General features: G+C 40.6%; 1 protein-coding gene across 4 annotated transcripts; it reads left to right on the forward strand.

Moving 5' to 3' along the window:
• Nucleotides 1-5829: 5829 nt before the first annotated feature.
• Nucleotides 5830-54029, forward strand: LOC124145241 (neuroglobin-like). 4 transcript variants are annotated; one of them, XM_046514999.2, is made up of 4 exons: nucleotides 5830-5937; nucleotides 21418-21644; nucleotides 49161-49392; nucleotides 52523-54029. In XM_046514999.2, exons 2-4 carry the CDS (start codon nucleotides 21499-21501, stop codon nucleotides 52700-52702), a joined length of 558 nt encoding a protein of 185 aa, XP_046370955.1. In that variant the 5' UTR covers nucleotides 5830-5937; nucleotides 21418-21498; the 3' UTR covers nucleotides 52703-54029. The 4 variants fall into 4 exon arrangements, with proteins under 4 accessions (XP_046370955.1, XP_046370931.1, XP_046370939.1 ...); XM_046514975.2 differs by lacking the exon at nucleotides 5830-5937 and adding an exon at nucleotides 17454-17620; XM_046514983.2 differs by lacking the exon at nucleotides 5830-5937 and adding an exon at nucleotides 20829-21243.
• Nucleotides 54030-59906: the final 5877 nt, after the last annotated feature.

Below are 59906 nucleotides of genomic sequence, written 5' to 3' on the forward strand. Positions count from 1 at the left end.
GTAATTCATAGCCACTAATTGATTTCGATAGATTTCAACACACGAAAGCCAACATCACTTATTCACTAAGCTACGTATTTCTGTCATGTTATTTCCCGTGAAGATCCGTCTTAGATATTGGTTTTCATCAGCCCATGCATGAGGCGACTAACGGGATCGGGTGGTCAGGCTCGCTGACAAGGTTGATGCATGTTATCGCATCCCAATTGCGTGATTCGATGCTGAGGATGTCAATCATTGGATTGTCTGGTCCAGACTCGATTATTTACAGACCGCAATCATATAGTGAGTGAGTGAGTGAGTTGGGTTTAACGGCGCTTTTAACATCATTCCAGTTAATTTCAGCTAAATGTGGGAGGAAACCCAGAAGTGATGCAGGTCTCAGACGTTTACCACTTCGGTGAAACCCACGAACACGAGTATGGTGCTGACGAACCCATGGGCCAGAAACATAATCGAGGCGAACCGGGAGTCGAACCAACATTCATAGGTTTCCTGCATGCCCAAGTGACACAACTGCACAGCGAATCGCGGCGCCTTAGACGACTGGGCCACCCGTGCCCCCCACCATATAGCTGGAATATTGCTGATGGTGGTGTCAAGCAACACACACCCATCTAAAGGATGTCTGTAGATGCAGTTTGGAAGAAGATCCATCGATGCAAAGCTACGGTTCAAACATTATTGTACTGTTATACTAAACTGCCGGGCTAAAGAAAGTATACACCCACGTTTGATGGTGTTAACCTGAAACAAAAAGAAATGCCGGTTATTCGATGGTGATGTGTTTGATACGGGTTTCATAGGTATGTTGTGGACCTTAAGTTTGCAGTGTTGTGTCGACAGTTATCAGCCCGATAACGTTTTCTTAACGTTTGTGAGATAAAGTAAATTATGTTTATAACGAACACGCTTTTAACGAACTTACCGATATAACGAACTTATTTTTTAGTCCCGGCAATTTGTTGTATATATGCTGTAAATGCTTAAAACGAACTACGGTTATAACGAAATACGGTTATAACGAACTAAAATTACTGGGCCCTTTGAGTTCGTTATAACCGTAGTGTATTGTATTGGTTAATTTCAATTTCAAATGTATACATTCTTATGCCCTGCAGTGTATTTCTTCTTCTTAGTATCTTCTTCTTCTTCTTCTTAGATATTAAATGAAAGATACACGATATGTAAATATATTTATGCGACATAAATAGATCATACGCGTCTGTATGGAAATATCCACATACTCATAATCAATGCACCTCTGATAATATCACGTTGGTTTCTGAACCGTAACAAACCCCAAACTGACTCTTGCTTACCCGAATACCCACTTAAACATCAAACTAACTTCGCCTGTCTTGTCAAGTGGTTTGTTATGTCCACCGAGATTAGATCTGTTATCAATCAATTAATATGATCACGGTACTTTTATATCCTATGGAAACAAATAAGGGAAATTAACGCACTCAATGATCTGACCCGGGTTGTTTAGCGCTGCAGGACGTTCGCACACATGGCGTCCAAGTTCCTCCCACAGATGCACAATAGGATTGAGGTAAGGACTTTGAGCTGACCAAAGCATAACTTGACCGAGTTCCCATCCCTTAAAATCCCATTGATCCACGAAATGTATGTGAGCGGGTATTATCCTGATGAACCTCAATGCGACGATCAGTCCTACGCGCAAAAGGTACAACGACTGGTCTCCAAATATCATCACGATCAAGTGAGTGAGTTGAGCAATATTGTAGTTATATCACAGCGTATCAGCTTAATGTGGGAGGAAAGCCCGAAGTGATGCAGGTCTCAGACGTTTACCACTTTGGTGAAAGCACGGGTATGGTTCTGAAAACCTAGAAACATTATCGGGGCGAAACGTCAACCAACAAGACGGATGAGGTATGTCGGATAGATGCTTGTGTTGCCAGCCCAGCACATACAATAACTCTATTGCTTGTGTTGTTCTATGGTACATCGCTGGTACAGTTCATGATCATGTTTCCAAACACGACCCCATCAGTAGGGTGGAAAGGGAACTGAACCTTGTGTGACGCCAATGCGCCAACTGCCTGGTGCTTGACGCCGTGCAAACTCCAATCTTGAACTTGGTAATGAGCAGCCCCCTTGATGGAAAACACGGGGTAACGACTTTGTAATTTTGTAGTTTCAAAACGATTGCCTACAGTTCGAATTCTCTTTTGTCTTTGGCCAGGCATCAACTAACTGCACTTTTAGTTATATATATATATATATACTTGGCAGTAGCGGATTTTCCTTTATGTCTCATTGCCTTTGTCGCCGGCGGGATTCGAACGCACCGTCCGCAAAGTCCACACCGACAGCTTACGAATGTAGTCTTCTGTCACGGCTAAATGAAAGAAATACTGTGGAATTAATGATTTAATATTTACACATTTCTTGACTAGCAGTTAAATCCATTTATGAATGGCATATTTGTGCTTTATTCAGTAAGTTGTGTTTAAAATAAGTGAAAATACTTGAAAATAAGTACTCCAATATGAGTTCATCCAATATGTAGAATTTGACTACATCGAACTCTGACTAATGCGGACGTCTGTCAATACCGGACCAAATGTACTTGTTCTTCGATATGTATTTCGTATTCCCGGGTCGCCGAACAGGGAAGCGCACGTGCCATGGCATCGTGGAATACATTTCACGTAGGGAAGACTCACACAGTGTTTTCACGGTTAAGCCTCGAGTTCCTTTTTCTTTTAAGATTAGATTAGATTTTCTTTTAAAATATGAAAACAATGTTGTTTACACATGTTAGGTGCCCAAGTTCTATAAATGTTGACCATGGACTTAAAAGATTAGAGCACTCGGACCCCTGGTGTCTAATCGTTGAAATTGTTTAATTTATTAAAACCCGAGACGGGGAGCCTCGTCCTCGTTCTCGTCCTCGTCCTCGTCCTCGTGATCGTGCTCGTGCTCGTCCTCGTGCTCTAACCATTTCATAATCGTCCGTGGGTGATGGCTCAAAATTATGCTTTATGGTGATCTGAATCTATTCTGTTAAGTTACAAGTCTTATCTTCACCGTCTCTCGTGTTTTAGGTCTACCGTTGTTATGTGGCAGTATATATTTAGTAAGTTTGTTCCTAAATATTGTTAGTGGCAGCAAAATAAACACTCACAGAATGTCGTTAGCAGCTGTGGCTAGATTTCTATTCGTTTAATAGAGTGACCTCCCTTTGTGTTTACAGTCCAAGCTCTGAAGGTTACACACAACCAAATATTTTCCCAGACTTCTGTAGTAACGTTATATGTTTTTAAACAATAACTAAACATTTACCATCTATTACATGTAATTGTTTGCACAGTCTGGCCTTAAAGCAGCAATAAAAAATGACTTGCTTAGCCAGTTCGTTTTCTGAGTACAGGAAGCTGAACACACCACCCAAGCTCCGCACCAAATGTCACGTGCTTGAAATTAACTGTGGTCAATATAAGTCATCATGTTAAAACAGACAGCAATAAATATAAAAAACCCCATAAAGATCTTACACAAAATCAGCGAATCACAGCTGCCAGTTCATACAATCTGTACCGAAGGCTCAACGAAAACTGCTGGTCGAACGACTGATTCTGATTTGGTGTAGTAGACTTTGCAGGTTTGTCAGGTACATGCTGAACTGGTGTCTTTTGCTATCTAGACATTTTAGAAATTTTTATTTTTTACGTTTCCATTGCAACAAGATGGACTTAGGTTCCAAACTCTTCTTTTTTTTTCAATTTCCATGCCAAGTTCCACCCCGGTTAAAAAAGGTTAGGGTTTGTTTAGATTTAATTATAAAGCCACGTTAGTGGCAAACTCTTGTTAGTTATTCATTTCGGGGAATGTATAGTTTGTCCGAGGCGCGTCTGGGCAGCAGTTTCTAGAAGGCTGGCTGTACCTATCTAAGAGCGGGACGAGGGAGATTCGAGAGATTCGTACAAGACTTGACTTGCGACTTACCTATTGTCGAATACCTATCGGAATACCAACGTTTCTGCCTGATTCCAACACTTTCCTGGATTAAAGAAATGGAGCACCTGCCTCATTCAAGACATATATTGTGACAAAAACTGAACATTCTTGACCGCACTAACTTCTGTATTAGGGCAAATTGTTTATAGCTTCTGACACGTATTTGACCAACTGTAATGCCTTTTATAATTGTAAGCATAATCCAGTGTATTTCAACATAATGTGTTGACTGTTTATTGATCTTGTCTGTGTATTTGTTTTTTTTACAATTTAGTTCTATACGTACCGAATTCTGGGTCAACCTTCGCGTTTCAATTTGGGATTCAACACGTAACACCATGAACATGTTACATGTTTACAGGGGCGGTCGGGTAGACAAGTGGGTAATTGTTCGCTCGTCACGCCGAGGACCCTGTTTGAATCCCGACATGGGTACAATATGTGAAGCCCATTTCTGGTGTCCCCCGCCATGATATTGCTGGAATATTGCTCAAAACGGCGTAAAAAAAGCCATACTCACTTACTCACTACATATTTACATCACTGGTATGCCTATGCACATTCCATAACTTTGAAATCACATCAGGTGATGTACCAACGTATCAGTCAGTTCGCAGACCTGATCGTGCCATGTGCTTGCCATTTGTACGACACTATCATGCATTTTTCTCGCTGTTATGATTACTGCTACGAAGAAAACACTGTCATTCATTCTCGTACCTTACACGAGGGATGCATGGGTGACATAAATCGTGGAGTTTACTTTCTGCCTGTTTCCTCGGTGAAGATTTTACATTGAAATTAATTCAACCATGACTAATTCCTTTCCACTATAATTAAATTTGGAACTATAAACTGGCCCTAATCACTCCTCACGCGATCCCTGTTTTTAAATATATATTAGTTTTGTGTGTGTTAATAAATATCCTTTAAATTAGTTGTTCTTCTGGTGACATTTATATCTTGTATGCTCGATACTTGCATGCTTTTATATCTGCAAATAACATTTAAAATATTCTCAGAAAATGATGAAAAATATCAATACAAAATAATGGATTGGTGTTTTTCTCCGACCATTGTAGTTTAATTGTGTGTAGGTGAATATCTTCTTACTGGTTTTCTTACTAATATTTTATAGATTCTAGGATAGCTATTTTTGGAGTATTCTGTCTCTGTTGATCAAGCAACAAATACGAACAATTGTGTAACGGACGCGACGAGATATGGTTTCAAATATCCATTCGTTATTGACGTTTATTAAGGAAATGGTAGACATTGTATTGCTGTTGAGTAAAATCTAAAACTCAGGTCATGTAAGTACAACATTATCAGTATGCAGTAGCTACAGTGGGTTTACGTTCGGTGTTCAACATGAAATGTGTGTCGTCATCCCCTGAAGGAATATTGATGGCAACACAGCAAGGTGCATTTCACGCAATCGGTATCCCAATTGAACATCTGTTGATGATGACAAGGTTATTGAAAAACAGGTGCCGGTTCAACATACCCATAATATGAATTAATTCTCCGCACTTAATAAAACTGTGCTTGAATTGCTCCATTAATGGCTATGAACATGGGGATGGACACCCGGGAAATGGTCTAAGCATGGTTATTCTTCTTCCTCTGCATATTGATTGCTGAAATGGACATGTTATTGACACGAACAGCGTCCAGCTGTCTCGACAAATATACACAAGCGTCAATGCAATGATTCCTCTGTTGTTGATTTCCTCACGATAGGAACATGACTAAATTCCAACAAAGAGCTCCGAACAGCGCTTGCCCAGTGCTTGAATAAGCCCTCAGAACGTCTTGGCTGTCAGATAGCAATTATCGCGATAGGGTATGGAGTTCACTCCTGCCTCATAAGCAGAATCATGGATTACCTACTCAGTGGCTGTTGAAACACCATGTCAGCATTGGGAAACTGATACAAACCAGGTAAGTCTATCCATGTTTTATATGATGGCTTGTCATACTCAGGGATAGCCTAATTCTCTACAGCCATTCTGTCGTTATGAAGAACGCCACGCCGGCAGGGAAGAAGGTACTGTATGGAGTCTTGTAATCATGTCACTTCATTTAACAGATCTCCTGTGCTTTTAACAAAGGCCACTGCTTTTTTGTATTGTATTGTGATTAAATTTGTATCGATGGTTGTGTATAAGGAAACTATTTTTTTTAAATAAATGATCATGATTATCATATATGATGGAAAATATATTGTGAACAATCATGTGAACTCTCTTCATGGAAATATGCAAAATGCTGAGTTGAATTATTAGTCCTACAATGCCTTTGATGACGTCTGTAAAATGAGAATAGGCAACTTAGAGATTCAGGATGGGTGTCATGTTACAACCTATACACTGCATAAACCCAAATGGAGATTTTAGTTGGTTCAAATGTAATGCTTCCTCACAGTGAATGCAATATTTCTTCAGTATCACATCGTATCAGATTACGTTCAACCTACGTCATATGTATTGGTCTATCTGTCAAAAGTACCTTGTTCCACTGACACTTCAACAATGTTCCCAGTCGTAACAATAGTCCAGTTTAACAAAGGCTTTCTACGTCAAGTATACGTAGCGGTAACTATGGGTTGTGGGCAGTACGGCTTCTTGTCCAACACGCCTTTTGGAAACTCGTCACACACACACATCAATGTTGTTAACACTCGGACTGTGAAGATCTAAAATTGTCAATTAAGCATCCTTGAAACCTTCCACCAAGACAAAAAACTTTATCAGTCAGTTCACGATATAGCTGGCGGATTGTTCACCGATACAGCATATATAGGATGCTTCTAGTGCATTCAACTGGAGAGTGTAAGTACCTACAATATTACGCCTAGACATACATGAGTTGCTTGTAAGCATGTGAATTTACATATATCATACCACATTATTGTTTTTCAATATTGCAAGTAAGTACCTACAATATTACGCCTAGACATACATGAGTTGCTTGTAAGCATGTGAATTTACATATATCATACCACATTATTGTTTTTCAATATTGCAAGTAAGTACCTACAATATTACGCCTAGACATACATGAGTTGCTTGTAAGCATGTGAATTTACATATATCATACCACATTATTGTTTTTCAATATTGCAAGTAAGTACATACAATATTACGCCTAGACATACATGAGTTGCTTGTAAGCATGTGAATTTACATATATCATACCACATTATTGTTTTTCAATATTGCAAGTAAGTACCTACAATATTACGCCTATACATACATGAGTTGCTTGTAAGCATGTGAATTTACATATATCATACCACATTATTGTTTTTCAATATTGCAAGTAAGTACCTACAATATTACGCCTAGACATACATGAGTTGCTAGTAAACATGTGAATTTACATATATCATACCACATTCTTGTTTTTCAATATTGCAAGTAAGTACCTACAATATTACGCCTAGACATACATGAGTTGCTAGTAAACATGTGAATTTACATATATCATACCACATTCTTGTTTTTCAATATTGCAAGTAAGTACCTACAATATTACGCCTATACATACATGAGTTGCTAGTAAGCATGTGAATTTACATATATCATACCACATTATTGTTTTTCAATATTGCAAGTAAGTACCTACAATATTACGCCTAGACATACATGAGTTGCTAGTAAGCATGTGAATTTACATATATCATACCACATTATTGTTTTTCAATATTGCAAGTAAGTACCTACAATATTACGCCTAGACATACATGAGTTGCTCCAAGTTTTACTGTGGAGAACAGTCACTGTGTCACTACCGTCTGAGGTCTGGTATAGGGGTATTTGGAATGAAGGATGGGAATGGCGCTTCTTGTATGTTGTTTGTTCTTGAAGTCTTTGATAGCCGTTTAGAAGTTGGGCAACCTGAATATATAATACATGACACTTTTCTATTGATAACAACTTCTTTTATTCTTTGTACGATGTTTAAACGTTAATCGTTTTTAAACGATCAAACGTCGTAGAAAGAATATCCATAAAAAAGTGTCATGTATTCGTGTTTGTTCTGGTATGTTTCCATGGTAGTGTTTTCGCCTTGGTTATATTTTAACATGGGAATATGGAACTGGCGCTATACGTATGTTTCCATGGTAGTTTTAGCGGTTTGGTATAACTTACTCAACCGGTATCGCGTCTGTGATTTTCAAGAATGCGTGTATACCGTTGCACTATGTTGACGTCACATACATACATAAATTGATGTTACCTGTGTTTGCACCGGTACCGGTACATACGTATATGTAGTAATGTGTAGACATCTTACCAGACCAAAACAACTTTCTGACCAATTACATGCCCCCTTAAATGACATCACGTCACTGACTAGTCACTTAAATGTCATATTGATTAAAATCATATTTATCAACCTGCCTAGCCTACATATCAACGATATATTTCGTAAATAGATATTTTTTTCTGTTGCCCGTATATAGGAAATCTGTTCATTCAAATTGTTCGATTATAATCAAAACGTGCTGATAAATGGGTTTTACGGATTGGGAAACATATATCTTAAAGAATATGAGATGATTATTAAATTAAATCAAAAGAGCAAAATTCCGGATTCCGTATAATAATTAATACGTTGTATGATCGGGTCTTTAACCATTCTAACCGTATCGATATCTACGGGTATCTGAACTATTACTACAAGTTGTTGGGCGGTCGGGTTAAAGCGTTCGCTCGTCACGCCGAAGACCCGGGTTCGAATCCCGACATGGGTACAATTTGTGAAGCCCATTTCTGGTGCCCACCGCCGTGATATTGCTGAAATATTGCTAAAAGCGGCGTAAAACCAAACTCACTCACTCACTACTACAAGTTGTGCGTTTTCTTGCCCTCTGACCAATGCAGATCAGTCCAATACCTTCCATACATTTATTAATATTTTCAAGAACAAAACAAATCCATCAAAATGATGCATCTATAAATATGTATAATGAAGAAAACCGTATATCATAGGTGCTCGTACACTGCGTTGCTGAAGACATTAGTGTCAGCTATTTGTGGGATTAATTCAATTATGAGATGTGGTTATTTCCTGCCGTTGAGCTACTCATGTTGTCGAGAATGTATCAGTCTCTAAAACACAACAGAACACCATGTGAGGGATTATTAGATGAGTGAGTTAGTGTGCCCTGCCGCAGTGAACAACATTCCCGCTAGCTATATCGCTGCGATACGTAAGTAGACTGGACAAGACAAACTAGTGACTGAAATCATGGGCAAAGATGTACGTCATACTCACGATGACACACACTGAGCCAGGTCAATCATTACACCCACGCGATACACGTTACCATAACAGGACAACCATGGGGTATTTGGGGTATACTCTATTCTGCTACGGGCCGGAACATCTAATCCCTACTTCATTACCAATACTCCAGAGTGGTGTGTGCGTGCGTGCGTGCGTGCGTGCGTGCGTGCGTGCGTGCGTGTTTGTGTGCGTGAAGTGAATGCGCCCGTGTGTGTATGTGTGTGCGAAGAAGGGCGGAAGTTTGTGGTGTTGCACGGAGGCGCACACTTCTTCATGCGGCACAGTGAACCTAATTTATGTGGAAGTTATATAGTTGTGTTCACCAATTACAACAACCCAATTTGGTGACATGTTTTCACAAATGAACACGTGAACCCAGTACAAGTTTACAAACAAAAAATGCACCACTGTTTAAAAAAATCTGCATCTATAATTGCTATCCATACTGTCAATAACGGTATTGTAAGTCATAATGTTTATTCTTACGCTTTCACTTTTGTTTAAAATTTCAGATTTGTTTGAATTCAACTGAAACTTTTTCGTGAATACCTGTATACATTGTTACCTCCTCAGTGCTTATTGTACAAGCAGATCGTTCAAAGACACAAAGGTCTAGGCACGATGCTGTTACAAACAGCGATGACGTCACTCTTTCCTTCTTGATATATGTACGAGGTTCAGAACATGCAATTTTCAAGTCTTTTTGGCAGCTTTTATCATAGTGTGCACACCTATTACAAGCTTGCCCTCCAGACAAACCAACCCAAGGGGTCTGGAGATACACGATGCTACGGTATGCCCAACTTATGTACACTGGCCTATATTGTGCTCAGTGGCAGTTGTTGTATGAATGACGGCTTCACACCGGCACACTCGACCATGTTATAGCGATATTTTTGTCCCACGCTGAGTAGAGGGGAATGTTTCAGTAGATAATATATTGCATGGTCCACAACATATTTGGGAGTATATGTTGCTGAGACTCCACAATTAGCCGCAATTAGCCTTACAGAAGAAGCTCCGTTTGTCTTGCCTGGATCCGCTGTAAGTAGTTCGAGTCCGGGACTCACCTATGATTTGTCAGCACCTTGTTCCAAAACTGAAGGCCTCAATAATTCTTTCAAAACTTTCAAGACATGTGGAGGACATTCCAAATTTGACGTATCGGTGACCAAAATAATGTCTGAAGCAATTCCCTATTTTGACTTGTACCACATGTTCCCGTGATTTTTCAAGTGAATTATTGACTTGCATGTGTTTGTGACTGGTGCCACTGGTGGGGCAGGATCCGCTAATCTTTTTGCAACCACCTGGTATCGTCACTATTTGATGGTAATTCATAAACACATGATCATGATATAGTAGGAATCATACGATGGATTCTGTTTTTAGAAGAGATTTCTTATGTTTAATGTCGCTTTTAATTCAATGTGTTAAACGTCAGTCTCGGCTTTTCTCCCACACGCTGACCCTCTGTGATATAACTGCCGCGAAATACGCAGCTGACTCGCTGACCCACTGTGATATAACTGCCGCGGAATACGCAGCTGACTCGCTGACCCACTGTGATATAACTGCCGCGGAATACGCAGCTGACTCGCGGACCCACTGTGATATAACTGTCGCGGAATACGCAACTGACTCGCTGACTCACTGTGATATAACTGCCGCGGAATACGCAGCTGACTCGCTGACCCACTGTGATATAACTGCCGCGGAATACGCAGCTGACTCGCGGACCCACTGTGATATAACTGTCGCGGAATACGCAACTGACTCGCTGACTCACTGTGATATAACTGCCGCGGAATACGCAGCTGACTCGCTGACTCACTGTGATATAACTGCCGCGGAATACGCAGCTGACTCGCTGACCCACTGGGATATAACTGCCGCGGAATACGCAGCTGACTCGCTGACCCACTGTGATATAACTGCCGCGGAATACGCAGCTGACTCGCTGACCCACTGTGATATAACTGCCGCGGAATTCGCAGCTGACTCGCTGACCCACTGTGATATAACTGCCGCGGAATACGCAGCTCACTCACTCAACCACACTTCTCATTATCACGATTTATGTGTTTGATACATATTGATCTCTTGTGGCAAAGAAAATTTAATTGCAAATATGAGAATGATGACATATGAAACGAAAGAAGAGTAAACACAACATGATTATGGATTCGGATCCCAGAATTGCCTTCGTGTTTTAACCCATACTTCTGGGTGTCACGAAACTGGTGACCTTGCCCGACCTGTGTCACCCTGGTCCTAACTCCCACATAAATATGACTCGTAAATAAACACCCCAAAGCGGCGTGCGTCAGCGTACTTCCAATCGCCCATCTCGTAGTGAAAAACGACTTATTCTCAGCTACAACGGCCCTTTCATAGCATTCTGAGATGCTCTTCATATACAGCTGAGAGTATCACTTGATCCGTCACGGATTGCATGGACACCGTGGCCATCATAACCAATATAGGAAATGGAATGAATCCAAAACCAATACGATAAAACCCAAATCCCCAAATCCCCAAATCCAGTGGATCATATAGGATAATCCTCTTCATCACATTCATCACAAACGGTCACATTTATCAAACGTGGTGCAATGGCCCTGTCTGTCTGGGGAATGAGTTAACATACATGGTGTATGACATCCATGAACCATTCGTCCTTTTTGGTGGGGCGGTCGGGTAGCCTAGTGGTTAAAGCGTTCGCTCGTCACGCCGAAGACCCGGGTTCGAATCCCGACATGGGTACAATGTGTGAAGCCCATTTCTGGTGTCCCCCGCCGTGATTTTGCTGGAATATTGCTAAAAGCGGCGTAAAACCATACTCACTCACTCGTCCTTCCTGGTGCTACGACAATCAACAGATGAACATACTTTATGAACATTGGGCTATATTTCACAGACTCGTTCACACTCGTTTTAGTTCACCAAGAGAGGCTTATGTCTAGGTAAATATTAAACTTACTGACTACTCGTGCAAGTTTATGGAAAACAGTCTGCCAATCATGAAGCCAGACACAGGTGGGTAGATGTACTGAACAATATAAGATACGTAAATTGCATCGCTAATGTTTATGTCTGCGACAGAAATAGGTAGCGATTGACATATCATAAGGTTTCATTTTCTACTCAGATCTCTATTGTAAGAATTGCCAAAGTTCTAGTGGCAGAGTTCTGTTGTCAGAAGGGCCATCAGTGGTAAAGATTCGTTACATATATATAACGGGGAACAGACGTTTCTGAGTCGGTGTCGGTCCTTGTGGCGATCTTGGACAGGTGGTGATTTCTTGTTAGAGAGCCATACGTATTGCCCGCAGGAAACATTGCTGTATTAAGTCCACAGTTATCTGACCGCCTCCGTGGTCTAATGGTAGTGCGTCCGCCCGGAGAGCGGAAGGTCCGGGGTTCGATCCCCAGGCGCGTCATACCAAAAGACGTTGAAAGATGGTACTTCTTGTTACCCTGTCTGGCGCTCGGCATTAAGGTTCTAAAACAAGGACTGATTGGCTCGGAGTCAGTATACTGTGTCTGAGTGGGGTATTCATGTTAAACTGCGGCATGGTATCTCGGTGTGCTAGCACTATAAATCGGCATCAGTCCGGACTAGTACATGCAGACACACACATACACGTGCATGCACGTCGCTATATAAGTGCAATAATCTTGGACGCGACGTTAAACCCCATTTCACCTCTACTGCACAGTTATCTACATCTCTGTAATCGAAACACATGCAACCTGTGGTGTCTACTTAAGCAATTAGATAGGAGTAGATGCGAAAAGTGTTATTGTATGCCATATGAATACTGTTGGCGAAGAAATGCTCTATATAAATGTTGTTGTTATATTATTATTATATAGAGATTAAAATAAACAATGCAGCAAAGAAGGTGTGGGTCATCTTGGCACAGTCAGGCTGGTGGGTTCATCACCAGCTCAGGTCCCTTGCCCCCTCTACACGCAGCCCAGACAGCGAATAGGACTCCTCCCAGGAAGCGCTGCCTTGTCAAACCCACCTAGAACTTTTCGGAGAATGTGAAGACTCCCCAAACACTGCAGCCCTCTGCATTACCCAGAAGGGTTGTATTCCTGGCATCAAACCTGGGTACTCTCCCAATGTCAGTCAACAGATTGGGAGGTACCAAACCTAAGGCACCGAGAACAATGCTGAGTCGGACAAAGAGTTTTGTAATCATCATTTATCATGACGCCCTCTACAAATATCTGGGTCGTACAGTCCAAGAGCGCACGTTTGGCCTCGGGTGGTAGCTCAGGGTGATGACGGAAGTCAAAACTGAGGGGTGAAGTTTAAGACTACAGCAGCCATGTTTATTGCTGATGGGTTGAAAGAAGTCGAAAGGGTACAGGTTCATTATGACGTGACAGAACGCACACCGAGTGGCCCATGTTTCCGGGTGCGAGACCCGCACTGTCACTTACACATGGGCAGGATGTCGGACGGCGAATCTTCTGTGGCGATACTGTGTCTGTGCCAAAGATGGGCATTCACTGACAAATTGATGGACAGTCTCATTAAATCCACTGCATAATCTACATGTCATATTAACATTTTCATGCAAAATCACACTTTGACGGTTTCGAGTGGGAAGTGACTGGTCCGGAGCAGCAAACAGAAAGCTGTTTCACTTCTCAGGTCAGCCGACTTCATCCAAGCGAAGGACTCTGCAGGGGTGATTCTCTCCCAAGCACACAGCACATACACTCGATGCAGTGGTCGATCAGATAGCCTCTCCTTGAAAAACTGAGTCTGGGGCGATTTGATATGGCACTTCGCTTAGTTGACACTCATTTCGGTACCGTCCAGCAGTACAGAACCTCCAACAAAATCAACACTGACATTGAGGCCATGCCCCACATCCTTGAGTCTTGACATGCTTCACAAGAGGATCATCAGACCAAAAAATGTGTGCAAAAGTGCACAATACAATTCTATCACGAAGAGCTTCCACGTTAATCAAACCACGCCCTCCCAGTATAACTGGTAACTATAAGCGATTGTGGGAAGATTGAGGGTGGGTAGATCTATTGTCTGACATGATTCTTCGTGTGAAGATGTCAATACCCTGAACTTCTTGCTTCGTCCAATCAAGACCACCAAAAGAATACAGGGCGGGTACAGTAATTGTGGCTTTGACTTAATCGCGGGCGTTCAGCTCTGAATTCAATATTTTCTTAAGCCTTCATTTGTATTCTACCCGAAGTTTGTCTTTGATATGGGCACTCTAGAGTTTGTCGCTGACCTGCATTCCTAGGTACGTGGTGGTCAGTAACTCCTCCCCCAAGTAAAGAGACCGGTCCTCTCTCTTCTACCTTGCCACGTTTCAGATGAAGAATGTTGCATTTATCAAAGGACATGCCGATATCATTAGAAAAGGACTTTACTAGGAAAATATTTTCTTTCAGTGTGGATTCTCCTTTGGCAAGAAGTTCAAGGTCATCAAGATTAGCGACGTGTAATAATTTTAATACAGTTGCCATTCTGGGACATTTTCAATTTCAAGTAAAATTTGATACTACCCTATCGAATTTCCAAATACGGGAATGAGTGAATGAATTGGGTTTAGCGCCACCCGAATAGTATATATTTCAGTTATATCGCGGCGAGCCATCATAACGTTGAGTGAGTGAGTGAGTATGGGTTTACGCCGGTTTTAGCAATATTCCAGCAATATCCCAGTGGGGGACACCAGAAATGGGCTTCAAACATTGTAATCATGTCGGGAATCGAACCCGGGTGTTCGGCGTGACTAGCGAACGTTTTAAAAATTAGGCGTAAAACCATACTCACTCAGATACAGGGTGATCGACATGAAGATTGTAAGAATATGCGGGCAATACCAATTTTAACTTACCGGTTCATAATATGGACTTGTCCGACATTTCCGAGGTCGGGTTGTATTCGGAGAGTCATCATTATTAAAATACGGGTAATATTCTTAAAGTTTATCATCGCCCTTAAAGCGTCATAATGTTGATATATCATGGTTTATTATCCCTGCAGTGTTTTATTGTACGATAATCAACTCCCACTCGACGTTTATTTCTTAAGTATATGAAGCCTAATTAAAATGACTTGGTGATTAAGTATAAGGGGAAATCAGTTGATGGGGCGATAGCCATGCCTGTGACTATAATGGCTGGTCATAAGTTCATGGCATGCGCCAGTTTCTTATCTATACTAATTATAAAATAATATAATAGAACGACTAAATACCATCTGAAAAAGTGGAATAGAATTGATTGGTGGTTCAATGCAACACTTATCGCAGCAGACAAATAAACGAGAAAGTTAATCAAACACTGTGTAATTGCTTCAAAACATGCCTGAGGTTGAAGAACGTACGTTATCACCGCGAACAAAAGTGCATGATGTCTGTGACACCGGCTATGCGGGGGAAATTGGTTGGCATTGTGTCTTGAGATGACCCCTAGACTAACTGAAATATATTGGCCTTCCTTGGAAAGGTAATACAATTAGTGCGATCAGAGGGAATCACTTGGCTACGCTATGTGGCGCGTTGTTTTCTTTTGTTTGCCCTGTTAGATTATATTTCTGACCAATTATAACCAAAAACGTATTGAAAACGTGCATGATTGTGTTAAAAAAAGATCGACGTCCAATTCTTTACGCTGTTGGATTGCTTTCAAAAGGTAACGTTGCTCTCTGCAAATTATCACAAATTTTATGAAGAACGTTGCATTTTTCTCTACGGCATTGGATAAATGTGATTTGTCTTTACGAAACCAATTCCAAAGGTGTGTAATTTCCGGTCGACGTTAAAGCCTTTTACAAGACTTCTGCCCAAGCGCCATGGGTAGCACATACCAAACCGTCACCACTGGCGTTTGGGGCAACGAGATAGATTCCCGGATTCCACGAATAAATTAGGACAATTATTTCTGTTTCTATTGGAATTTCCTATCGTATGATTGTGACGTTTTGTTGACGGCTGTAATTGTTGTTTCGGTGGCAGTGTCTCCAACACACGGCCTGGTTTTGGCGAGCGACGCGCACTGTAATTATATCCCAATTGACGTCGAAACTGGCTGTTGGGAGGAGAGCGTTTCTTGACTAACGACCGATCTGAAGTACCGGAAAAGAAGCTTCACTTCACATATGGTCGCATGACCCTTGCAGCGTTGTAAACAGCGGACAGGGCTTACTCCTCTGTGATGTGCGTGCGTGCGTGCCTGCGTACATGTATGTGTGTGTGTATGTACATGTATGTATGTATGTATGTATGTATGTATGTATGTATGTATGTGTGTATGTTTTTGTATGTATGTATATGTATATATGTGTGTATTTGTGTGCATGTCTGTATGTGTGCATGTGTGTCTATGTGTCTGTGCCTATGTATGTATGTATGTATGTATGTATGTATGTATGTGCGTGTGTCTCTGTGTCTGTCTGTTACTGTGTGTGTATGCATGTGTGTGTATGTGTCTGTGTCTGTATGTGTGTGCGTGCCTCTGTGTGTCTGTATATGCCTGTGCCTTTGTGTGTATATGTGTGTGTGTCTGTGCGTGTGTATGTGTGTATCCACTCCAACCAACATACATGTAGTTATGCACGTCGTTTCATTACTTAAAGGCGAACACTGGATAATTTTACCAATATATTTTAAATTCCACTCTCCACCCGTTAATATCAAGAAGGATTTCATACTATGTGCTTGGTTACGTTGTAAAAAGACATTTCTCCCGTGTATGCTTATGTAATGGAAGCATGGCGAGATGGCATAGGTAAACTGGAAATTTCGCTGATAATCAAAGAGAGAGTTATGGTCCTACCAAATACGAACAATGTACCTCATCATGCTCCTGAAAGATACAGTAGCTTGGTAAGGTTATTTTCACTGTTACAATAATGGTAAAATTCCTGGGATTTTGACTTTAAGGAGCTATCAATGAAACATTTGTGGATGACAATCTTAACAAATAATACGGTAGCTGTTTCTATTACAGTATCTTTAATTATATTTCATTCATGTTGAAATAACTCAAAGTCATTCTTTTGAATTTAACAGCAGGGCAGTGATCAAACCCGGAAATAGTTGCTTGCAACAGGAAACAAGTTATTCATTTCCACTGACAAGTACGAGCTTCATTTCGGTTTGCTCAAAGCTCGTATGATTCAAAGTTATACAACGCGGATTTTTAACTGCAGTATAACAGTAAAGCTGTTAATACGTTTATATCGGTTGTCTCATCTTTTCTACCTGTAACTAGGTAACGGATAAGAGATGTTTATATGAGACGTCTTAGGTGCAGTTCTCAAGTATCTTACGTGAGTATTTTCAGTGCTTTTATCGGAGGTGATTGTGTTTACAGAGTTTTTGTCGGGGATGATTGTGTTTTCAACCAGGAACAGATATGATTGATAAGATTATACTTATGTACTCTTAAACATTACAATTTTTTTGTAATTACTGTGTTTAGAAGTTGTATGTCGTTGACAATTGCGCATTTAATGTAAATGCTTTTGTTATACGTTGGTATATTGTCAGGTGTAGCACTAATTCCAAATAAAAAAACCCACTCACTTGGGGAACAATGCATATTTTAGTCGAGAAATACCTTTAAAACGAAATCATATACCAACGCCGGTTATTATGTTAAAGTATAAAAGTATTGTGCGAGGGACAGGCGAATATATATTTATTCGTTTCCTTAAATACCCATCCACACACATACACACAGCGAAACACACACAGACACGCATGCACGCACGCACACACACAAACACGCGCACTCACAGACACACATACAAATTTTCTGTTACATCCCTCTCTCACCAGAAAACAAAACATTCGATATTTCTCCCATCACAGATGCACAAATACTTGACCCCTCGCTTCAACATATACCAGAACAACCTTGTTTTGCTCAAAGCTGAAAGCCTTAGTTCAAAACACATCATTCCTTGGCGAGGGAGCATCGTGTTTTACAATAACAACAGGCTATTCATGGGCCCACGGAGAAATATACACAGTCCACTGTAAGTGTTGGACAGAGATTAACGGGTCAGTACCATGGAGTCTAACGTCCAGGCAGTTAGTCGGGAGATAAGTGTCGAGCCAGATGTATGGACAGGAAGAAATCCATACTAGTCAAGTCTTTGCGGGCGTTATAGACTTGCAGAAGTCTCTAAGGCAATAATTAAATGTAGCTTAAATAATAATTTCTAGATGATGTAAATACAAAGAACAGTTGGTCCCTTTAAGAGACGGAAGACCTGGTACTGTCCACATATCTAGACTTGCCTATTAGGAGGATAGAATTCCTACACATCCGTGGGTTTATCTTTCAGTGCAGCCTTGGAGCAAGGCTCGGGGAGAGAGAACTTCTTGCTATTGGTCTCGATGTTAATCGTTTCAGTTGTGTGTGACCCAGCGTCATGCATGGGGTATCGCAATACACGACAGCAAATATCAAGCACCCGTATTCCAGATTTGATTCTTATAGAACACACTTCATTGCTTGTGTTACGTTTTCTCATTGTTTGGGGGGCGCTGTTCGACCGCCACGTCGAAGTCTTGGGCTCGGCTTCTTTAACGGCGTTTATAGCAACATTCCGCTGTGTGTTCAAATGTATATGCTACAAACACACGAGTAACGTCTACATTTGTCAACACCATACACATGCTTGTGGCGTTATTCAAACATTCGTATCACATTTGGATGGCGATGAGTAGTATTGTGTTTAATTGTGTCCAGGAAAAACCTTCATTTCTAACATATATTTTGCGGACGTTTTTTGTGTGAATACATTCCCTGCCAACTGAAAAAGGAAAACAAATCAGTTTTAAAACATGCTACCACGTCACGTCAAGGTTTGCTGGTTTTATTGAGTGATTAAGTACGGTTTAAGGCCGCTAATACCTTCCAGCAAATTCACGGGAAAGCAATTCAAATGGGTTTCACACTTTGTACCTTTGTACCTGGGCTTCCGCGTGACAAGCGAACGCTCTAACCACCACGCTACCCCATAACCCACTCGAAGTAGGTTTCTAAAGTTGGTGATAGCAGCCACACTGTTTACAATTCGAATAATTACCTTACCGCACGCAGGGAAGTTCATAGTTCACAATTCTTCCTGAATCAGGAAGCACTATTCATGTTTCAAGGACGTTTTAAGTGCAATATTACCCATTACAATTACATTACAACATATATCAATAACCAACATTTGTGAAATATTATCTGATAAAATTTAATGAAGTTTACAAAAATGAAATCAGTTTCCTATGGACGTATGTTAACAGTCATCGTACTTTGAGCGGCGTAAACCGACCTTACATTGAACAAGAACTGTATGCCATCTGTTTCCTCCAGTTCCTGTTCCTTTTTCGTGGTTATAAAAGCTATTATAGGAACGTGAAATATGATGATGGCTGCTCACAATCAAACAGAAATATAAAAAAATTGCATGTTAGTTGATATACGCCTTAGGCAGTTCTGAAAGTGCACAGGTGAATGTTTCATTTGAAGGAGATACTTCAATGTAAATTCTATTCTAACATAGCAGGGATATGATTGGTTAAATACAATCGATGGTTTTATATTATATTAGAGGTGATGTGGCATAGCATATACAGAGTACATGTGTTGTTTAATGTCCACAGAATCGAAAGGGTAATGGGGAATGCTTAGATTTTTGTAAGGAATATGAACTAGAATGTCCAAGGTTGCAATACTTTGTTGAACTGTGTTGTGATATTACATACATAGTTTATCACATTGTTAATCACAATAAGGGGGTGGGGTAGCGTTGTGGTCAAAGTGTTCGCTCGTCGATCTGAATGCCGAGTTCGATTCCCCACATGGGTACATTGCGTGAATCCCGTTTATGGATTCCCCAGCTTACTCACTCACTCACTCACTCACTCACTCATTCACGAATCCCCCTCATGATGAGAGACTCGCTTTGGTCCTGCCCTGCCCGACAGTAAAATCCAAACTTTGTACATAATTAATTATCAAATAAACAAAATCAAATTGACAAACAAATCAACAAATAACAAGCTGACATTACTCATTTCATTCCACCAAATGGAATTTACTACGTCAATGTTATTCTATCTACAACTAAAATGTTTATAAACTACATGTTTATATTTTCAAAACATCGCCTCACCGGTGTTACAGTGCGCAGGCCAAATGTTACCTCAAGATTGCAATCAGTTAAACAACGTGTTGAAGTGGCCTGGATTTTCATAAGAATGATTTTTTTCACTGGCAGAGTTAGATGTAAAACCTGTTTAAGTTCAAGCTAAAACTAGCGGAGTATTGGGTGCATCAGTCAAGCAGATATAAATCAATACTTCCTCTTTTGAAGACGCAGGAAAGCAAATCGAAAAAATAATTTCTACAAGCAAACTATAACCCCAACCAAAAACTGATGAAATTCAAAGCTGACCCGAGCATATGCTTAATTTACTTTTCCATGGTTTGAGACTATCCCTTCGGCGAGAAGCGCTGCAGAAAGCTCATTCTCAGACATCAAATGCTTGTTAGAAGAGAGAGAAGCTACAATCGACTTTGGCCACTCTCCTAAATTGAGACTCGTTTTCGCGCCACATAGTACAGTGCAGGTGGATTAACCAGGTTTTAATTCTGAAAGAAACACCGTCAAATGGCAAGGATCCCGGCGACAAATAGCAAAATTGCGATGAAGAAGGATCAGCCGATTTAGCCGAGGACGTTAATCAAGGGCATAAGAGAAGACTGGCTGGTCAGCGCGTGTAGTACTACGATGTGGAGACGAGGAACAGGGCGCTTCACTACTGCTACGATACCACTGTTCCTTTAATACTGAACGCTGCCGTCTCTCTTGAGTTAGTGTACAATTAATTGTTGTAACGATTGTTTAACCAGGAGTGGATACATTTCAAGTCAGGACATCCCACAGTGTGTATTAACCTATAGGGTGATTGTTGTATAAAATCAAGGCTTACTTTAACGCGAGAGAAGGCGGTGGCACTTGTGACGTCCACTTATTGTAGCTAGACACAGCACCTGAATCGTGGAAACCGCGGGTTCTTTGATATGGAGATATAATGAAGGATTCTTTTGCGTTGGCAGGTAACTTGCTAGGAATATACTCTCTGCACTGCAATCATTGACAACTGTTGGCGCTGAAGCCGGCGAGAGGCTGGGTGTACCATGGGCTGCAATATATCCAGTGATGTGAAGAAAGAAGCAAACGAATTAGACAATTACCTCAGTAATGAAGAAGTGGATCTTGTCCGGAAGAGCTGGAAAGCAATAGAAAATGATCTGGACGACACTGGGATGATTATGTTCAAAAGGTGAGTTTTGCGAACACGTTAGACGATTTTTCTTCACGCTGGAATTCATTCACTGTTTGGAAAATCTCATTTATATATGTTTTTGTCTCCTTGGAATCTTCAACATTTTGTCTCCTATGATATTCAACATTCATAGTAGATCACTAAATCACTTTCTGACACAAATTTGACACTGTTTGTAAAAGATTTGCGTTTCCATATTGGAAGATTTGTTGTGTCAATAAATACCTCAAGATGACTGTTTTTTTAATATAAGATCATAAACATTATTCTATTTTTTAATTATCACTCAAATCCGTGTTCAGCGGAGGGTTTGTTGCGAAGACGCTACAGAAATACCAGTTATATTCCTAGCAGGTGGCAGCATAGCTTAGATGTCCTCGCCTTGGGAAAATCCCATTTGCCATATTATCGTCTCTCGATACCATTTGACTTGAGTGTTAATGCTTTGATGTAAGCCTTGGGCAGACGGGAACTCGAAGCTGAAGATCTAAGTAAACATCATCCGTTAACTGTATGACTATACCTAGACACTCGTTTGAAATACCGGCCACGTAATTGTATTTCTAAAAATCAGTTTACGAGACGAAATTACAGTTCCATTGCATGGTTTAGTATCAGTCAGCTAGGTAATTTTTCTATTTTTATGTCCCGAAACCTCAGCCTCCTTAGATTGTTTGTTAATATAAACGTATGTAATAAAGTTAAAGGCATGTGTTTTTGTGAACAATGTTTGACAGTAAACTTTAAAAAAAAATCAAACCATAAAAGTATTGGCATATTGACGTCACAGAATTCGATTATCAAGCATGCTTCATATAATCATCAGCTAGCTTCAGTAGAGTATCATGTTTCCATCTAATATATGATCGACCGTCTTTTCAATTGTAATGATGCATCCACGTCGTCTGAACTTTTTATCTGATAACAGATTTTTTTTTAGGAAACTAGAAATACAGAAACTTACGGCTGGTCAGCTTGCACGAGTCGCTAACTTCCTGTGTCAAATTTACATAGCTCGATGTGTTCGGGTGCATCAATTTTTATCGCCCTGAACAAAAATTTGAAACAATTTAATGGTTTTTCCCTGAAGGTATTGATCGGGAGATTATCCGTCAAACATGATGAAAGTGTGTCCCGATCATTAAACTTCCTTGATGTTATCGTTGGCTGCCTCTACACGCAATGTATATTACATTAACTTATCTAAGGCATTGAAATGAAACGCATAGCGGAAATAACACTATCATGTGTCCAGTTGCTACTATATGATTGAGTGAGAGGCGTCATGCCATGTTGAAACTAGATTCACCGGTGTAAAATGACGTTTACGCATGTAAATGAGTCTCTGTAGCTTTTCATAAAAAAAGTACAACACTGCAAGTTGTGATTACATTGTGACCATACCTGGTGAGGGGTGCTGAATTGAATGCAGTGCAAGAACAGATGTGTATACGTTATGTATACAGTGTATATACGTTATGTACAAACGTGGACTGTGTATATGCTATGTAGACGTTATGCGTACATTGTGTATAGGTAATGGGTATATTGTACATACACCATGTTCTATATAGTGTACATACACTGTGCATATATTGTGTACACGTGTATATAGTGTGTATACCTCATGAATATATTGTGTATATGTTAAGTATAAATTGTGTATACGTCAGGTACATATTATACACACGTTATACGTAATATACGTAATTTATATATCACGAGTACGTAAAGTATATGTTGTATTCACGTCATATATATATATAATGTGTACAAGTTATGTATAGATAATGTATACGTTATGTATATATTGTGTATACACAATGTACATATTGTGTGTATACGTCATGTTTGTATTGTGCATACGTTAGGTATATATTATGTATACGTCATGTCTATATTGTGTAGACGTAAAGTATATATTACGTATATATATATATATATATATATATATATATATATATATATATATATATATATATATATACATACAAAAATGAGGTAAATGTTCACTCGGTGTACATGTAATATATAAAAAAATAATAAAGTCCACGTTAGTCCATCATCTTCTTTATATCAGTTTCATACATAGTACTTTCGCTGTCTCATGACAGCTCTTCAGTGTAACTGAACATGTGCATATATTGTGTATACGTCATATATATATATATATATATATATTGTATATTGTGAACATGTGCATATATTGTGTATACGTCATGTATATGTTGTGTATACGTTTAGTATATATGTGTGTAGGTTATGCATATATTGTGCATACGTTATGTGTATATTGTGCATACGCTATGTACATATTGTGTATTCGTTATGTATATATTGTGTATTCGTTATGTGTACATTGTGTATACGTTTTTTTTAAAATATTGTGTTATGTAAATGTTGTCTGTATCTGATCTAACCTGTACATTGTACTTCAACGAATCACCACTGACGTACAGAAAATGATCGTGGACATTGTGTCATACTCCGTAATGATGCTACTCTAGGCTTAAGACAGTCAGGAACATAGGCGCAGGGGTGGGATGGGGGTCGTGGTAGTCAAGTGGTTGACATGTTCTCATATCACCTCAAAGTCCGGTTCCATTCTTGGTGACCCCGCCGGGATATTGTAGAAGCCTCACTCACTCACTCACTTACTCACTCACTCACTCACTCACTCACTCACTCACTCACTCACTCACTCACTCACTCACTCACTCACTCACAGGTATTTGACCTAAAGTACCACAGTCCTGCCTCATAAGTTCGATGGGTTATGTATATGATTCATCAGATGCTGTTGTATTCTGTTAATGGTCAGCAATATTTGAAACAACACCAGCTGAATTTTGTCATCACGAATCTGAGCGACGAACACGTGATTGAAACCCTTGAGCAAGAGTTAAGCTTTTCTTCAGTGCACCCCCAAACCAAGCAAAGAGCCAATTGTTCCCAGTCGTGTTTCTGTTACGAGTTGCAATGGATTAGATAGACAATTTGTCGTTTCATTGTTCCTTTATATTGACCAATGAAATGTCTAGACAAAACCATCCACGAGGCTTCTCCTGGTGGCGGGAGGAGTACAAGTGATTTAGAAAGGCAGCTCTTGGCCACATCGTGGGTTCGAGAACATGCAGTCATCCTGCGCTTGCTGATTGGATATCTTACGCAGCCAGGGAATGCAGGGTTCGTTCAGAAAGGATATTAGAGCATTACAGAACTCACATTCACTCGAGGGTCTATTGTAACGAGAGGGGAACGAGAGGTCAGCAAAAATTGGATGCTTTTCATGTGCTATTGTTCACAGTCGACTTAACGTACTGAATCGGACTTTAATCTTTCTGGTATTTTCTTTTGTATTTATCTGTGGATCTATCTATACGGAAAAAATATATCTAGTATCAATGATATAATAACCTGTGGACAGTACCTCCTACCAATAGCTAGTATCTAGTCCTCATAGCCATGTGCACAGTATCTAGTCAACATAACCCTGTCTATCGTATCTAGTCCTCATAACCATGTGCAAAGTATCTAGTCACCATAATTCTGTCTATTCCATCTAGTCACCATAACCATGTGCACAGTGTCTAGTCATCATAGCCCTGTCTACCGTATCTAGTCACATAACCATGTCTACAGTATCTAGTCATTATAACCATGTGCACAGTATCTAGTCATCATAATCGTGTACACAGTATCTAGTCACCATAACCCTGTCTACGGTATCTAGTCATCATAACCCTGTCTACAGTGTCTAGTCCTCATAACCACGTCCATAGTATCTAGTCAGCTTAACCCTATCTACAGTTTCTAGTCCTCATCACCATGTGCACAGTATCTAGTCATCAAAACCATATGCACAATAACTAGTCATCATAACCCTGTCTACAGTATAGTATCTAGTCACCATTACCCTGTCTACAATATCTAGCCCTCATAACCATGTGCACAGTATCTAGTCATCATAACCATGTGCACATTATGTAGGCCCATAACCATGTGCACAGTATCTAGTCATCATAGCACTGTCTACAGTATCTAGTCATCATAACCCTGTCTACAGTATCTAGTCACATAACCATGTCCACAGTATCTAGTCCTCATAACCATGTGCACAGTATCTAGTCATCATAACCATGTCCGTAGTATCTAGTCAACATAACCCTGTCTTCAGTATCTAGTCATCATAACCCTCTCTACCATATCTAGTTATCATAACCCTGTCTACGTATCTAGACATCATAACCCTGACTATAGTATCTAGTCATCATAACCATGTGCACAGTATCTAGTAGCCACAACCCTGTCTACTGTATCTAGTCATCATAACCATGTGCACAGTATCTAGTTACCACAACCCTGTCTACTGTATCTAGTCATCATAACCATGTGCACATTATCTAGTCACCATAACCCTGTCTACCGTATCTAGTCATCATAACCATGTGCACAGTATCTAGTCACCACAACCCTGTCTACCATATCTTGTCATCATTACCCTCATAACTACTCCTGTAGATTGCCCCCATAACTCACACCACCATGTATTACCCAGTCTTCATATTGATGTAGTCATCACTTATCCAATTTACTCCTGTAGACATTATCGTCCAGTTAATACTAATGCTAATAGCAAAAGCTACCGAGCAAGCATCTAGTGTAGATGGTATCAAGTAAGATACTCCTGTAAATAATATATAATATCGGTAGTACATTATTTTATAATGCTTGAGTCATCAGGGGAATTTCATTAATTTGGATACTTGGGACTCAATCAAATGGTTCGAGACAACTGAAAATTCGACACATCCAGTTCGACATATCCCAGTGTAAATGATGATAAAAATAGAAGAAATTCGCTGGGACCGAAGGTGAATTCCAGACAACCGGGAATTCGACATATCCAAGTTCGACACAACGAGGTTCGACCGTATATAAAATATTCACTGTTCGAGATAAGCAAAATGTCGATTTTGAACCATAGCTTTGAGCAGGGATTCTGTCGGGCCTTTAACATTATATCGACTTTGATGATATGTCGGATGATTGAGTTGTGTTAACGAGGATTCATTGCAATTCCTATTTATTTGCTTTTTCACGCATCAACTAAAATATCCTCATCCTTCACCTATCAACATAAGGTATCTCCTCTTCGTTCTGCATCACCATGTTCCGATCTTACTGCAGCCATTGTAGTGATTCCATCTCTGTCACTTCCTCATATATCAACATATGCATCACTTGCTCTTCACAAATATGTGCGCATATGCACCTTCTAACCGACTCTCAATGCAACATGCTATTGTATGCGTTCCATAATCATTGATCAATACTATACAATTTTCATTTACACCACACATCCAATATAAACCAGCTCAGGTCTTAATGGCAATGGTGGCATTCTCTTAATTCTCTTCTTTGTGTATGCATTTCTACCCGTCATCTCTTTGTATGTAGTCCTTGGTTCTCATTTCCGCCTTAATTCTACCACAGCCTCAGCAATAAACTGTAAGTCAATTAAAGGCACGACAGTTGCCATCATAGGAAATATATTCTCGGTAATCGATTTTGGGATGAATTCACTACAGTGTAATATTGAGACCACCGTTGCTGTATAGTGTTATTTGGAAAACACATCCCTGCGTGTGGTGCTCAGAGATCAGTGCCGTAGCAATAATTTTGGTCAAACATGGTTACAGTCAAGATTTAGCTCTGCATAAATCACACTGGGCCTTAGGCCTTAGGCCTTAGGTTTACGTGCGTCTTTTTAACCTAGATTTTAGGCGCCTTATTTATCGCGGTTGAATGTCCATGATCTCTGGCTCATAGATCAAGACAATATAAACATGTTTAATTGTGCTCAAATTATGCAAATCATTCTTTTATATAAATGTGATTAATATGACTAATATTACGAAAGAGACCACACAAGAAGACCTGAAGGATGTACAATACCATTGGTTGTTAAGATATCTATTTTACCACGAATTTATTCGGATTGGTCAATCAGAAGTATCAAATCACAATAACCGCCTCTGATTGAACCAGCTGATTTCACGTCTGTGTCAACAAGGAAGCGGTTGAATGTCCATGATCTCTGGCTCATAGATCAAGACAATATAAACATGTTTAATTGTGCTCAAATTATGCAAATCATTATTTTATATAAATGTGATTAATATGACTAATATTACGAAAGAGACCACACAAGAAGACCCGAAGGATGTACAATACAATTGGTTGTTAAGATATCTATTTTACCACGAATTTATTCGGAATGGTCAATCAGAAGTATCAAATCACAATAACCGCCTCTGATTGAAACAGCTGATTTCACGTCTGTGTCAACAAGGAAGCTAATATGAAATGAAAATTAGGCATTTTGAAAACAAATCCAAACAGTTTAAAAAAATAAACGGTTACATCATGTTGAGTTGTGGTCACCCCAACACTAAGCGGTAACATCTACAGGTAACCAAGTAACATTTCCAAAATACAGCATGTGTATCTCCTAATTTGAAATAAAGTTATCTGGTTATCTGGATATACCAAAGAACATTGTCATGTTATGGAGCTTTTGTCAAACCACAATCACATTGGAGGATGCTCTCCAACCAGTTTCTGTCTTCAGGACACCACCGCATGTTGATCTAATATATCTGCCGTACTGGGATGTCTCTTTCGGGATGTCACTAGCAAGCTTCATATCCCTAGGGGGCTGGGTAATGAACTGAAGACACTCATTTGAAACTCGCATTTTCAGGATATTGCAATGAGGCCTATTTGATACTCGTATGACACAGAAATCGCATCGTCAAACAAGGGGCATACTCTTCTTATGAATATCCACATTGAGCTGTCTACAGTTACATGTATGTATGTTACTGATATGCACACAGTCTGGATACACTTATACACACTTACACAGGATTGCCTCGGGGGACTTAGAACAATAAACAATAATATATAGTATTTAACCTCAGCTTCTTCCCCATATGAAATAAACACCACTGGACACATATTGTTTGCATGCTTGGAACAATACACAGGGCCCACTTGCACAAAGCGATCTTAGCGCTAAGATGATCGTAACTCCCATACTTTAACATAGACTTACGATAGTCTTAGCGCTAAGATCGCTTTGTGCAAGTGGGCCCAGGTCAGTAATGAACTGAGGGGCAAAAGAAAGTATACCGAGGCTTTTGTTTATGTAATTGAAAATTGCAAGAACTGTTGTTAAATTTGATTATGTCTGTTTAGCCATACCTCATTACTGCAAAAGTTTGTAAAAAGTACAGTAAACTACGGTTATAACGAACTCCAAGGGACCACAAATTTTAGTTCGTAATAAACGTAGTTCGTTTTAAGCATATATATATACAGCATATATACAACAAATGGCCAGGACTAAAACTAAGTTCGTTATATCGGTCAGTTCGTGATAAGCGTGTTCGTTATAAACGTAGTTTACTGTAATCTGTTTTACTTCAACTTATATAAAACAAACCCCAAACCACGTGGAAGTATTCTTTGAATGCTGACTAAGCGCCAGTACAGTTCATGTTTTGGAGGGGCGGTCGGGTAGCCTAGTGGTTAAAGCGTTCGCTCGTCACGCCGAAGACCCGGGTTCGATTCCGGACATGGGTACAATGTGTGAAGCCCATTTCTGGTGTCCCCCTCCGTGATATTGCTGGAATATTGCTAAAAGCGGCGTAAAACCAAACTCACTCACTCACTCACTCACTCATGTTTTGGATACGATCTCGCCATCGTTAGATGTTTTCAATTCAAAATCAAACTTAGGATAAGATCAACTTTGAGGTATAATAGTTTCTTTTGCTACATAAAAGCAGGAGATAGCTAACTTGTACAAACTGATGGAAGGCCTATTTTCATTATTATATGATGATAAATAATTTGTATCGCGATGTGAGCACATTGACATTCTATAACTAATGATGTAGATGAGTAAATACCGTTGTGATGCGGTCATGATCGATATGAAATACAAGTATGTTTGGAAGAGCTGTGCCTTGCAACATATTCATAATATTAACAAGGCAGGTATCAGAGATTTAATGGTGTCATTGTGTTTGTGTCGAGTGATCGTTTTACTCGTAAATAATGGAAACAGGTTTTCATAACATGTTTGTGTCAACGGAAGCAGAGAATGGTGCTCAAGACACATGCATACATCTACTTTTCGAATTTACGAAGGTTATACATCGAATCGTAGTTACGCATTGTTGAACAGCGCCACAGTCTCCTTGCAGAGAATGCATGTTGCATCCCAAAGGGCATAAGGCTAATCCTCATCAATTAATACGACCAGTAAACATCTCAAGAATGACCCAGGTCATTACACACAACGGACGTCGCGGTCATAGAAGCCCATACTCAACCATTTCCCGTGTCTACAGCGGCGTTTCAGGAATTTGTCATTTCCGTAGCTTAACCCTTTTAAGTCGTTGATGGTAGAATGATTTCGATAAGGGATTAAATGACAGCGATTCTTGTAAAAGCACAGAGATTCAATTGCAAGTATGCTTGCGGGGAATGTTGCAAGGAGATTCAATGGTACATTTTCTTGTGGAGTGTTTAATGAAGGGCAAAGTTGCAAAGACATGCAAGGGTTTGAGGAGATTTAATGGCGGAGATTACTGCAACAAAAAAGAATCATTGAAAGAGATGCTTGCGAAGAGACCCAGCATCTGCGAGTTGGTGATTCAATGGTACCTACTCTTGAGATTTAATGGCGAGGAACTTTGCAAAGAGATTCAATTCAGCAGATATTTGTGGTGCGATGCAATGACGAGGACTTATAGAGATTCAAAGGTACATATTCTTGCGGCGCGATTTAATGTCGGGGAATCTCACAGAGCTTGCTGATGTTTTAAATGGACAAAAAAAGTCAATAAATGTGACTTCTTGCAAGATTCCGGGATCCGATTAGATCCTAGTTTGGTCGATTGAACCCATGACATATTTCGAACACATCCACTTTATGCACATTTAGGAGGCGATTGTTGTGTCGGCAGTTATAATGTATTGTATCAATCGTTTATTCCAACAGACAACCTAGTCTTTTACAGACCATCCGTAATGTTAAAAAATGAATTTTTGGCGGACTTCATTAATATAGATGGAAAACCACGACTACATATTTGGGATATTAGAGTAATTTCTTCGATCAATACCCTTGTCTAGCTTCGTCTGTGAGGAAGTAATACGGACATGCCCTGCCAAGATATATTCCAAGAGAACCATCGAAAATCGTATCAAGTTAATACAAGATGGAAAGCTATCAATCTTTGCCTAGCAGACAGGTGGCACGAAGCACGCCTCCCAGCAAACACATATGTCATTTTAGACCTGCAGCAGACATACCTAATAAAATTATTTGGACAAATTTGACGGGGTTTTAGACATGGGTCGAATAGCTCCCGTCGGGCGAGAATAATATATGTAGTTGAGATTTGTGACGACGTGTTTGATGCCGCTACAGAAGCGCACAATTTCCATGCGAAGATGCTGGCTTCCATTAATGTCCTTAGATCAGCATGAAATATTCAAACGATATTTTGCTTTCAAAGAGTCACTTTTTTATCATATGCAATCAAGTATATTTAAACCATACATGTTACGCGTCTCTATCGTGTCCACGCCAATTCAGTGGCAAGTATAAATAAATGTATTTAGAATTTACTGCCTGCCTGTGTTTAAACAGCGTCCTGTGATTTAAAATGTATATAAATACGTACATGTACAGTGTATGTATTTAGCTTAGGGGCATTTATCTGGGTTAGTTGTGGTAGAATAAACATACAAGGTTATTAAGATGTATCAGATATAAAAGAGAGATCCGGGATGGTTATACAAGGGACTGATAGACAATAAATTGATCTTTGAGATGAGAACACTGGTATATATACAAACACCAGAACAGATGATATGAAAAGATTTCACCAAAATTTTGCCATGACTGAAGGGGGAATTAGTGGGACCTTATTTACCTTTTGACTGTCCCCTGTTCTTCAACGACAGAATGGGTACCACGTACCCAAGAGTCAACGTCAGTAGTTATCGGAGCTGTGTGTGTGTGTGTGTGTGTGTGTGTGTGTCTGTGTGTGTCTGTGTGTTTGATTCTAGCTCTACGCTGAGTGTATGACATCGTTTTACAATGCCCTGAGATCCGTGAAGATTCCGGGGTAGAATAGGACTTCAGCATCCCATGCTTGCCGTAAGAGGCGACTAACGGGATCGGTCGTTCAGGATCGCTGACTTGGTTGATACATGTCAATGTCCCAATTACGAGGTACGATGCTCATGATGTCATTCACTGGATTGTCTGGTCCAGACTCGATTATTTTACAGACCGCCGTCATATAGCTGAAATATTGCTGTTTGCGGCGTTTAACAACAAACAGACAAACAAACAAAACTGTGCCATGATTGTTGCTGATGCTGTCAGTCACTGGTTTGCCTGGTCCAGATTCGAGGACGCCGTTAAAGGTTGTGTCATTTACACATGGATAGGTTATTTTGGTTGGGTAATTTTAACTTGGGGATGGTGTGTTTCGATTCAAAATGAAAGTAATATGTGTGAAGAGCCTCATGTGGGTCAATATGTAAGGTCGGATCATTGTTTTTAAGGTCAAAGGATGGAATATTTCTAAGCTCTTAAAAACCGTTATTAAAGATGTTTGGAATGTACAAAGCTTGAGAAAATTCTCGATGAATTGAAGAAGGACATCTCACGGAAAGATCTTTTTCTGGCGTTTACAGGAAATGAGAAACGCGTTCTTTTGACCTTTCCAGCACCAATCATCCTAGACTAGAAACGATCAGCAAGCAATGGTTCATAGTGTCTCCTATCCCTTACACCGTCGAGCTTGTAAACCCTAGCGGCGATAGGGTAATGCCATTATAGAGGCGTGATCACAGATTCGAGGTTCGTAAATAAATTGGTATTGTCGTTGACAACTGTTTGAGGGGATCTTGCTGTCCACAAAAGCGCCAGGTGTCAGATCCTAAGAGAAGAAAGCCCTACGTTGGCTTAAACCAGAGTATCTTGGCGTGATCAGTATATTATCATAAACACATAACATTGATTGATTCTTCCTATTTAGTTTTCTATGGGACGCATTTACACCAAGTAGTTTTTGAATGACCCACTTCTTTGTCTGTTATATATTCTACTCAACGTGTGATATATATATATATATATATATATATATATATATATATATATATATATATATATATATATATATATATAATGTAACGTAATACAAAATAACATAATGCCCCATATTGGTCATTATATTATCCGGGGAAAACACCTTTTGATTGGTTGGTTGGTTGTTTTACGCTGCACTCAGTAATATTCCAGCTGTATGACGACAGTCTGTATTTATTCGAACCTGGAGCAGACATTCAGTGATTGATATCATGAGCATCGATCCACGCAAATGGGATCTATGACATGCATCAACCAAGTCAGCGAGCCTGACCACCCGATCCCGTTGTCGCCTTTTACGACAAGCATAGTTACCTTTTACGGCAATCATGGCTTGCTGAAGACCTATTCTATCCCGGATTTTCACGGGTCCACCTTTTGGCTTGACTCTAAAACCTGAACACATGTCCTTTCCTTATTTGTACTGGATTCCAAAGCTCTGTAAAACTCTGTACACAAAGAGATTATCATATAATAGGGCCAATTGAACTGCCTGTCTCAAAGATTAACCATAATCTTTTTTCAATCAAGCAAGAAATGATTTTCTTTTTATTCACAGAACGTATTTGAAACAAATGAAATTAATACCATGTGGATTCACAAAACAGGAAGGATTGTTTTTTCGCTTGCTTAGTAAAGAACCAAGTTCAATCATGTCAGAACATTTGATTTTTCAAAGCTGTACACCACTATACCCAACGACAAACTTAAGGACATCTTCATTCCTTGATCCTTGGGGCGTCATTAACGGTGGTGACCATAGATGTAGGTGCATCTCTATTTGCAAAGGTTTCGGACAAATACGTCAAAAATGAACAGATGTCAGCTGAAGTTTACTGGGGAAACAATACGTGGAATGCAGGACTTCCAGATCTTTGTGAAATTTGGAGAAAGGACATTCAAGCAGGAAGTAGGTCCCCATGGTTACCAACTGTGCTCTTTCTGTAAAGATTTCAAAGAGCGTGATTTGACTCAAACTTGTAGAGGACATTTCCAAATTTGACGCAACAGTAACCAAACTTATGTCCGATGCAATTCCCCAATTGGACTTTACCATATGTTCAAGTTTTTTTTTCATGTGAACAATTTACATGCCTTTACACGTATTTGTGACGGATGCCACCGGTGGAGCAGATTGTGAAATCATGCCCACGTGCATTGTCAAGATTGTGAAATCATGCCCACGTGCATTGTCAAGATTGTGAAATCATGACCACGTGCATTGTCCGTCTAGAAACCCTGATAGACGTTAATATCACTCACTCACTCACTCACATCTGTCAGAGCACAAACGGATGTCTTTGTTTTTAATATGCACAAATAATACTCGCTACTGTGACTTCCAAGCGGTGTATTGTAAGTCAAAGTATATGCAGTGAAACCTCAAACGTCTTGGCACCATCGAGGTATCTGCAGTTCGAGACTCACAGTGAGCCGATGTTTGATGATAGAAATTCGTCTCAGTTGTCAGAGTTAAGCGTGTTCAGGTTAACGACGCCGTGGTTATGACAAACTTCGAGCGTTTGTTTTAGATGAACAGTTAACTTGCCTTTGCGTGTGTTTATGCCGAGTGCCACCGGGCAGGATACGCTCACCTTTTCGCGAACACCTGGCATCTTCACTATTCGATAGGGATTTATATACACATCCTTATGATGTTGTCGGAATCGTACAATGGATTGTGCTTTTGATAGTAATTTCTTATGGAATTATGGAAATGGTTTTATCGCTTTTAGTTCACTACATATATCGATAGAATCACTATGAGAACACGTTCATTTTCGTGCTTATAGATGAAAAAAGAAACCAGTCTCATGTACCATCTCAAGTTATATTCAGTCCGTATTCTTGATTTCGTACAAGATCGATGTCGTTAACGTTCATTGTCTTTAGCTGCAGAAACCAAATGTAAAATTGAGTCCCGTTAATTCGCCATCACTTTGATTAATCAACTCGTTATACTCCTTTAGCATGACAAATGTCTCTGCCAGGACATGGTCGCGGGGTAGGCGAGTGGATGAAGTGTTCGCACGTCACATGGAAACCCCGGGATTGATCCCCAACAATGTGTAATGTTTGAAGCCCATTCTTTGTGACCCCAGTCGTAACATGAATGGGATATCGCTAAATATGGTGTAAACCATACTCACTCACTCCACCTGTGAATAATAAGATTCCAAATTGTGAACTGCTTACTGTGAATCTATGCCTGATTTATTGAAGGTGGTAATTTTTGAAATATATACTGACATGTGCAGAATATAATTAATGAAACAAATAAAATATACACCACAATTCTATGCCAATTCTTGTGTGACAGTTGAAAACGAGTACACTATAAATGTACTACCGTTATTAACTTTCGTGTCGGGCTTTCCGTTAGAAACATTCTTAACATTGAAAGCAATTATGATCGGCGGTTCTGTTGGCTGTCGTTCATACACAATACAACAGATACATGCACGTTTGTGTCAATCGTTTTATAAAATAAAACGTTTTCTTATAGGTGGTCAAAACCTTTCTATTACAACCAGAACACACACAAACGCCGCTTTCTGGGCAAGAATGGATTCGTTACGTTCGGATGTAAAAAGACTCCATTCAACCAAAATTATGTATTAAGGGCACATAGATATCCATCAGTCCATCAGTACTCGCATCAGTGCTTCCTAATGATTTATATTGTAAGCTGTATTGTAATATTTATCTGGTATGGGAAACATGGAGTTTCACATTTTCATAGATTTCCAACTAACTGAGACCTTTATAAGGCAATCATTCTTCTGTTTTGGCTTCAGTAGCTGTGTAATGCTTAAGATCAACCATACTTGGCCATTACCAGCGCTGACCATACTTAAATGTCTTGAGGTCATTCAAGAACTATTTGAGGTTAATATATCCCAGGGGAACCATACAGACAGGGGAAGACCTAGTTTTCTGCCATGGAGATGACTACCAATCTTTCCATGCTCGTCTTTAGATGTTACTATGTCTTATTATGAAATCTGTTATTACGAACGAGTTAGTTAAAAGAACTCTTTCAAGAGCTATCTCATTTCGACGGTGTAAGTTGCTTCCAGGTAAAGGACGATACGACATAGATAATCAGAATTGATAAGGAAATTAGTCTGGAAAGGTCAGTTGAAGTAGAGAAAAGATATCATGCATTTTTTTTGAAGTAGATATAGAAAATGCCAGGATGCGGAAACGAGATCTTTGTTTTAAATTACAAAATCAGGGAATTGTCGTGCCCTTTCCTTCAAGAAGAAGAGTCCATATTAGAATAGGTCAAGATTGTCCAGAATAAGGTCCTTTGAAAAAAGCACGCCACAATGCCAATTGTATGTTATGAAATGATACATGATTGTCTGTTGTCAATCTCTTGCTGACTGGGGGTAAGGGTGACCCATTCGTCAAAGACGACGCAATTTGCTGTGTAGAGCTCTTAAGGCATGCCAGAAACCTATGGAACCAGGATTTTGGTGTGTGAACATAATATCCAAATGACGAAGTGACTTCGCCGAGGGATCCCGCCAGTGATGTTTCTTGTTTTGTCAGCACCATATCCTCGGTCGTGGATTTCACCTAATTGGTAAATGAGCTTTTCACGAACATCAAGCTGACACACCGTGATATAACTGGAATACTGTTCAAAGCGGCGTTGTACTAGTCACTCGCTCGTTCCCTAATTCCACTTGAAGGGGGTAGCTTCTTTTCAAAGCCAATACAAATATTGGCCAATATCATATGTTTTACGCGGGATCAGCAATATTTCACATTTAGTGAAATGGAATTGCGGTGAGGAAATATTAGTCATGGTGTTCCTTGTGGGATTTGAAATGAAAACAGAGTAGCCATGATATGTACTACATTTCAGAATGTCAGTCATTACCAAAAAATTAAGTATGATTTATTAAACATTTGACATTCCCTCTAAATGTCATAACAATTTAGATAATTAGATTTTAGATTTTAGAAGCCCAAAGGGATCCTATCATGCCTCGTTCTCGCTAAGGCAGTTGACAAAAGCCGATAACTCGTCAATAATTAACTTTACAAAACCTTCAATTTATATGACTTAAGAATTCCAAAGTATTGCAGAAACTTCAACGAAGGCAGGACGGTTAAAATCCGAATCCGAGGGACGTCCATAGCGTACGCTCAATGAAGAAAAATGTACCAGCTATTATCGTCACCTTCTGTACAAATTACATGTTATTAACAGCTTTCAATCTAAAACAGGTGTTTTCATCTCTTGAGAAGCACATAAACAGTTTTCTTTGGAATCAATTATTGGAATTAATATTGGTCATAATTCATCACTGCTAGAGTTGGTGTCAAAAACGGGATGATTCGATTTCACTATAAATATTTTGAATCAAAACCTTATTTTTGTTGATATTATTATTTCTTTTTTATTCTAAATATTTGATCAAATAAACAAATGAATTACCAGAAATAGAAACGGTAATTTCAGTCAAGGAACCAAAGCGTCGTTATGGAGACGAGAGGAAACGTTGTTTGGCAACTCAGGCGATGTGCTAATATCACTCATACGAAGATGTGGTAAAGTTCACAACTTGTCATAGAGGGTTTGGCATTTGGGATCCCGGATACATGCATTGATTAGATCCGAACACATCGTGTCCTGTTTGTGCTGCAGCATTCCATCTGCATCTCCTCGACACATTCCTGTTGAGCAGGACATGCTTTTCGGAAACACCTTGTGTCATCACTGTAATCTCCACCTCAATTTTGTGTTTTACGCCCAATGGAATCTGTTTCGGCAAATAATCGAGACTGATTCCACGTTTGTGTAATAATGTGAACACATCTCTGAATTCGGACATACCATTCCTGGTAAAGCCGTGAAATCGCACACTCTATATCTTTCTTTCTTTATGCTTTTATTTATTCCTCATTTACACAGAGCTTTAAAGATGTATATTTTATACGAAACTGTTATCCATCCCGATCTGTAACAAGTGTATCTATTACAATATGTTGAAAATATCTCTATATAAATTACACTTCTTAGTTTGTATTAACTGAAGAAAGTTCGGATTGCATTGTCAAGATTTAGATGCAGACGCTCTTTCCACTAGACCACGGTCGCGGTCCACTAGTATGTAATAATGCCCCTTCAAATTTATTGGTTGAGTGAGTGGGTGGATTTTAGACAGCTCTGAACAGTATTTCAGTTGACTTGATGTGGGAGGAGAGCTCGAAGTGATGCAGGTCTAAGACGTTTACCTCTTTGGGGAACCCAATACGGTATGCTGCTGAAAAACATTCAGGGCGAATCTGGGATTCGAAACCATCATGATATGTTTCTGGCACCACTAATGCACCATGCACAGTGAAATGCAGCGTTTGAGACGACTGTGCCAACCATGCCGAATGAGTGTTCACTGTATTAGCCTTTGACATTGATAAAAAATGAAAACAAAAGCGATGGTCCATGCCAAGGTCAACGTTAATCCGGGGTTGTCATATATTCTTTTCATTTGGTCTTCGAATCAAGGACGTCATGCAGCAAATTCCAAAAGTGCACACGTACATGTATGTGTTTGAGGGGGAAAGGCCTAGAAGATGTCATTACTGTTATTTTGATCATGTCCTTTCAGCTAATCTATAATGATCCTGCAGCCAACATCTCTATGATACTCGACGCGGAATGTCGGAACGTCTGTCCAATGACATTTCAAATCTATTTTTTGCCAAGTGTGCCAACATGACAACGGTGTAATTCGCTTCCTCAAATTCATTTTATCAATACTGGCTGTTACGTTAGCGACTGTTGGTATTATTTAGTATTTTCTCCGCTACCTGTTATGCATGGACAACTCCGCATCACGTTTAACAAACCTTAACTCATGTTAAAATCGGAGGAAACATTACTGTGGCGGACAATTGAATACAGCTAATGCCTGAAAGAGATAGCATTCTCTGCTAATACTGTTTTTGTGGCTACTTGATAAATCTTTGAAATGATCGAAAATTACATTTTAATAATGATTGAGATCAACTTGCCGTTTTCTATTTCTTGAATGAATACTAAAATGATGACACATTTCTTTGAAAAGTATTTTCATCATATGATGAATGTTAATATTGTTTAACGTCGCAGCTGTTGCTGACACTTGAATACCACATGTAATGACTACAAGCGAAGCATTTCTCAGATAATATTGTTTTGTAACAAGAAGCTTATTCTTTGAAATGATAGAAAATGCCATTTTCATAAAGATTTAATTCAACTTGCTCTTTTCTATTTTTGAACTGATTGCTAGAATCATCACAATGACAATATTCTTTCAAAAGTATTTTCATCATATGAGGAATTTTAATATTGTTTAACGCCGCAACCAGCATTATCGCAGCTCTGGCATGGCGAGCTGTGCACAATCGAGTCTGAACCAAACATATGGTCCTCAGCCATGGCAACTAATGTATGTTGTTTCCTTAAGCACAATAAAAAATGTGCATGTGCCTCTACATTATGTTTTCAAATTCAGATATTCTTTTTTTCTTTCATATTATTACAGATAACATAAACATTATAAGAAACAGATTGATGTTAAGATGCTGAATTTGATTTGGAGCATTTCATGGACATACGTTTCCTTTATGAGTTAAATGCTCTCACGAATCTCTTGGAGATAAGACGTGAGCGTGGTCCGAGGGGTTTGGCAATACTTTCTCCATACCTTTAGTATAAACATGGGCTTATATCACAACGTTCTTTCATACGACTATGTAAACACGTTTAACGGCTGATAACCTGTTTCTAAGAAGGTAGCACGTAGAGAGAAGTTAGGTAAACAAATTAAACCAAATTGATTTTATCAAGATATGATAGGAAATGAAACCTTCAAAGTAACTCCATACGTAGATGTCTCAAAGGATAAACTGATTGTATTTAATTTTCTGCTGATACGAGGAATGAGTAGATCATACAGATGAAGATTTACATTAGACTCTAAGGAAAGTATCATTTAATTAAAAAAACTGTCACTGTTGAATCTAAAAAGTCTTATTTTGTTCCCATCAAAGACGTCTTTACATTGGGGCTATCTAGACTTGCCAATTACCTAGGCACACTCACTGGAATGGCAGCCGTGGAGCAAGGCTGATAATGATGCTGAACCAGTAGAAATCTTTAAGCTATTACTTCAGGCGCCGGAGCGTAGTGTCCTTATAAACCCAAGTACGCTCTGGGGACTCATATGAGGATTCCGCTTCAGAATAGGTCCCCCGTGCCCCATGATTGTCAAAAAAGCCATTTTATGAGCATCGGCTGGTTACAAAGTGCGACCCGGCTGATTCTGTGTCAATCTAAGCGACGGTGTAGATCCTTGCTCATGCTATCACTCACTGGTTTGAGTGAGTGAGTGAGTGTGGTTTTACGCATTCCACAATATTCCTGCAATATATTGGCGGTTACACCAGAAATGGGCTTCACAAATTGTACTCATGTGGGGCATCGAACCCCGGTCTTCCGCGTGACGAGCGGACGCTTTAACCACAAGGCTACCCCACCGCCCACTCTGGTTTGAGCAGAATGGGTCGCTACAGAACACCACAGTAAATGCGACGAAAGAGAGGAGTAATAGTGCCTTTAACGCGTGTCAGAAAGGTATTGTGGTGGGTTCGAAACCCGGTTCGCCCGGTTTATAATTCTAGGTTTATCAAAACGGTACCGGTACTCCTGATATAACTGGAATACTGTTCTAAGCGGCGTTAAACCAAAGTCACTCACTCACTAGCTGACGGTTTGAATGTTCTTAGAGACAGCAACGTCATGTCACTATTGTTCGCGTAAAGTCCATTAGTACAAGTAATTTTGTTGCATATATTATGACAGAAACAACTATTTGAGAACCAAACACGAGTCACGATTATGGGACCGTATAAATTGTTCATGTGCACTATTAATTGAACTCTCTCTCTCCCTCCTCCTCTCTCTCTCCCTCTCTCTCCCTCTCTCTCTCCCTCTCTCTCTCTCTCTCTCTCTCTCTCTCTCTCTCTCTCTCTCTGCCGGTTGTATAGTGCTTTCACACTGAGATGCCGTTTGTTTGGTATCACGCGGTTGGGCATCGAACCACCGACCTTCCTCCCCGGGAGCATCTTCCCGAGGCAAGGGCGTTAACTGACCACATACTTTTATAGTCAGCTAACGCCCTTGCCTCGGGAAGATGTCCGGGCAGCCGCTCTCGCCATGAGACGGCGGAGGCATACATCAGCGTGTACGTCCTCGCATTGTGATTCAACTACTGATATTTCATTCAGCAGTTGTGATACAGCACCAACAACCTCAGATTGAAAAAGCAATAACTACTGGATATGACGGATGGGGATTGAATGAGAGACAATATCTACAGCCCAAAGAATTAATTCGAAATCACTCACCATTTGATCTTCAGGGGGGAAATAAATTTTTCTCATATCATGGAAAAAAATTAAATAAATTGCCGGCTGAAAGCAGGGATAAGATAAGATAAGATAAGCTAATACTGTTTGGCGCCTTAGAGAACTCTATTTACATCAGGGGCCGTCGGGATGCCTTGTGGTTAAAGCGTTCGCTCGTCACGCCGAAGACCCGGGTTAGATTCCCGACATGGGTACATTGTGTGAAGCCTATTTCTGTTGTCCCCCGCCGTGATATTGCTGGAATATTGCTAAAAGCGGCGTAAAACCATACTCAATCACTCACTGTTTACATCAGAGCATAGCAGATTACAAATATTTTCCAAGGACACTAAAAAGGAAACAAACATAAACAGATATCCTAAATAACAACAAACACTTATACAATATGAGAATAAAGTAGAATTTAAAATTTGTTTGTTCAAAGTGTTATGCTTACGAATATTTGGAACAAGATAGCTTTGCCCTTAATGTACAACAAGGGTTACACACATGGGAAGGACCGTCAACATTGTAAAAGACAACAACAATAAAAATAGTAGTTGAGAACCCTGGTCGGAAGAAACGTTTGCATTTGTCGACAAAATCAAATATCATCTGCATATACCACGACCCCACACCACTAACCGGGGGCCTAAGGCGCCGCGATTCGCTGTGCAGTTTTGCGTCCCTTGGGCACGCCAGAAACCTATGATTGTGGGTTCGAATCCCGATTCGCCCCGATTATGTTTCTAGGTTTGTCAGCACCATACCCGTGCTCGTGGGTTTCACTGAAGTGGTAAACGTCTGAGACCGGCATCCCTTAAGGCTTTCCTCCCACATTAAACTGACACGCCGTGATATAACTGGAATACTGTTAAAAGCGGCGTTAAACCAACTCACACACTCACCCACACACAAATGATCGCGTCCTTATTTTCCCATAACTGTGTGTCCAGGAGGTAGCCATAATGTCGTTCTTCATTCCAATTCCAGCTCTGTAAGTATTTGTAGAAACAAGAGGACATCATTCGAATCTTTCTCCCGCATTACTCTGACAAGGCGGCGTTAAACCCAACTCACTCACCCATTATGGTAGACACATTTCCAAATTTGACGCATCAGTGACAAAAAGTATGTCCATATTTTGACTAAAAAACCATACGTGTTTTAGGCAGGAAACACTCATCCTTTTCGCGAACACCTGGTATCATGAAAATATGATGATATATGCTCATGATGTCGTCGGAATCGTACAATGGACTCTACTAGTATAAATTTCTTATAATTATGGAAATGGTTTTGTCGCTCTCATATGATCAGAAGTAAACGGCTTGCTTTGAGAAAGGAGTTAATTATTCAGACAGCTTTGGGACTAAAGCAAATGCCAAGTTGACTGATGTTTGAATGAATATGCCCTTGTCATCGTAGACGTCAGTGTTGACCCTTACGTGTATTGATGTACATTGAATGTAAGCTGTACCCCCACAGATTCACTTGTCTAAAAAGAATGTAATTCCACTGAAAACCCATCGTTTCATTCATGCTGAATGATGGAAAACACTTTAAGAAAGCACGTAACTGGGGAAACGCTAGTCTGCTGTATATGTTCTTTCAAACATGTCATTGATGTATAATGAATCGGGATGAGTGACTGAACCTTGCTTTACACCACGTTACCGATGTGCCATCACTTCGTGTGGTAATCATATAAATTGATGTTCGTCCTGTATAAGGAGAGGTGAAATTCATTTTGTCAAATTAATTACGGATATGTTACACACCTACATGTACACAATTAAGAAAGTAAAATTATCACTTAACTGTTAATCTCATTACTTTCATATTATTCTGAACCTCATTGTATAACGATTTATCCCCCGATGAATATTAAAGTCCTAACCAGTCTCGATTATCTGCCGAAACTGATTCCATTTGGGCGTAAAATGCAAAATAGATGTGAAAATTACATGAATGGATCTCATATAATCAGGTATTCGCGAAAGGTTAAACGTGTCCTGCCCCACCGGCAGAACCCGCCACTCACAAAACGTGCATAAAAAAAGGACAAAATGAAAGTACACTTTTTCTATTCTATGTCACTCTGATTTTCCACCATTTCACGCGATACGTGTTACTCCAAAGTGTGTACTGACATCCAGATGAATCGCAAAACAAAATAATTCCTCAAAACGAGAGGTGATATGGGCACTGGCGTGCTGAAGATATCTCATGGTTACATCATGTTGTTTGGTTACGGCAGTTTTGTTCCTGTTTAGTTAAGACAAGCTGTTTTACAATTTAGACCTAGCAATTAGACCCGTGAAGGTCCTGGGTAGAATAGGTCTTCAGCAAACCAGGCTTGCCGTAGAAGGCGACAATGTTTGTCGTAAGAGCCGACTAACGGGGTCGGGTGGTCAGGCTTGCTGACTTGGTTGATGCATGTCATCGTCTCCCCATTGGGTGAATCGATGATCATGATGTCAATCACTGGATTGTCTGGTCGAAACCCGATCATTTTCAGACCGTCGTCATATAACTAGAATATTGCTGAGTGCGGCGTTAAACAACAAACAAACAAACGTATCAATTATGGACAAGCAGTTAAAACCAGACAATATACCAATGTGAAATATACACTGAGATTATGTCCAAAAGTATTTTTCTGAAGAAAGGTTGAAATCATGTTGAACATGAATTTCATTTGTAGCTGGTTTGTAAACAGTATGCAACACTTAAAGTGAGTGAGTGAGTGAGTGAGTGAGTGAGTGAGTGAGTTGGGTTTAACGCCGCTTTTAACAGTATTCCAGTTATATCACGGCGTGTCAGCTTAATGTTGGAGGAAAGCCCGAAGTGATGCAGGTCTCAGACGTTTACCACTTCGGTGAAACCCACGAGCACGGGTATGGTGCTGACAAAGCTAGAAACATAATCGGGGCGAAACGTGATTCGAACCCACAATCATAGGTTTCTGGCGTGCCCAAGGGACGCAACTCTGCACAGCGTATCGCGGCGCCTTAGACGACTGGGCCACCCGTGCCCCCGCAACACTTAGAAATACTTATAGATCCAAATATGTTAGATCATTATCTTTGCATTCTTTTATTGAAGTCATGTCATCTGAAATCGTGTGGTATATACCGCCTGTATGTATCTGTAAAAAGTACAAAAGGTAAGAAGTGCGCTGACAATAGTATTATTCATCAATGACTGTATTGACGGACAGTGGCCTGTATACGGATATGAATATGTGTGTCTGTCAGTCGGACAATAACGTATGGGTTTGATGTTCGCTGTAGTCAGCTATATTTTAGCTATCAATACGGCCGGTACCGAATCGAGTAGGGTCCAGAGGTGGATCAGTTTTACATGGCGCGCCCTCACCCAAGCCACAGAACCTGATCACCCAATCCCTACTCGAGTCGACTGTCTCAACAAACATGAGGTACTGGGAGCTATTCTGACCATGAATCCCAACAGGGCACATTTACTAATTGAGTATTGGCATTTAGGAGATATATCTACTGTCTTTTGATATTAGAGCTCCTCTCACTGTTGATTTGATTCCTATTATTTCTAATTGGGAACCTATCGCTTAAGCACGAGGTTTCAAATTAAGACAAGAGAACATAAAACTGATTTATATTTAATTCACTCTTGGGATTACCATTGGTTTCAATATGTTTGCGTCAGCCCCATCAGATAAGTGAACGCCAGAATTTAACTTTCAGCGTTATCTTTGCGAAATATTAAACATGAAACGTCAACACCAGCTAATAACCAGTCTCGTTATCAACTGAAACATCCCACTGGGTTTGTTTGTTTGTTTGTTGTATAATGCCACCCTCAGCAGTATTCCAGCTATATGACGGCGGTCTGTAAATAATCGAGTCTGGACCAGACAATCCAGTGATTAATATCATGAGCATCGATCCACGCAACTGGGATCGACGACATGCATCAACCAAATCTGCGAGCCTGACCACCCGATCCCGTTAGTCACCTCTTACGACAAGCATAGTCGCCTTTTACGGCAAGCCTGGGTTGCTGAAGACCTATTCTACCCCGGATCTTCACGTTTCCATTGGGCGTAAAGGGAGTGAGTGAGTGAGTATGGTTTTACGCCGCTTTTAGCAATATTCCAGCAATATCACGGCGGGGGACACCAGAAATGGGCTTCACACATTGTACCCATGTCGGGAATCGAACCCGGGTCTTCGGCGTGACGAGCGAACGCTTTAACCACTAGGCTACCCGACCGGGGCGTAAAGGGAAATAGCGGTGACAATTATATGAATGGGTCACTGACCCTCAGTGATAACACCAGGTGTTCGCGTAAAGGCTTCTCATGTCCTGCCCAACCGGTAGCACCAGCCATTCACACAATATACATAAAAAATTAAGTATTCATGCCTGACGCAGCACAACAGTACTCCTGCCATGAGAAGGCGGCCTGTAAACAAACCGAACAATCAAGTGATTGACCAGAAAATCCATTGTCACGATAGCGCATTTACTTGTTAAAACTGAACACATGTTAAGTTTGAATTACGTCTAATGTGTACAAATGCAGTGATTCTGCTGCTTATAAATAAATAAAAACGTTTAAGAAATATTTTTCTTTTGCAACACAATGGGGTAGTGTTAACATCTCGACCAGACATTTCTTTTGTTTGTTTGTTGTTTAACGCCGCACTCAGCATTATTCCAGCTATATGACGGCGGTCTGTAAATAATCGAGTCTGGACCAGACAATCCAGTGATTAATATCATGAGCATCGGTCCACGCAATTGGGATCGATGACATGCATCAACCAAGTCAGCGAGCCTGACCACCCGATCCCGTTAGTCGCCTTTTACGACAAGCATAGTTGCCTTTTACGGCAAGCATGGGTTGCTGAAGACCAATTCTAACCCGGATCTTCACGGGTCCATTTCTTTTGTAGTTGACTCAGCATAGATAATGCTACTGCGCTTATAATGAAACTTGGAACTTCAGTCCACCAGCAGGAACATCGACCCAGTTAAAGTACATAGCCATTCCCGATTATCGCCGAAATATGTTCACCTGGTGTCTCATCCCTGATTGTGTAAGCCCATCCCCCAGATCGCCCCGGGGGCACATCCTGGATGCAGAGTGTTGTTACATGGATGTTTTCAATGGATCAGTTGTGGAAATTAGCCGGATGCCCGACGCCGCATGAATCTCCTCCGTGAAGTAAGGTCACGTCCAATGTTGTCCTACAACACGGTGTAACACGGAGGTGTTTCTCCTATACACAATAAATGGAAAGGTCGCCCGCTTTGGCTGCTGTAGCAACGTGAAGTCAGGAACAGGCATCACGCAAGGATGACTATAACTAGCAGAAACTCGTATTTCTCATCTGTAGGTGGTTGATTTGATTCCGAATTCCATAATGAAATGTATACACTACATTGTAATTATATATATCACGTTACGTATTGAATATTGGATTGCGTGCTTGATAATATTTATGTTACCTACGTGAACCTATCCTTGCGTATGTACATCGTAATCAGAGAAGGTATCTGTTGCGTGCGCCTGTTACAATAAAACTTTGGTTAATTTCCACATTTGATGCATACTGTTTTCGTTATGGTAACATTAGAGTTCCACGTGGGTAGCACGTAAATGTCAGTTCGGAGATAGCAGTAGGCGCAGACTCTTGTCAAGCGGAGAGTGTGAATGGGTTTAATTTAACGCCGCTTTTAACGGCATTCAAGTTTTATCACGGCGTGTAGACTTAATGTTAAGGATGCAGGTATCAGATTTATCCCTTTGGTGAAGCCCACGAGCACAGGTATGGTGCTGAAAAACCTAGAAACATAGTAGGGGCAAAGTGGGATTCGAACCCACAATCAAATTACAAGGGGCACATCTTTACAAAGAACCAGAATTTGAACCAACGAAACATAGGTTTCTGTTGTCTATCTTGGTCTAAGGCATCTTCCCGAGGCAAGAGAAATAACTGATTTTAAAAGTCAAGTTTCCACCCTTTCCGAACTAGGCTGGAATACCTAGGCTCGATCGTAGCGCCACCAGTGGCTATTACGAGCTATGTCCCTTCTAAGCCTCTCCTGTGGACCAATCAGATTCCACCTCTCGTATCACTTGCATTTGCTTCAAACAACAGCGGCGCCCTGTCAAGACGATCTGATCGATAATCAAGGTCTATATTGTGATAAAACGGGTCTTACATCGCGAAATGCATCTAACCACGTGACCAAGTTGATTAAAAACATGAAAAGATTTGGAAAATATCTGTTAACAACGAGTTCGCGGTCCACATGCTTTGCAATCCCTGCAGTCGACCGAAATCTGCACGACAGTTAACGAACCGGATTTCGAGTTGGTTGCGCGATTTTGATTGACTGTTCAAAGACTCGTTAGTCCAGCCAAAATGTAACTCCATAATACCAGCCTAGTTCGGCAAGGGTGGAAACTGGACTTTTATAGTCAGTTAACGCCCTTGCCTCGGGAAGATGCCTTAGACCAAGATAGACATGTACTGACATAGACGAAAATTTAATTACACAAGGTTTCGTTATGACTTTGTGTATTTCCGTCTTTGATAACCATGCACACACAGCACGGTTTTTTCATTAATATGGATAATACACAAACCGAAACGCTATGACGTCAATTTCGTGTTCATAATAAATAATGAAAGTGAAGCCATGCATTTTATACAGGATGAATTCAGCTTTGTCATATTGATTAGTTCTATTGGGTCTTCAACACATTTCATCCATCAAATACTAAATCATTCTTACAATCACCATGTGATGCCATTTTTATCTTGATAAATCAATTTGGTCCGCGACTAAGAATATTAGTTAAGCGTTAAGAATAACCTAGCAATGTTATTGTTTCGGCCTAACTGAGAAGAATCCATGTGGTGGAATAAAAACCCGCATTGAAAAGAGTGCCTGACTATATGCATCCTTACACAAAAATAGTCAAATGTACAATGATGTTTGTGTTACATTGCACAACGGTTATTTTAAATGTGTGAGTGAGTATGGTTTTACGCCGCTTTTTAGCAATATTCCAGCAATATCACGGCGGGGGACACCAGAAACGGGCTTCACACATTGCGCCCATGTCCGGAATCGAACCCGGGTCTTCGGCGTGACGAGCGGACGCTTTAACCACTAGGCTACCCGACCACACATTAAAATATGTAAACAGAGCTGTCTTAACTGACAAAAGATATATTGGTATATAAGCTTACGTACACAGAATAAAAATTCAGGAATAATATGATGAGGTATTTTATTCCAGCTCCAAGTATGTCGATGAATAGTCTTTACATATTTGCAAATTTTATTGGCGATATAGGTTTTGTGAGCCATTAAGTACAAAGGCGCTGTCTGATCAGCTAAGATGGCGGACAATATTTGGCACACGAGGCCTCTCGCAGGATAGAATATACACATAATCTGGCTTACCGATTTTCTTTTTATATCGACACATTGTATGTACTTATGTTGGTCTTGCATAAATATAGGTCATTATATGTTCACGCGAGCAAGGTCACATGATTCGAAAGGACAATAGTTCATTTGTAGATGTAAGTTGAAAAAATACATGAATACTATAAGCTTATTAAAATTAAAACGTGTTCAACGCAAGATATAATCAATCTCGATTATTTGCCGTAACATTTTCCTTTGGGCGTAAAAGGCCATATAATATTACCGAAAATCAGTGATGATACGAGGTGTTTGCAAAAAGAGTAAAGCTTATCCTTGATGTCCTAACACGATATTGTACTGAACGGAATAGACAGGTGCACATGACGTGTGATTAAAAGCTTATACCTTTTTTATGTTTTCAGATTCTTCGAACAGCAGCAGGAAATGAAGAAACTGTTTAAGAGGCTATTGTCAAATTCAGAATCAGGCAACTTTATTTTTGACGACGATAGGCTTCGGGGCCACGCCAGGATCGTTATGAACAGTTTAGGGGCTGCAGTTGACAGCCTGGATGATTCCTCAAGCTTGAGCGGTATGCTGGTGGCGCTGGGAGAGAAACACGCGGCCTACAACGTGAAAGGGGAAATGATTTCTGTACGTGGTTGTGTTTTAAATGTCTAGATGGTCCCGTTTGGTGTGATGCATACTAATTAAGTATATATTATTTAAGCAAACGCAGCCCTCTTGGCTCAACTTGAAGTGTGGTTGCATCCGTGTAGATCAGACCATGGCGCTTGAAGTGCACGTGGAATACATGATAAGCATGTTGTGCAAGGCAATTGCCATAAGCATGAAGTGCACGTGGAATACGTGAGAAGCCTGATGTGCGCGTAAATACACGATACGTACATCACGCACGTGCAATAGCGCACACGTGGAATAACGTCAGTTGGTCAGGCCCGCTGACTTGGTTCATCCCAATTGCGTGGATCGATGCTCATGATGTCAATCATTGGATTGTCTGGTCCAGACTCGATCATTTACAGACCGCCGTCATATAGCTGGAATATTGCTGAGTGCGGCGTTAAACAACAAACAAACGTTCAAACTAATTGCATATTGCTTTTGAGATTGTTGTTTGACCGAGGATAAACAAGTTGAAAAAAACACGTTCACATGGTGGTTGGAATCCTATATTAACCCCAAATTGGAGGTAATGCATTTTGACGTAACTGGAATACTTTCAAATCAGCGTTAAAATGAAATCACTCACTCACAAGTGGCGTATTCACATGCGCAGATATGTCTGTTGTCTGCTGTATTTGTGGCCGTGCAAATGACAAAAACATCCCCCAAATCTTAGAGAGCATCCATTTGATTGAGTGTGTGTATTAGTGGGGATGTTTTCTATAAGAAAATAACCAAGCCCCTGTTTTACTGATGAAAATTACATACTCCTCGCGTTGTAGGGAAAAAACCACTTATTTATGTTGGAAAAATAATTGAGCTTCTAATTAAATACTGATGTCAAACCAAATCCCGCACCACACCCTCACCCCCGTAAATGAAATGGTTGCTCCCTAAATGAATGTCAGATGAACTAACAGACCAATCTTCTTCTTTACAATTACAGAGTATAGTCGGTTAAGTCGTGTGTATGTTTGGCCTATAATCATCGATGTACAGACAGCAACTTTGCACTTTACTTTCTTTTGATATAAGGGAAGCTTGATAGATCCTGAAAATCAGGACATTATCGTCCATTACCTGAGGTGCCAGTTTCTCATGTGGCTTGTAATAATGAGATTGCACCCAGTGCTACCGTACTTGGTGCGTAAGGCCATTCAAGCCTCCACCTCGACCCATCGCCTCAATCATTCCACTTTAAACCTAGATGAATATTTAATTACAATAACACCAAGCCATTAGCATCCATTCGTCTAGAACAGTAAAACGCAGGGTTGAATAAATTGCGTTAAATAATAACGACTTCTTATATGTTATATAATATATAACCTTCCTAGATGCGGTATATGATAGTGCATATGTTTGCGGTAGTAAAATTAATACTGGAAAAAGAAATTGCCTCAGGATTTCTGAAACAAATTGTTCGACGGATGTTCTGAATAAATGACGATGTAGAAGAATTTGGCTCCTATTTTCAGAGATATAATTGAATATTTGGAAGCAATGAGGAATTCCAGCATCGCCCCGATAGTGTCCTTTGGTCTGTTCTTTGGTCTGTTAATAATATACACATATCCGTGGATGTCATGAACATGGTAAACGCCTACGACCTCCATTCCTTTGGGTTTCTCTTCCATGTTTTCCTTCCATGCTGATATACTGCTCAAAACTGCCAAACTCACCTCTCACATCACTGATAGGGAGTCACGGATGGCCCAGCTGTCACAATTCGCTGTGCAGATGTCCCTCGAGTGTGCCAGAAACCGATGGCCGTGGGTTCAAATCTGATACTCGCCCTGATGGCGCATGATACTAAACCGCTGAGACCCTGTTCCGGTGTTTTGGTACTTTATATAAACTTTATATCATTAAATGAAGCTCAGATACCAATTGGGAATGTTCTGTTATGATATGTTAACAGTCACGTGGTCTCTGTGTCGGTTGAGGTACCTTGGTGTCCCAGTCTGCGTTGTGTAAAGTTACGTCCCTTAGGCGTAAGAGAAACCTATTGTGGGTTCGAATCCCGATTCGTCTGAATATGCTTCCTGGTTTCTAAGCACCATATCCGTGCTCGTGGATTTCAGCAAAGTGGAAAACCTGCATCATTTCGGGATTCAGGGTGCTGTAACTGAAAAACTGTTCAAAGCGGCGTTGAACCAAACACTCTAATTCACATCATTAATAAAGGGCACGGGTGGCGCAGTCGTCTAAGGCGCCGCGATTCGATGTGCAGATCTGCGTCCCTTGGGCACGCCAGAAACATATGATTGTGGGTTCGAATACTGAATATGTTTGTCAGCACCACACCCGTGCTCGTGCGTTTCACGAAGTGGTAAACGTCTGAGACCTGCATCACTTCGGGCTTTCCTGACACGCCGCCATATAACTGGAATACTGTTAAAAGCGGCGTTAAACCCAAATCACTCACTCACAGCATTAATAAAACAGCCTTAGTGTATATTGCGTCTTCAAATCTACCTGTAATGTAATATCCTTACAATATCACTACTTGACACCTAAGATGTGTCTGATAAAGGTAAACATAACAGGTAAACGCCACGACAGGTTTAGCGAAATAACAAATATACCACTAATAGACAAATGATTTATAAAGAAAAACAAATATTTTAGAACTCTTTCAACGCATCAATCAAACCTTACCAGAAAATAAATAACGCTGTGAAACTAATCGAACTGCCTTCTCGGAAAAATGCCAGAGTAATTTCAAATAGGTTTCTTTCTCGGTGGATTTTTGTGTCCTTTTTCGATAAGAAAATTATTTCCTAATTCAACAAAAGAGTAAGAACGAATTCTCAAACACTTACCGAGAGAATTGACAAGAAGAAATTGTGAGGATAGTCGAATTCATTTCAATTCTGCTGACAGCTGCATAACCCCATCAGTGACATTCTCATGCTCCTCACAGCCTAAAACCATGCTACTATTAAGTTTCGTTTTCTTTGTATTGCAGTTCACAATTATAGAAGCATGCACATGTGCTTTTCTCTAATAGTCTTCTTTGAGAAAAGTATTCATCTTATTTAGTTCGGATTAGTTCCTTCGAAGGACGTCCATAAATGCTTTTTTTGTTTTGCAGTTCCTGTGGCCTGCTATCAGAGACGCGTTTAAGGTGAAGCTTGGGGACCAATTCACACAGGAGACTGAGTTGGCATGGCGTCATGTTTTTGAATATATAAAAAGCAATTTATCTGAAGGCATCAAGCAAGGGGAACTAGAACTTATGGAAACCGGAGAAGACAAGTCCGTGGTGTTTTAAAAAACTACTGTCCCCCAAACAGCCTGATTTGAATGTTTAAACAACAGCGACGTTCCACATTGCAGAAATCAATAGATGACCAAGGTGTGACTGGTGTCATTATATTTGTGCATTATGCAGACTTGGATGTATAGAATGTTCAACAGAAGATTTAATTAACTGTCACAGCTATTTTGTCAATCTGTTATCGAGTTATGTGGCATCAGACATGGCGGCAGAAGTTCCGTGCCCGTGAGAGGGATTGGGGAGGAGACATGCAGCGAACGGATGCCCTATAGAAAGTTTGAGCGAACATGCGCCAATCAATCTCATAATACTCCTTTATTACCGTGCTTCGAGCGAGAGATGTGATTCAATTTTTAGTTCGTCTCCAAAACCTCTTGAAATTCCAATCACAATATAGCAAATATTTAGCAAGAAAAAATTCTTTTCCGTCGACAAAAATCTCAGCTTAGATTGAAAGAAGCTATCATTGTTCCGAATCGTATATAATTGTAGTATGCAGGAGACGGCAACGGTGTTCTGGCACAAGTTTGAAATACCAAGATTACAACAAAATCATAATTATATATCCACCTTCACATATAACAGATAGAGGTATGACGTAATGTGGTAAAAGATGAGGTACCAGAACGTGAATAATCTGTGATTCTATTGGAATAAGTCACAGACTTGACAATGTCACCACAGTGATCGCTGTGTGAACATGAGCTGGCCCATGTAATACTGAACATGGGCCTACGATGTCAATGACGTGTGACCTTTCATGAAAATATTTCATATATTGTGCTTGACCTAGATATTCTAACAAACGTTATTGTGTCCATTGTTCATTGTTTCTTGAGACGTCATAATCAGTGACACCGAGCAATGTCATACTCAAGATGCCGACGTCAAAACATTCATTTGTGAAGTCCACATCATTCAAACAAGGTATAAATATGTGTGTGATTTAACTTTGGATTATGAAAGCTTGAACGCGATGTCAACTGCATAAATCTCTCCCTCATCCCCTATTCGTTCGTTCGTTCATTCGTGAAGCCTGTCCACATGGGTCCAATGTGCGAGGCGGCATCTTCAAGGCAGTAGATAAGCAGGAAGATTGGGGGATTCTTTCGGATAGTACATTCATCGATTCCATCAACCTGGATTTGAACTGGATACATTGTGAGTGACAAGTTGGAATTGAAATCGAAAGGAGAAAGGTTCTCTGGAAACAAAACTGATACTTATGTTCACTGTCAATATTGTGTCGTTTCTCTGTGAACGAAACCTCTCGGATGATATATTATATATACATATATATAGTAAGTAAATGGTAAGTCAAGCTGATGTCATGTTTTGTTTCCGATGCAGTATTCTACCACGGGCCACAATCTTAGTAAATATAGCAGCAGAAGACAGAACTATAATCTATTCAGAACTTGTGGCACAGACTACCATTACTGTCAGTGGGGTCAGCCCCTATCAGCGTTGTGCGACGGACAGTTGTAATTAGGCGTGAGGTCTTTTAGTATATTCTCTTAGACTCTCGACAGTAAATGTAATTATGGAGACGGATGACCTTGGAGGGTCTATATAGAAACAATACACAGGAGAATGGGGTAGTGGAACATCTTACAATTATTGAAGAAAATAGCCTTCTGATTTAGTTGCTGTTATTATTACACGTAACACACACCTGTTGTAAAATACGTTATGACCTCATAAATACCTTTATAAAAAAGAACTTTAATAGGGTAATAGGGAAAAATTAAATGATTACTTGACAGTGTTGAAAACATATTAAGGTCCCATAATGGTGCCAACAATCCCTAGAGTGCATTATACGTCGATGGGTTCAGGTCCTGAACTGGTGAGCACTATTCCTAGTGTGCATTATTCACACCTTTTCACAGGTCCTATACCTCTATTCAGCACCCCCTGTGTGCTGTATAAGCCTCTATGTAAAGTGGTATGACTTCTGTTCACCACCCCTAGTGTTCTGTAAACACCTGTAACGGTGGTAAACCTCTGTTCACCATTCCTAGGGTGCTGCATACACCTCTATGAACAGGTCCTATACCTCTGTTCACCACCTCTAGTGTGCTGTATACACCTCTATGAACAGGTCCTATACCTCTGTTCACCACCTCTAGTGTGCTGTATACACCTCTATAGGCAGGTACTGTACCTCTATTCAGCACCCCCTGTGTGCTGTATAAGCCTCTATGTAAAGTGGTATGACTTCTGTTCACCACCCCTAGTGTTCTGTAAACACCTCTATCGGTGGTAAACCTCTGTTCACCATTCCTAGGGTGCTGCATACACCTCTATGGCCAGGTCCTATACCTCTGTTCACCACCTCTAGTGTGCTGTATACACCTCTATGGCCAGGTCCTATACCTCTGTTCACCACCTCTAGTGTGTTGTATACACCTCTATGGCCAGGTCCTATACCTCTGTTCACCACCTCTAGTGTGCTGTATACACCTCTATGGCCAGGTCCTATACCTCTGTTCACCACCTCTAGTGTGCTGCATACACCTCTATGACCAGGTCCTATACCATTGTTCACCACCTCTAGTGTGCTGTATACACCTCTATGGCCAGGTCCTATACCTCTGTTCACCACCTCTAGTGTGCTGTATACACCTCTATGGCCAGGTCCTATACCTCTGTTCACCACCTCTAGTGTGCAGTATACACCATTCTGGCCAGGTGCTATACCATTGTTTACCACCTCTAATGTCGAGTATACACCTCTATGTACAGGTCCTATACCTCTGTTCACCAACCCTAGTGTGCTGTATACACCTATATGTACAGGTGCTATACCTCTGTTCACTACCTCTAGTGTGCAGTATACACCCTTCTGTCCAGGTGCTATACCATTGTTCACCACCTCTAATGTCGAGTATACACCTCTATGTACAGGTCCTATATCTGTTTACCACCCCTAGTGTGCTGTATACACGTCTATGTCCTGTTCCTCTGTTCTCCACCTCTAGTGTGCAGTATACACCTCTATGTCCTATATCTCTGTTCTCCACCTCCAGTGTGCAGTATACACCTCTATGTCCTATATCTCCGTTCTCCACCTCTAGTGTGCTGTATACACCTCTATGTCCTATAGCTCTGTTCTCCACCTCTAGTGTGCAGTATACACATCTATGTCCTATACCTCTGTTCTCCACCTCTTGTGTACAGTATACACATCTATGTCCTATATCTCTGTTCACCATCTCTAGTGTGCTGTATACACGTCTGTGTCCTAAACCTCTGTTCACCACCTCAAGTGTGCAGTATACACGTCTATGTACTATACCTCTGTTCACCAACTCTAATGTGCAGTATACGCCTCAATGTACGGGTCCTATAATTCTGTTCACCACCTCTAGTGTGCTGTATACACGTCTGTGTCCTATACCTCTGTTCTCCACCTCTCGTGTACAGTATACGCCTCAATGTACGGGTCCTATAATTCTGTTCACCACCTTTAGTGTGCAGTATACACGTCTATGTTCGGGACCTACACCTATGTTCACCACCTCTAATGTGCAGTACGCACGTCTGTGTCCTATACCTCTGTTCACCACCTCAAGTGTGCAGTATACACGTCTATGTCCTATACCTCTGTTCACCAACTCTAATGTGCAGTATACGCCTCAATGTACGGGTCCTATAATTCTGTTCACCACCTCTAGTGTGCTTTATACACGTCTGTGTCCTATACCTCTGTTCACCACCTCAAGTGTGCTGCATACACGTCTGTGTCCTATACCTCTGTTCTCCACCTCTCGTGTACAGTATACGCCTCAATGTACGGGTCCTATAATTCTGTTCACCACCTTTAGTGTGCAGTATACACGTCTATGTTCGGGTCCTACACCTATGTTCACCAGCTCTAATGTGCAGTACGCACGTCTGTGTCCTATACCTCTGTTCTCCACCTCTAGTGTACAGTACACGCCTCAATGTTCATGTCCTATATCTCTGTTCTCCACCTCTAGTGTGCTGTAGACACGTCTATGTCCTATACCCCTGTTCTCCACCGCTATTGTGCAGTATACACGTCTATGTCCTATACCTCTGTTCTCCACCGCTATTGTGCAGTATACACGTCTATGTCCTATACCTCTGTTCTCCACCGCTATTGTGCAGTATACACGTCTATGTCCTATACCCCTGTTCTCCACCGCTAGTGTGCAGTATACACGTCTATGTCCTATACCTCTGTTCTCCACCGCTAGTGTGCAGTATACACGTCTATGTCCTATACCTATGTTTTCCACCGCTTGTGTGCTGTATACACCTTTATGTAAAATTCCTCTACCTCCGTTCACCACTGCTAGTGTGCTGTATACACCTCTATGTATAGGTCCTACACCTCTGTTCACCACCTCTAGTGTGCAGTATACACGTCTGTGTACTATACTTCTGTTCACCACCTCTAGTGTGCAGTATACACGTCTATGTCCTATGCCTCAGTACCCCACCTCAAGTGTACAGTATACGCCTCAATGTTCAGGTACTATATCTCTGTTCTCCACCTATAGTGTGCTGTATACACGTCTATGTCCTATACCTCTGTTCACCAACTCTAATGTGCAGTATACGCCTCAATGTACGGGTCCTATAATTCTGTTCACCACCTCTAGTGTGCTTTATACACGTCTGTGTCCTATAATTCTGTTCACCACCTCAAGTGTGCTGTATACACGTCTGTGTCCTATACTACTGTTCACCAACTCTAATGTGCAGTATACGCCTCAATGTACGGGTCCTATAATTCTGTTCACCACCTTTAGTGTGCAGTATACACGTCTATGTTCGGGTCCTACACCTATGTTCACCACCTCTAATGTGCAGTACGCACGTCTGTGTCCTATACCTCTGTTCTCCACCTCTAGTGTACAGTACACGCCTCAATGTTCATGTCCTATATCTCTGTTCTCCACCTCTAGTGTGCTGTAGACACGTCTATGTCCTATACCCCTGTTCTCCACCGCTATTGTGCAGTATACACGTCTATGTCCTATACCTCTGTTCTCCAAAGCTAGTGTGCAGTATACACGTCTATGTCCTATACCTATGTTTTCCACCGCTTGTGTGCTGTATACACCTTTATGTAAAATTCCTCTACCTCCGTTCACCACTGCTAGTGTGCTGTATACACCTCTATGTACAGGTCCTACACCTCTGTTCACCACCTCTAGTGTGCAGTATACACGTCTGTGTACTTTACTTCTGTTCACCACCTCTAGTGTGCAGTATACACGTCTATGTCCTATGCCTCAGTTCCCCACCTCAAGTGTACAGTATACGCCTCAATGTTCAGGTACTATATCTCTGTTCTCCACCTCTAGTGTGCTGTATATACGTCTATGTCCTATGCCTCTGTTCACCACCCCTCATGTGCTGTACACACGTCTTTGTACAGGTCTTATACCCCTGTTCACCACCGCTAGTGTGCTGTATTCACATCTATGTCATATACCTCTCTTCTCCACCTCTAGTGTGCAGTATACACGTCTATGTCCTATACCTATGTTTACCACCGCAAGTGTACTGTACACACCTTTATGTACAGGTCCTATACCTCTGTTCACCACCTCAAATGTGCAGTATACACGCCTATGTCCTATATCTCCGTTCTCCACCTCTAGTGTAAAGTATACGCCTCTTGGTACGGGTCCTATACCTCTGTTCACCACCTCAAATGTGCAGTAAACACGCCTATGTCCTATATCTCCGTTCCCCACCTCTAGAGTACAGTATACGCCTCTTGGTACGGGTCCTATACCTCTGTTCTCAACCTCTAGTGTGCTGTAAACACGTCTATGTCCTATACTTCTGTTCTCCACCTCTAGTGTGCTGTATACACGTCTGTGTCCTATACCTCTGTTCTCCACCTCTAGTGTGCTGTATACACGTCTATGTCCTATACCTCTGTTCTCCACTTCTAGTGTGCAGTATACACGTCAATTTCCTTTAAAACTGTTCACCAACTCTAATGTGCAGTATATGTACGTCTATGTACGGGTCCCATACCTCTGTTCTCCACCTCTAGTGTGCTGTATACACGTCTATGTCCTATACCTCTGTTCACCACCTCTAGTGTGCTGTATACACGTCTATGTCCTATACCCCTGTTCACCACCTCTAGTGTGCAGTATACACATCTATGTCATATACCTCTCTTCTCCACCTCTAGTGTCCTGTATACACGTCTTTGTCCTATACCTATGTTTACCGGCGCAAGTGTACTGTACACACCTTTATATACAATTCCTATACTTCTGTTCACCACCTCTTGTGTCCAGTATACACGTCTATGTCCTATACCTCTTTTATCCAACTCTAGTGTGCAGTATACACGTCTATGTCCCATACCTCTGTTCTCTACCTCTTGGCAGCAGTATGCAACTCTATGTACAGGTCCTGTACCTCTGTTTGCCACCTCTCGTGTGCTGTATACACATCTATATCCTATATCTCTGTTCTAAACCTCCAGTGTGCAGTATACTCTTCTATGTCCTAAACATCTGTTCACCACCTTTAGTGTGCAGTATGGATCTCTATGTCCTATACCTCTTTTCACCTTCTCTAGTGTGCTGTATTCACGTCTATGTACGGGTCCTATACCTCTGTTCACCACCTCTAATGTGCAGTATACACGTCTATGTCTTATGTCTCTGTTCTTCACGTCTAGTGTGCAGTAAACACGTGTATGTCCTATACCTCTGTTCTCCACCGCTTGTGTGCCGTATACACCTTTGTGTACAATTCCTATACCTCTGTCCAACAACACTTTTGTGCAGTATACACGTCTATGTCATATGCCTATGTTCTCCACCTCCACCTCTAGTGTGCAGTACACACGTGTATGTCCTATAACTATTTTTTCCACCGCTTGTGTGCTGCATACACCTTTGTGTGCAATTCCTATACCTCTGTTCACCACCTCTAGTGTGCAGTATACACGTCTATGTCTTATGCCTCTGTTCTCCACCTCTAGTGTGCAGTATACACGTCTGTGTCCTATACCTCTGTTCTCAACCTCTTGGCAGCGGTATACACCTCTATATACAGGTCCTATACCTCTGTTCACCACCTCTAGTGGGCAGTATACACCTCTATGTCCTATACGTCTGTTCACCATCTCTAGTGTGCTGTATACACCTCTATGTATGGGTCGTATACCTCTGTTCACCACCGCTAT

This window comes from Haliotis rufescens, unplaced genomic scaffold (genome assembly GCF_023055435.1).
Source record: "Haliotis rufescens isolate VD_foot unplaced genomic scaffold, xgHalRufe1.0.p SCAF_3, whole genome shotgun sequence".
Lineage (NCBI taxonomy): Eukaryota > Metazoa > Mollusca > Gastropoda > Lepetellida > Haliotidae > Haliotis > Haliotis rufescens.

What these genes read in the sequence shown, in the direction of transcription:
- LOC124145241 (XM_046514999.2), top strand. Translation starts at nt 21,499, where the DNA reads ATGGGCTGCAATATATCCAGTGATGTGAAGAAAGAAGCAAACGAATTA. An exon ending in GGGATGATTATGTTCAAAAG is followed by an intron (nt 21,645 to 49,160) that starts GTGAGTTTTGCG and finishes TTATGTTTTCAG; the next exon opens with ATTCTTCGAACAGCAGCAGG. An exon ending in TGAAAGGGGAAATGATTTCT is followed by an intron (nt 49,393 to 52,522) that starts GTACGTGGTTGT and finishes TTTGTTTTGCAG; the next exon opens with TTCCTGTGGCCTGCTATCAG.